Consider the following 72,089-nt stretch of genomic DNA (forward strand, 5'->3'; position numbering starts at 1 on the left):
AGGGACCGTCAGAACGAACGGATGAAGAATCGCGGATTGCTTAGAGGGTTGTGGACTTGCGAGGCACTGGTTCTTTGAAGTCCCGAAGACGAGAAAATTAGAGTCTACGCAAAAAAACATTTGGGGATGACTAATTCATCAGTCTTGATGGAACGAGAAGGAAGTCGACACGATAAATGAATGTTGCCAGTTGGTGATAGGGGCCCCCGCAGAAGATGGGACCCTTTGATGACTTATGGATGGCAGCAGTGAGCCAGTAATGGACTTAACTACATCGCCATGTTTCTGCCGTCCGTGACATCAATCCTTTTCTTTGTTAGACCGAGTGACAAGAAACAGAAAGTGAGTTGTAGCCGGATCACATCAGGCTGCCTTTCTGTGATTCTCCCAAGTTCGGAGGTCGCGCCAATTAAAATAACCCCCCTACTCCTTTAAAAAAAAACATCCACCGATGCGCGTCGATGCCAGTACACTGTTATGTTTATATACTCCGTGTCAGCAAATGTGTGTCCGGTGTGTGCCGCCCTCTAATGATGCCGGCCCGTCACGACGGCCCAGCCAGACGCTGACAGGCGGCCGCTAAGGTGGAAGAACTCCAGCCGTTTCTATAGCTACTGTGGAGTTCAAAAGCGGCCATCTTTTTCTGAGCATAACAAGAGAAGAAAGGGGCCATCATGGAGCAGGAGACCAAAGACGACCTCCAGGGTTACACGTCAAACCTACCCTCCTCGACCTGCGCAGACTCACCCCCCTTCCCGCGCCGGCCCGGATCCGCGGCTCCACTGTCAGAAGCTTGAGAAGAGGTCAGTCGGAGCCAGGTAAAGATTCTTCTATCAGGATTATATTAGCCCACTTTCTTAAAGTCAACCCTTTGAAGTGACACCAAAGTCTGTTGCAAGTATTTCTCATCTCTTGTCTTTTTTCTAAAACACTGCAGTGTCGACATTTCAAGCCTCTTTTAGCGTTTAATGTTGGGCCTTTGATTTTTTCCAAGTCACTAATTTTAACATCTTCAAGGGAGATGCGACGTCTCAGCGCTTGGGTTCTTTTGTCTGCTGTCTTCTGCCCTTTCTCTCTTCATGATGTGAAAGATCTTAAAAAGGGGAACTTGTTAAAAGGCGGATTTCCATCAAAAGAAATGCAGAGTGAGCTTTTTGGTGACACACTCGGTACTTGGACATTTGAACACAATGTCTGTCATCAGGACTAGTTTTTCCACACATGTTGAAACAACTCCGTTTGAAGGTGCAAACAAATATATATATATATATATATATATATATATATATATATATATATATATATATATATATATATATATATATAGCTGTCCAATAATATATATATATATATATATATATATATATATATATATATATATATATATATATATATATATATTATTGGACAGCTCGTCAACACAAACCGGACTTGTGTTGCATTAAACATAATTTATTTTAACACCGATGACTAATACAACAGATTCTTGTCCAAAACTGCTCTGTTGTGTAGGTTCAACCAAGTCATGTAGGATGTGCATCTTCTTATCTATTCCCATGATTCACATTGACAATAAAAAGAAAGGCAACAAATCCCCTTTCATCTATTGGATTAAACCGTCTATTTATAAATCTTAAAGCGTAAAAAGAAGTCCTTTATCTAAACCACATTATGGAGGTGAAGAACATTGCCTCGCTCACCCACCAACACACCTCCCCCGTCTACTTCTCTCTGAGTTTTTTGTAAAGCATGGATTGTATCTATGTATGGAATCATCAAACAAGTCTGAGCTTCACATCCCATCAGGTAAAGAAAGCATGCCTAGCCGCTTCTAACAGCCTCGCAAGGATCCCTGTTTGGAGAGCTCTCAAGGAGGCTGCCTTTCATTGAAGTTGGGATGGATAGCTCTTGGGCATAAACTTTCCACTAGGAGGAAGGGGGGGGGGCAAGCTTACTTCTCTATCACATTTGTGAATCCTGTCGTTGAGGTATATTTTAGAGATGAGTTAAAACGTTTTAAAACACTAAAATTTGTTGTTTTATACATCAAAGCAAAACACACTTTTTAGAAACTGTCTCTGCGTCAGCTCTGCTTTATTAACTCTGCTCTCTGGGTCGTCTGGCCCAAAGAAATGAGATATATTCATTAATTTTCTTCTGCTCATTCCCTTATAGGGTCGCAAGGCCTATCTCAGTTTCGGGGGAGAGGCGGCGGACACCCTGGACAGGACGCCAGTCTGTCTCAGGACACACAAAGACACAAACATTTTGTGTGCGAGGCAAAACGTGGAAAAACAACTCATGACAAAGCGTACACGCCAAAGTTTTGAATACACATTTTGGGCTCATTCCTAGTTTTTGCAATTTTTCAGAATGACTGATAATTTCTCAAAGTAATGATGGTCATTATTTTTGTCGTTACTTAGCGGATCTGTTCTCTCTATTAAATTAATTATAAGGTTTTTCAAAGGGTTTTATCAAACAGACAGCACAACCCAAATAACGGTGCCATCACTAACCCAGAAAAGACACACCTTTTAAGTAACAAAACATTTAAAGTGAGTATATTTTGAAGTAGGGCTGTGTATTGGAAAGAATCTGGTGATACGATACTTACGATACAATATATTGCTATTTATTACGACACTTTAGTAACAACGATAACGCTTTTTCCGACTTTTACAACAAATGAATGAGCAAATACTTTCTCTAATTAAATATGAAAGTGCTGTGAATATTTGACTGTTTTTTTTTTTTAATATGGTGCTATTGAATATCTATAAAATATGATGTATGGTACTATCGATATTTGTTACACCCCTATTGTGAAGGTCATCAAAAGAATGCCAAAAGTGTGAATAGCAGTCATCAGAGAAAAAGATGGCTACTTTGAAGAAACTAGATTATAAGACGAGTTCTCAGTTATTTCACACTTAGTTTAGTTTTTAGATTTTAAGTACATAACATACATACATACGCATGTGTCCATTCATATTTTTAATGCGTTCAGTAAGAACCTATTATTTAAATAATCGTGAAAACAAAGTAAAAGTATTGAATGAGAAGGTCTGAACTTTCAGGTAAATATCGCGAATACTTCAAGAGCGCATAGAGTACTTCCTGTCTGTATCGCTTGTTATTCTTTAGACTTTTGCTACAAGAAGTTAAATTTAGAGGTTTTTAAGGGTCTTTTTGGACGAAGATGAAGACGAAGACAACTGAGCTCCAGTCGCTACATTAAAATGAACAAACATTTTTGTCTGTAGCCCTAAAAAGGAACAGATTACTCTGATAATAATCTCAACTCTTAGGCGACATGAGGGTGAGTAGAAAAGTGAAGTTTGAATGTTGGGTGAACTCGCCCTTGAATGTGTTGGTTCCACTTCTACAAAAGTATCTGTAATGATGCAACAAGAGCAAACAACAAAGTGGTAAAAAACCATAAACAAGACGGACCTGCAAGAAGTCGCTGAGCCATAATGAGCCTTTTCTAAACCCTCATTATTCATCAATAAACTCTTTAAACCGCTTAATGGAAGATATGGGATGTTTACATTTGCATTCTAAATGGAGGTTGTTGACTCGCTTTCATGTCTCGACGTAAACATGGCACATAAAGACAAAGCCTCACGTTGCCTTGGGAGGAGTCACTTGAAGATTAGGAGAATGCATTTCCTTTCTGCTCATCGCAGGAAACAAACAGTCCAACTCTGCATTCAACAAACAAGAACCATATGCTCATCTTTCTTCTCCCGTCATTTCCTCCACCGCTCCTTTCCATGAAAATCACGTAAATACGAAGAGCCAGGAACACATGTGGTTCGTCATAAAGCTGTAACTGCCCCCCCCCCCCCCACCCGTCTCCCTCACCCCTCTCCCCCTTTCCTGCCTTGCCCTGTTGTGTTCCTCCCCCGGCCTCAACCTCCTCACCTCCATCACAGCCCACAAGAAAGAGAGAAAAGTTGAGGCGCAGGGAAACAACAACAACATGAGAACAAAGAAAGTTGGAAGGATCGCGGTGTTGAGAAACACACTTAATTGTCTCTGTGTGTGAGAAGAGAAGGAGATGAGAGACAGACCGTGGACAGAGAAGGAAGGACCGATGAAGGAGAGGTGAAGGAGAGCTCAGCAGCAGCAGCAACAGCATCTTTAAACATCTGGTGTAGCCGATCACAATTGTTGACGCGAGTGCGGAGCAGCCACCGACGACAGTGACAGGTGTCAATGACAACCTGGAGAAAAAACTAGGTTACCTGTCGTCACCCAGGTTCTATGAATAGTGCAACCTCTTCTAGTCACCAAAAAGCCCGGGCGACATCTGCAACAGGTGCTAAAAGATAGGGAGATTGTGGAATGGGAAAAAAAGCACAGTGCAAAATCTCGAAATGTCCATAAACCAAATCAAATCAATCAAATCGTGCACTTCTCTAAGTGTCATTTACTTTTAAATAGTAATATAAATAGACGTTGCATCGACTGTAGACGGGTGTGTATACAGCGCCGCCATCTTGGTACAGTGTCATCAGAGCCAACGGCGCATTAACAACTGCAGAGATGGAGGTTCTTCTCCATCAGAAAATACAATTATTCGCTGAATTCTGGACCGATTTTCAAACGGTTTGGTCCGTTCAAAACGTCATACAAGTAGCCATGATACAAAGTGCTTGGGTAATAATAATAATAATAAAGATTCCTTCTGCTAATTTAGTGACTATGGCTAGACCTTGGATAGTTCCTGGCAGTAGAAGCTACCGTTTGAAATTAATGTTCTGAAAAACAAGCCACCACAAAGTTGTTGACAAATAAAGACCCTGGTCTAGAAAAGCGCTCTATAAATATAAATTAATAACTTACTTAATAAGAACAAATTCAAATGCAATAGAACTTCAAGCTATTCGTCTATGTATATATGTCTATGGGTAGTACTGTCTCAAATCAAACACTGACGCTACACACAGGAAATGACTCGGAAGCTTCTTCTTTTACTACTTTTTAATGCTGATTGCAACCAGCCATTGGAACTCTATCGTCGATACTTGACAGCACTTGTTCCTGTGTTATTATTAAGTTAAGACAAGTCGTCTGTGATGTAACTTCTGTTTAGATGGCGGCCATTAAGGGTGGAAAGTGTCGATCCACACTCAGTTCTCTGGCAATTTAAGTGCAACAATTGACTTCAATTACATTTCCGTAAACTGCTCAATGTGGACGCACTTGTGCACTCAAATATTAAGAGTAAGTGTGCGATTTGGGACACACCGAATAACATTCACCAAACCGGGGAATAGAACAGGAAACAACAGGGAACCAGCACAGGAACATTGTTGATCTGGAACACATGTCTGGAATCAGATGGTTGAAGTAAGGGATCTTGATTGCTCATGAGGTCCAGCTGTGTGCCATTAGTTGACTGGGGAAGAAAAACAGGAAGTGAGAGAACAAAATAAAACCAAAATAAAAGTGAGAACATAACAGTACAATGTTTCAATTGTCGCTGTTCTTTTATGGCTGTTTACAATTTAGCCTCAGTTGCTTTGATAGTTCTTCTGGAGATTCTTTCAGGTATAACGATTCATCATTTGGTCAATTATAGCACAGTACTGTCGATACTAAACTACAGTAATGTGCCAGCAAAATTATAAACCTGACGCAGCCCAAAAGAAGGAAGCTTATACCGTATTTTCCGCACTATTAGGCGCACCGGAATATAAGGCGCACCTTCAATGAATGGCCTATTTGAGAACTGTTTTCATAAATAGGGCGCACCGGATTATAAGGTGCATTGAATAAAAGATACAGTCAAACGTTTGACTGCGCTATGCCTCCAATAGATAAAGCTGTGCTAAAGGGAACGTCAACAAAACAGTCAGATAAAGTACATTTTTACTAAGCGTTCTGACAACTCCGTTCACTCCCATGGTAACGATGTTCAAATGACGTTTAAAGTCTTCAAGCAGTAGCGCATGAGACTGGTGTTGTGAGCAGACAAATGTTGAGCGAGCAGCAGAGAAGTTGAGCGCATGTATGACAGCTAGAGTGCGCGTGTATGACATGTTGAACGCACGTGTATGACTGGTTGAGCGTGCATCAGAGTGATTTTGAGTGTACAACAACCAAGATACACTCGCTCAAACCTGTGGCAGTAATATCACTCCAAAGACGTCCGCCATGATGTGCCGTGCGTCGTAAATCCCGGCTCAGTCGGCTCAGAGTCATGAAAGTTTTTGTAAACAAGTCACCCACCAGGTAATGTTTATATATAAGGCGCTCTGGAGTATAAGGCGCACAGTTGTTTTTTGAGAAAATTAAAGGCTTTTAAGTGCGCCTTATAGTGCGGGAAATATGGTAGTTGGAGCGGGGAATGAAAGAATTCATATTTTTGGAGGATGAAGAGTCAAACGACGGATAAGGCTATACGGTTGGATGACATACTGTTTAGCAATGGGTCGAATCAGAGATTTTGTGTCTCTCGGACAAATTTGCACATATCTGGCAGTGAAGGGTCGTTGAAGCTTCATGAAGCGTTTCCCTCATTCTAATGCCAACAGCACCATCTACTGAGCTTGGAGAATAATGACACTGCTTCATCAGCTGCCAAAAAGTATCTTTTATACACAAAAAAGCAGACTCATTTGAAAAAATTCTAACAAATTTATGAAGCTCTGGATATAGTTGGCGTGAGATCACAGTGAATTAATGTTTAAACACAAGAGAGATTCAAAGACTTAAAAGACAATATCATGGTTATACTTCTTATTTGGTTAATAAACAACTTAGTCTGCTAAAATGCATCTTTACGCTATATATTATTTCACATGAGTCAAACTCAAGGATCTGTTCTGCTGAGTCATTTTTATGCTCATTTTAATGCTCAAAATCAAGATTGATTTTTTTATTCTTGTTTTTTAAGAAAAGGAACAAAAAAAAGGATGTCAGTAATACAGAGCCTTCCAATATCAGACTTTTTTTGTGCGGCTTGTGACCTCAAAAACAAAATTTTGGCCCCTTGTGTAGCTTTGACTGTCTCTTTATCTAAATGGATTAAAAAAAAAGACCTGGATCTATTTGGACAGAACCAAAGAACTTGTCTCGACCCACATACTGTACATAAATGTTTCTTCTTTATTTTCGACAATTCTCATTACTCTACTTCTCAAAAAACAAGCGAGTATTATTAGCACATGATTGTGTCACAGACGATGGTCATTCTCCCTGTGGTCCCTGGGAGGCCTCCAAACCTTGAGTGGCTCCACCACATTTCCCACTTTCCCTCCAGGGACCGGACTGCGGACCTGACGGTATGCGTGAGGCGCTGGCTGCAGCACTCGGGATGTCTTTGGATAAAAGAGCTGCAGTTCTAAAAATGTTCAATATTGTCTATGGCGGCCACACCCAAGAACGCAGGCATCTGCATGAATCTGTCCACTTAAGTCAAACTTCATGCCGGGGGCAGGAACATACGCCGAGTTAAAAATGTGGCTGAGATGCAACTGAAAACAAAATATGTTGACTCTGGAGCCAGATTTAAAAAAAGAAATGTAGACTGTCATATCAAGTCTTCCAGTATGTGAAGTGCAAAAAAATCCCCCATCTGCACACTTAACCCTTGTTTCACCTCTGGGTCAAGGTGACCAGGAGGCCCAAAAACAAATGTGTTTGTGGTGTCCTTTGTGTGAAGGTGAACAACCTCCACCACTGCTGTTCACCTTGACCCGGAGACAACACAAGGGATACCGCAAACACATTTGTTTTCAGGCCCTTCGGGTCACTTTGACCCTGAGATAAGGGTTATAATTGTTCTGGGGAAGAGTCGTAAGAACATTGTTAAAGATTGTATTTAGGGAAAATTAAGGATGCAGTCATGATTACAAACAAACGATGAGTGGAAAATATGAATATAATCGTGTAGTAAATTAAGTTAATTCAGTTTACATTTGTTTGTTTTCTGCAGGTGAGCAAATACGGCAAAATACTAGTGATGTTTCATGAAGCTTAATGAAGCTTCTGAGCACTGAAAAACAGTTTGTTTGTTTTGGTGTAGTGATATTTACTAGGTTAACTGTCACATTTTTAATTTTCTAATTGTCATAGTAAAGTTTATTGTGTATTTTCACATTTTTTTCAAAGTTCAACCGAAATTCCATTGAAATACCCAAGTCAGTTCTATTAGTTTTGCGTAGTTGCGTGTTTTAAAACCATGCATGCTCATTGTGACACATACATGGTGCGTGAGCTTTTTCCATTTTTTGTTTTTTTTGGAAGAAGTATCGGGTTGTTTTTTACGTCAGAAAAACGGGAAACGTTTTTCAAGTGATCATTTCGATAAAGAAATTTTGGTGTAAATGTTACTTAGATTATGAAAGCTATTGAAAAAAATATATGAAAAGCCATTGTTGGTTTTAGGGAAGAGACAAGAGAAAAAGAGAAAGAGAAAAAGTAAACAGGAGTAAAATTCAAAGACCATATTAGTAATAACCAGTAAATTAACAGAGATTTTCCAGTTAAATTAACTTATGTCCGAAAGTAAAGTTTATTTGTAGAATTTACTTCAATTTATAAGTGGAAATTGTTTGAATGTTTTCTCAAGTAAATAAAAGCCTAATATCAGTGTAGATGCCACTCTTTTACGGTTCTAAATGTCCCGTCATTGTTCAGCTAAGAGCGCCACCTGCTGAGGAAAACCCTAATTTCGGTCCCTCCCAAAAAAAGCGACCACATTGTCACATTTTTCCAACCCATGGAGGTAAATATTGGACAAACCTCGGAGCAGGATCGATGACACATCAGGAGGTCTCGCTGCTTGAGGGTTGCAGGGAAAAAAAAGGAAACAGAATAACTTTTCCGAAACTTAACGATACTGAGCGAAATGTTCACGTAGCAGCTAATAAAAGTGGATCACATTCCTGGGAGGCGGTAAGGTGGTAGCCACAAACACCTCTGAGTTTCGACATTTGTTTGGTTTTATCTCGAATTGAAAGTGAAGAGCACCTAGGGCCAAACTTCACACCTTTATCCACATTTGCAGGACCCCGGGTGGTTGATTCAGTGCGATCATGCTAACGGCTGAACAAACAGCTATTAAAAAATAAAGGAAAAAAAACTTTGGATAAGAGAATTGAAGCAGCTCCAAATTCAAATGAACTTTTTTTGCCCGGGTCGGGAAACAACAGGGTTGGTTGTGTAGAATCCACAAAACTTCTTTTATCCACTTCTAAAGTACAAACATACAAATGCGATGAGTCCTTATTTCAAAGACAACCTGTAAGCTGAAAAAAAAAAACAGTGTAAAACCACGTCTCTGCAGATGTTTTCTTTTCTTCAAGAGCAGACAGACGCACTCTAAATGTGCTACAGACTCTGCCGAGGGCCACATCTCCAGAACACATTCCTTGGTCTTTATGGAATGTGTTTCGCTGTTTTGTAGCGTCCGAGCTCTTCTTATCGAGCCGCTCTGAGGCTTTAAACAACAGCGGTTTGGACGCACACCAACCCGGAGCCCACATGGTCGGAGTTCTATCGATTCTCCTCCTGAGATGAGAGAATAAAAGCGACCTGTGGGGCTTACTTTTCGAAAGGGACCGGGCTAAATGGAGCTGTGGTTGACCCGGCTGTAAATATGGCCCTCGCCAGCCAAATTGTTCTCCTTTCTGACAGTGGTTTGGATTGAAAAGTCCCGTCGAAAAAACCAAGCGCACACAGACTTCCCCATGGGCTGTCTGAAGCCTGGCAGGGGGTACTTAGACCAAATTGACGAAGCTCTTCCAACACCGTCACGGCCGGTTTAAGAACAGACAAAATAGATGTTTCTAAAATAAATGACCCTTCATTGTCCAGACAAAGTGCTAAATAAAAACAAAGAGGTCAGAGAAGAATTTCAAATTCCTGGGATTCTTGAGGCAGAACGTTTTGAATGAAATGAAGACTTTTATTTCTAAAAGTTAGAACGAGCTCTCAAAATCATAGTTTGTGTGGGCACATCTTGTCCTTGAAGGAGGGCTCAAGGTCAGAAGGACACCAAGAAAGTGATGGGTAGGAAAATAAAAACATCTTTATTTAAACTAAATACCTCAAAGGACTGACGGCGGTGTCGTGGTCAAAGTGGAAAGTCCGGGCTTAGTTTGCACATACGATAAAAAAAAACATACACAACCACAACAAACGTGATGAGGGGGGAAACTGAACTGATGAAATACAAACTAAACGTTTTTACGAGTGGATTTGATTTGGCCCCGTCTCAGTTTCATCAAGAAAAATGTAAAGTAAGTACTTAACTGTCACACGAGATCAAGGGTCTCCACAAAGAAGATTGCTAAGTTTCTTTTCATGAAGAAGTTCAATTGACTTTCACGCTATTTTTCACGATCTGGACTCTGTTGAACCCTTGTGTTATCTTGGGGTCAAGTTGAACGACCTGCCTTGCTTCCACACCAGGGTCACTTTGACCTTGAGATAACACTAGGGTAAATAAGTTTAAGTTCATTTATTAAAAAAAAGGGACAATAAGTATTACGTATAGATGTAAATATGCAAGATTATAGCCAACAGCAAACATCCGTCCGTCCATCCATCCATCCATCCATCCATCCATCCATCCATCCATCCATCCATCCATCCATCCATCCATCCATCCATCCATCCATCCATCCATCCATCCATCCATCCATCCATCCATCCATCCATCCATCCATCCATCCATCCATCCATCCATCCATCCATCCATCCATCCATCCATCCATCCATCCATCCATCCATCCATCCATCCATCCATCCATCTATAGTGTGTCCACCTTGTATGGCTCCACAAAGTCGCTGGAAAGTTGGAACGTACACTGATCTCTCAGTGGAGGTTTAAGGTGATAGGACAACTCCGCCAGGTAAAGGTAAAGGGGGCGCAAGGGGGGCGAAAGGCCCTCGTAAAAGTTTAAACAAATTTGGTTACATTTAAAGTATATAATCAATAACGTAATCTTTTCTTCTTTTTTGTTTTTCAAAAATCCAGAATTCCAGGTTTTTTTGTTAATTGACAGGGGACATAAAAGGGGGCAGGAGAACCCCATGGAAACCAAATACCTCCAAATTCAAATATTTAATGCTATTAACATTTCCACTGCTTGACCTGAACTTATTCGCTGCTCTTCTCACCTTTTTTCATTTAGTTTTCGGGTCATTCGGGTTATTTTCTTTCTATACCAAGGACATTTTTAATCGCCTCATATAAGATTTGATTAAACATTAGAAGGAAGGACGTCGGACTTGCAGGTACTCGGGTCATAGCAAAAAAAACGCTTTAACTCCCTGAATCCAGGTTTAAGTGGTCGTGCATTTGCTCCGATTGCTGCCAGGATTGTCATGAAAAAAAAAAAAAGACTTATTTTTCTGTCCCTTTTTTTCCCATTCGTACAATCTCTTGCCTTCAGAAACCATTAACGCCTATTCAACATCAACATCAAGGCGCAGCTTTGAAGTCTATTCTGGCAACAGACCTCTTTCTTTCTATGCCGCCCGCCGCTCTATCTTTTCTTTTTTCGTATCCCTTCCGCTTCCCTCTGCTCTGTACGGCTACTGTAAAATCAAATAATTCAACGGTTTGTCAACAGAGTCATTTTACCTGGCAATTAAACATGCAAAGCGAGCGGCAGCCGGCGTATGAGACGCCGATTAGAGAGGGCCCCACTGCAAATCTACAAAGGATTCGACAGCACAATAGGCAGCGAAAGTCGCCTCACACACACCAGTGTAGCCCGGGGAGCCACTGGTGCTGCTTTAGAGCGGCTTCACACATCCATGTTTACCATAGTCCCAACCTTGTCACGCCAATTACCACAATTTCCAGAAGAAATGAACGCCGTTTGCACGGGACATGTGGGATAAGAAGGAACGCGGCATCAAACGGAAAGAAGTCGCTTTCTTAGAAATCAACGTTTCCTTTGATGTTTCTTTATCAACATCTGAACGCGTCACCGTGGAGTTCGCTTCAACGCCGGGGTCTGCAACGCCACGTGCAAGATTCTGTGCAGAAGGAGAAGGAGGCTGATGTGCAGGAATGGTAGCAACATTCCGTTGGACCAATGTACTGAGCTGTCTCGAATCGCATACTTGCGTACTTAAACTTAGTATTTTTAGTGCATAAGTGCTTCTCAATTCTTAGTATGTGAAATGTTGTGCACCACGCACACTAAATTGTCACTTAAATGCCCATAAAACTGAGTAGGGATCGATGGGCACTTTCTACTCGAAACAGCCACAATCTTAGTGTACACAATTTATAATGTATATAGAGAGATATATATATCTCTCTATATATAGAGAGAGAGATATATACTTAAAGGTGAATTTTCATCCAGCAGTAGGAGGATGAAACGTCTTCGGTGCTGATACCAACATAAATATCTCGCCAATATTTAGTTTCTCATATTTCTTGATCCAAACAGAATGTGCTGCCAGCAGGTGTCGATAGTGTTCCTACAGCTGGTTGAAATCATCGTTAAATAGTAGTAGAAGAAGAAGCTGTCGCTTCATTTTATGTTAGTGCGTAGCAGCAGTGTTTGATTCGAGACATACTATCTGTCGAGAACTTGTTACTAGTTAGTACGTATACTACCCTGTGGCATACTAACCTCCAGTGCAGAGAAGTATGCGATTTGAGACACAGTTCTGGTGAAATGGTTTGGTAAAAATTTATTAATTTCAACTGTTTAAAGTCCTCACAAATTTCACCTGAATTGCTCCATCCTGGCTCTCTGGTCCTCTGGAGCTACCCAAGACTTTCTGGACACGAAGACCAGAGTAACCTAAGCTTTGGTTTACGGTGAACCCTAACACTGGATAGTATTTGGAGGTGTTGAAAACTGAGAAATGATTAGGAACATCTATGTCTGAGAGGTCCGGAAAATGCAACTATGACAGATTTACAGCTATTTCAAAGCCTGATATCATGGTCGGAAACTTAAACTTAAACAAAAGACGTTGCTTGTTTGTTGTTTCTAGTTGAAAATACTCGTTGGCAAAGATGCAAACCTACGTGCGATCACTTCATTTTGCTTTACTGTTGGCATGACACCGCATACACGGTAGTTTTGTTTCCCCTTGTCTTCCCAAAATTTCCCGTAGCTGTCAAATTCAACAAAATTTATTTTGTTGCCGTTTTACATTTGTTACACATGAGAATCTACTTAAAAAAATTGATGTTAATTTCATAAAATACAAATCCAAGATAGTGAAAAGTAACTGTGAAGCACCGGCCCGCACGCTAGTGATGGGTCGGTGAAGCTTCATGAAGCATAGTTTTTGATCGTTTTTGTAGAGGGTGCTTTTTGTTCAAGAATAAACGGAGGCTTCATTAAATGAACCGCTCAAAGCAAAAGACAATTGGAAATAATGACGCTTCATGAAGCTTCATCAGCTCATCACTAGCAACAGTCACATGATGTGTTCACATCTATGGTCACTATGTCTCTACGCAGAATAAAATGTGAAAAACATATTTCTATTTCAAATCAAATGATAGTCTACGAGCTGATGAAGCTTCATGAAGCATTGTTTCTCAGAGCGCACTTGATTTTAAAATGTTGGGAGGTTTTATTAAAATACTGTAGTTGCACATAAGCCACAGATTTTCCAGGAAAGAGCGCCATCTAGTGGGCTCTGAAAGTGAGGGCAATGCTTCGTGAAGATTCATCAGCCCAAGAAGCCCAAAAATAAAGGAATAAACTAATAGAATATCATAGAATATCAGAATCAGAAAACTTTCATGGAATTTATTTGTGGTTGCAACAAAAAAATACATATAAATAATGATAATATATATAAATAACCAAAATACATTTAATTTAATAAAAGAAAATTCACATTGAATAGATTTGTATTTATTTATATGTTATTTAATGTTGCCACCACAAAAATGTTGTGTTAATAAAAATAACAATGAAAAGTTTTCTGATTGTGATATTCCATATGTTCGTTTTCTAGTTTTTTTTTCTATATTCCTAAAATGTTCATTTAGCATCAAAATTGTGAAATAAAGTTAAAGCAATACTTTTTTTTCTTGATATAAGTTATTTTGGCTTGAACCCATGACAGAAGTGAGTCAATATTGTCGTGCAGTTAAAATGTCAATCAGAAGATTTTCCTTATTCTATTCAATGTATTGATGCTGTTGAAGGAAGTGTCAATCATTTTGCGGATAATCACCACACTTTTATGGTCTCAATCTGAATTCAGCTGAAGAAATGTGTGAGTGTGCAGACAGCGTCGAGCCTCCCAGCTACTGAATTATTTTTCTGGTATTAAACCTTTTTTTTTTTTGCCCACCACTGAAATACATCCAGATAATTGAGGCAAACACGGCTCGGCTGCACACAGGGCGCTTCATTACTGTTTGTGTTGACTGTCAAGCGAGACCCACTCGTCCTTATTGCGCTTTAATAGGAGCAATTAGCCCGTGCCCTCATTTCCATGGCTAATGCTTCCCGTTTAAGGAATGAATGAAGATTCCACACACTGAACCACGGAGAGACTGTCGAGCTTCAAACGATAACGGGCTGCCCAAGATTTCTCTAAACTGTTCGTTTATCCCTCACATCATCTCTCTTTCCAGAGTTTTATCTGATTTGTAGGTTATTATTATTTTACCTTAACCTTTCATTCTTAATTGGCCTTGATATTTTAATTTAAAAAAACCTTAAACAAAGTTTAAAACAATACTGTTTTTAAATTTCTGTGTATTTTTTCCCTTCACTTTTTAAACATGTTGGTGTTGATGTTAAACCCTAATTTAAAAGCATCAGTAGACACTTTTTTCCGTCATATTCACCAAAAACACGGATAATTTCTCAATTTCCAGATTATCCTACTTCGATTCGGTGAAGAAGATAATAATACAAAACACAAATACTTGTAATATTGTAAGGTTTGATTAATGTACTTGAATATATCCAAGACAAGGACATATTTTCTGCCCATTCCTTCATTTTAAATCTATCCTGAAACGGTGTTTCAAACACTTTCCTTAATTGAGAATCAAAGACATCCCTCAAACCCTTGCAGGAGCCAAGGTCTAGAACCCACACAACAAAACACTGGTAATGTATTTTACTTTCCACTGCGGTGTACATGTTTGCAGTTTAATTTCTGGGCCACTACTTTTGTCTTTTGGAATCATTCGTCGTCAACGCATTTCCTCTTCTCCAGTGACAAACGCACAACAAGTGACAAACAAACCACGTCGTTGAAACACACATGGATGACGTGCGTGGAGGCAACAAGAAGACATTGCAAATCAGTTAATTTGAAAAATATAAAACTTTAATAAAGGCTACATCTCTCAATAATTACAATAATTATAGGTCCATGTAAATCTTTAAATGAAACTCTTTATATAATGTATAATTTACAGTTTAGATAAAATAAAATAAGACAGGCTGTTGTGTAAAAAAACAAATGAACAAAACAAACACATGATTACAGGATATTATTAAAAGCATAAAAATATCTTTTTGAACACAAAAAAACCCTTCTGAAAACCAAGGGATATATATTAAAACCCTGAAACAGGGTAGCACATGGTATGGCATCCATATAGGCACAGGTGCTGTACTCATAAAACACCAAAGAGTGTGTGTGTGTGTGTGTGTGTGTGTGTGTGTGTGTGTGTGTGTCAGTACATCAGAATGCATAATTACAATGTGTACAGGTGCTCCGGGGATCGACCACTGTGGCAACATCCAACAACATGAGCCGTGGCGCGTGAGTTCTCGTCTAACACATTAGCTAACTTCCTGGAGAAGTCCCGAAATGTTTTCTTGCTCCAGGAAGTTATTTGGGTGCGCGGGCTGTAAACACTGCCATTATTAGATGGTGCAGCTTGTGCTGCGTGGATCCGTTTGAACCCCCCCCCACCACCACCACCTCCCTCCCGAACCCCACCCCCTGTGCAATGCCTGGTTCGCAAACAAAGGCACAACAAAAAAAAGATTGAGCTCTGTCGCCAGACGGAGAGAAGGGACGAGAAGAGAAACGTTAGTGTGACCAACTAAACATTAGACTATCAGCAGCATATAAGACTGGAAGCGACCATTAGGGAGAGTGGGCCACGTGCTGAATGGTCGTTATTTTGGTTCAGACAGGGCTACAAGGCTGTGGGAGGTACTGCGCTAGCGTCTCAAGTCTACTCCACTGGACTTCTCCCAACATTCAAAGCAGCTTGCCCATTGGCTGGAATCAGGAAGGACAGGTTTTGAGGGCAAAAAAATAAAAAAAGTACTTTCAATAAATACTAAGTTAAAAACTTTCACCTTATGACAAAAAGCGTCTATAGATAAAATACATGTAGATATACATCACGTCATGTATATGCACACGTACAGCTGCGCCTCCTGCTGCTCGCACGTCACAACGACACAGTCGACTACATCTTCAGTGGTCATGTTCAAAAGTGGGCGGGTCTCACGCTCCCCCCGACTGGCTTCCAATCATCGCCGTCCTCAAAGTCTCTCTCGTCGTCTCCCTTGTGTTTCTAAGGCTGATTGGTTGACAGAGTCCGGGAGGGACGGCACCTCCTCTGGTTTCTGCTTACTTCATTGGCTCGTCTTCCTTCAATCGCTCCTCTTGTGCTGGATATATTAACTCTGTTTAGCTTAATATTAACAAATACTTAAAATAAAAAATAAAAAAAACACCAAATCAAAAGGTGTCCAGAGTTCTTTTCCCAAGAGTCTCTTGCTCAAGTATTGGGGCACGTTATAGCTTTTGTTGGGCGTGAAAGGGCATCGGTTGGCGACGAAATGACGGTTAGTCCATCCTCTCCACTTTGCCGAGGACTTTGCCCTCGTACATGGGCAGCACGCCGGTGTCCTCCCACACCTCCTCGAACACGGCGCCGCACTCAAACTCGTCACTCGCCTTCTTGAAGTAGTACCTGCGAGAGGGGGGTGATACAAGGTAAAAATTAGTGACCACAAACTTAAGCTGTTTTTTTGTTTCTCTATAACCCTTTTCAGAATCAGCAAAAGGTGTAAAAAGTTGGATGTAGCCCGAGTCTTTGGGGGTTTACCCTGGAAGGTGGGCGACTACTCAAACAGTCTCCCAGAGGTCACAGGTCAGCTCACTAACCCACTCTTTTCCCTCAAGCAGAGACAACTCCTAGGGTTCGCTCGCTCGCAGTGACAGTGCAGAGCTCCTAATGATTCCTGGTCTCCCTCAAACCCAGGAAAAGACCAGCAGGAGGGGATTTAATGATAAGCTTTGTAATGGAAAAACGCCTCATTTTGTCCGTGTGTGCGTCTGTGTCCAGAATACCAAGAAGCTCGACGAGGTTTATGAGCAATCGTTCTGCTTGGACTCGTTCAAACATCACATGTGCGGCGGAGAGCATGATGTTAACTTTTATTTAGCTTGACAAGTGCGGCTCCGCGCATACTTAGTGCTGGTTGTACCACAGAGGTAAAGCAGTTTCTACTCACTTAAGGTAATATTTTTACAGCCATTGAACATAGTGAATAAATAAATAAGTACAAGTGCTTTCCCACAAATCTTACAGAGACTAAGTGGGTCAAGTCAGCTGCATGGTTGTTTTGGATGCAATTTTATTTTACTTTAACGCAACATTATGACAACTCTAAAGAAAACAGGAAAACGCCACAAAACCTTATTATTCCTCTATATTTACCTAAAAAACTAGCATGTGTCCTGTGCTTTACAACTGAACGCACAATCTACTTCTGTCATTCATCGCGACACACACTCTTGTCTCATTTGAGTCAATGGAAATGATTGAAGCACAGGTTTCATTTTGTTAACTTTGTGTAACCTCCTGTGTCAGAATTTTCTTTAAGAAGAGAGAAGGGGTGGACCATGAGAAACACCGGATTACTTTAGTTGTGTATCAAGCTGCTACTTCTAAAAGGAATATTGTAAAGAAAAACATTTGTGTCAATATTCCCTAATCAACTCGGCCATTAAAGCCTCATTGGTACAAAACAATGAAAATTCCATCCCAAGAAAGTCAATAGATTCTCATGGCTAATCATTTCCGTTTCCCGTCTGAGAATAATAGTCTGTTCCTCCTCATTAGTACAAACAAAATGAAAGATTCTTTTCTTCTTCATCTGGCTTTCTAGCTCCGCCACAGTTCAAAGTCATCGCTGTGTTTCAGAGAATGGCAGAGACACTCGTCTTTCCACTGCAGCATGTTTTATGTGGCAGGATTTTTTTCTCACTCGCAACATCTGGCACCAATATTGTCTGGCAGTGCTACAACGTACTGTTCTCGGCAGTTTTGCAGCCATGATCAAATTAACCAACTGCACACATTCTGCTGCCATTGAAGCCAGACGTGGACCCCCCCTCCCCTTCCCCAACCTCTCCCACTCCCTCTTCCAGGGTGCTATGACTTGTTTGCAGACCTTCTTTCTTGCCTAACAAGCAGATGTGGCTGTGATCTGATTTCATGGGCATGCAGGCTTTGTGTCCTCACAGTGGTATACACAACAATAGAACTTTTTTGGTGGAGCAAACATGGATGCAACACATAAACTCCTCAGGACACTTTTTTTTTCTTACCACGGAGGTGTCTTTACACCAACACATGCTAGGGGATAGTTGTGCCGACAGACCTTTGTGCTAGCAACATCTGACGCAATAACATGGAGGCAGAATATGCAACGCTCTTTGTGCACAGAATAAAATGGCTCAGGCTTCAAAGCCACATTTATTAAAGCAGCCTTACCATGGAAATCAGTTCCAGATGTGACAAAAAAAATTCCTCCCCTTCCCTGTCCCCGAAAGCTTTGAATTCACAGGATAAGCTCGACCTCTCCTCCAGCACACACGATCACAAACCAGAGTGTCATCAATATTCACCTGTAGTTGCCCTTCTTGCTGAGCTGTTCCTTAAAGTGTCCCAGAGTGAGGCAGTGGGTCTTCATGATGCTGCGGTATGGAATCTCCTCGCCACAGAAGAAGTAGGTGACCACAAGTTCTTTAGAACTGCGAAACACAACGCAGAAGATGAGGCCAAATGCATACAGGCAGCCATAAGACAGCTTGTTCAACATTAAATTAAAAAGAAAACCATCAGTGAGTCTGGCTGTGGTTTAACATCAAACACCCTCAACATTCAACAAACAACTGTATGAAAGAAGCTGATAAGCCTAAGCCAGGGGCTACTCGACTTTGTTGGTGTCCGCTGGTGAGCATGTGTGACCGCATTAAGAGACGTGTGGGTAGTTATGAGTCTGTATTAAAGCACTTTTAATCTTAAATGATTAAAAAGCAAGAGAAGAGGAGTTCAAAGACGCAGTTGCGCTGACTCACAGAATTCTTCTTTGAAGGGAAGAAAATCTTTGAGAAAGAGTCTGAAACTCAAGTCTCCCAGCACCACACACTGAAATGATTGTTGACATCTAACTCATGCATGTCTCACAGATGCCACTCGATAGAACTCAAACTCAAAGGCTTGTAAAGTCAAATGATACAAGGACACACAGACCAGATGACCTTTCTTTAACGTTTTAAAAACATAGTTGTTAGCTTCTGGCGGCTCAAGATCAACATTTTTACAGTCGTTTATGCAGTGAATGCATTGAAATATTGACCATTTCTGAGAGCAACAATGAATAATAATAATATTGATGTTAAAGTACAGGAAAGGATTCTTACTCTTCTCCTTGAAGTCCAGAGCTATTGAAGGAGCTTCCTCCAGAGTGAAAGGCAGCAACTTGAGGACTCCTGTGCTTCTGAAGACCTGCCGCTATCGAATGCCTGTCAAATCAACATGAGATGGATGTCAGTTATAAATCGTTGTCATCATTATCTATACAATCTTTAGGAAAAAAAAGATTTACAATGAACAACAACATGAAATCAACACATCATACCTTTGTTTGGGAGGTTTGGAGACCTCCTCTAGTCTCCGACAAGCCTCCTCCAGCTGTGCTAAGGTGTTGGGTGGAGAGAGGGGTGGCATGGCAGGGTCCTGGATGAAAGGATGGCCTGGGTGGTGACCACGGAGATGAGAACCACTGCCAATTCCTCCACCTCCCCAAGGGGAATGAGCCCGACCAGAAAGTGTCTTGCATTCAAGATGGTTGGATTTCTTAAGACCCTGAGTACTGTTGGAAAAGGGAACAAACAATTACGATGGAGTTTGTTGGAGATCTGAATTACATTGAGAAGTCGGTGGGATTTTTTACCTGTGTGGTTTGTGCTTGCCCTGCCGTTCGCTCTCTAGGATCCATTGCCAAACATTCTGAGAGCGATCTGTGGTATCAAGAGGAAGGCAAGGTGGAGACGTACCATTATCTGTAGCCTTCACCGACCGCCTGGTCAAGGGGCTGCAACGACTGGAAAAGGAAGAAGGATTAGCTACGAGCCTTGCTAAAACATTTTTTTATAAACTATAATATAAACAAACGTACGCAGGGGTCAGATCAGAGTAGCTGGAGCCCCCAGGAGGACACAGGCACTGTACATGCTGAGCAGCCTCAGATTCAATCTGGTCCTTCGTCTTGGGCACAGCATGGTGGATGTAGTGGTGGTGGATGTGCTTTGTGGACTGCTGGTTCGGCACTTGGACCTTGGAGGCACCAGGATGTACGCCAAAGACGGGTCCCTGGTCAGAGGACACCAAGGCACCTGGCCGGTCTGGGGAGCGGGAACGTGGCGAGTGCCGCGACACGCCTGGTGACTGGCAACCAGGGGTCTTAAGGACTCTGGAGAGGTGCTCGTCCAGGATAGCCTGCGGGTCTTCCTCACACTGACCGCCAGATGGAAGAAGAGGATGATAGACGGAATTGTTGGTGAGTTCTACACTTTCTTCCCTTTCCTCCTCCTGGACGATTAAAAACAAAACAACAACAAAACAAATTAACAATCTATTATGCAGAACACCGAGCATCACAACACCAATGAAGAATCCTCAAGTTTGCCTCAAAACATTCAGTAAAACAGTTATTTTGAGGAAAAGAGACGCAACTTCTTTGTTTACTGTAATATACAATTCCAATTTACTTTCAAAATACAGGCAACTATACCTCTTTGATCTGCTGTAACCGCTCCTCCAATGAGCTCATAGTGTCTTGCTCACGCTTCAGCTTCTCAAGTCTGGCAATGAGTTGTGCAGCAAAGGCTGAGGGATCGACAGGGGTCATCTCCTTAGGCAGACGGTGTGTTCTCTGCAAAACAGCACAAGGAAACAAACACAGTTCAGCTACTACTTATGTCACACAGATATTCCTCATTAATCTACTGCAAGTGTTCCAAAAAGCCAAACTGATCTGAAAGGGAACATGCGGATGCCCTTGGCCTGAAGCTAATCTGAACCTTCTCCATTGCCCATCTTAGCCCAGATCTCCTCTTGGGCAGTGCCCTTGGCAGTGCCTGGCTGATGGGCAAGACCTCGAGAGCGGGATAGTGACGGTGGGTAGCAGTTGGTCTAGCTCAGAGGGGAGGCCCCCTGCCTGCACCCTCTGTAGCTCGACCAAGCCATCAGCTCGCAGCCTCTGAAGTCAGCACACTTCAAAGCACTCTTGTCAAACATCAAACGCACACTAGGGGTGGGAGGGACACGGAGCTTTAAATCTCAGAATAAAAGCCAGATATCAACGGAGAAGAGAGTGAGTAGAGAAGAAGGGAGGAGAACGAGGGTGAGGGGGACAGAATTAACAGCATAAAAAGAGAGTGGAGGATTGAGATGCGTGTTTGTAAAGTGGTGATGGTGGCAGCAAGAGAGCAAGAGAGAGGGAGGGGAAAGGGAGGGAGAGAAGAGAGGAGTCAAATGGAGGGAAGATCTAAAGGGAAGTAGTAATTTATTTCATAGCTGCATGCAGGGCAGCTCAGAGGTACTCTAGTCACATTATCCTACTTTTTCTTTAACTATATGCACTGGTTTCTCCCCCACCCTCTCACTTTTTTGTTATTTGGCACACTGGCTTTCTTGATTTGTTCTCTTTTTTTTGTTGTTGTCTCATCTCTTTGTAGAAACGATGAAGGAAAGAAGAAGAAAGGAAAGCAGAGCTGCTGGCAAAGGAGCGCCAGCCCTGCACGGGGCCCCCGCTGCCTGGGGCTGGTGCATCATGGGAGACAGAGCCATCTCCAAATCAGGAGGGAGACTTTAAAGGAGAGCAAGTGGGAAAGGGAAAGAGATATTGGAAGAAGAGAGACAAGGCAGGGAGGAAAAAAAAAAAAGGTGGAACAGACAACAGTCTCAATGAAAGCACAAACAAACACACATATACACAAACATGTTTGGGCCTATAAAGACAAAAGAATTGCATTGCCTTCAACAGATCTCCCGTCTAACTTGTCTCAAAGTGCCCTGATCCATTTCTTCAACCAGGACTCACAACAACCACAGCAGGGCAGCACTGCTGTGGTAGGTACCGTGTGTAGGAAACACACAGTGACCCAGATAAAACTTTTACTTAGATAGGGATACAGGAGTTGACACTGCCTTTACATCTGCATTAAACAAAGCAACCAGGGAGGAGATGCCTAGACCATTTTTTGCAGTATAAGATGTCAACCAATACGCAATTGCATTCAAATTTATTTCATAATTACAGTAGTCCATCACAACTGTGGAGATAATAGCATTAAAATAGATGAAAACAAACAGAAGAAAAACTCACAGGAAAGTGTGGTAGAGAAACCTGGCCGTTAATCTTGACACTTCGATGCATCTCTCGTTGAAGATGCTTCTTGGTCCCAGTCTTGTAAGGAGGGATGCCATCTCTAAGGAAAAAAGAAAACATAAAGCATTAGTACTTCAATTCAATTTACAACAGCAAAGGTAAATTAAGCCAGTCCTTAAGCACCTTTGGACTACCTTTGTATTAAACGCCATAAAACACAACATTCAAATCACTAACAGGGCATTTAGCCAATCACAGGGCGCTCTACAAACATTTTAGGGCTTCAGAACTTCAGAAGCCAAGGCAACAAAACACACATAACAAAACACTTGAGGACAATGGCGTAGTTATGCTAAACACGCCTACGGCGGCATCAAAGGAGTCCCACTGATTATATTAGTCCCTGTCAACTTTGAAAACACTTCTTTAAAGCACAGAGGACTGAGGCAACAATCACATGATAGTGATTTGATACAAAAACATTAACCTCCGGATCCAAGCAGCGGAAGTACTTGATTTATTCCAAACTATTTGAGTAAAAAACTAGGTACACTAAAAAATAAATGAAATAAAGTCTACTCTCTGGTGAACAATTAAGCATTTATATTATTCATCTTCTCACTTACACGTTGTCATGTAATGTTTCTTTTTCAGTCAGCAGCCACCAGCCACTTTAGCTGGGCCAATTATCCTTGTCGTTTTGGCTGCTCAGAAGTATCTGACCTAGCCCAAATGCTACTTTTTCTGCTGCCTCTTTGAAATATCACACTCATGCACATATGCAGTCGCTGCCATCTTCGTTTGGCAAATGCTCCGCTGCGAGTCTCTGATCTCAGCAACATCAAACGCCTGGTTTGTAAGATAAGGTAATGTTTGAAGTCGGTGCAGCAGCATTCCCCAGCGTCCAAGTAAATCCATAAATAAGATATAAGCAAAAAGTTTAAAAAAAAGAAAAGAAAATCCCTTCTTGAGTCACACCCCCTTTTCCCAAATCCTTTTTTCCTAGTTCAATATTCCACAAATTGATAAAAATGTTGATCAAATGCGCATTTAACCAAAATTAAAATCATTCACGATTCAAATGTTGACTCCAAATAAAGAGATATGCGACTCATAAATAAGAAGAGATATGCATTCACTAGAACCGAAACATGAACTTTGCCCCAGAGAAAACCCAACACTTTCCTACATCGGTGAAATTCAAATATCATGGGGGCAAATACAGTTCAGATTAGATTTCGATGTTAATCAATGTCATATATTTTTTTTCCCCCCAAAATAATCTTATGAGCACACTAAAACTTAAGTGCAACATTTCCACTGCTTCCACACGGGGTGGGGGTGCATAGATTGGCTTCGGTATGAAGCAATGGGAAAAATGTCAAAGATATTTAAAAAGAACCAAGTTTAAAGATTAAACTGAAGGTAAGGAACACCCAATAGAGGCAACTTGCACCTTTCTCCAATGCCCATCTATTCCCCAACTGCTTTGTACAGTTTTTGGAGAAAACAGACATGAACTCTTTCATGGTTTTCATGGGTCCTTACTTTATGGGGATCTCCTATTCAGTTGTGCAAGTCATTTTCAAAGCAGCCAGCCACCCTCTTATCCCCCTAAGCTCCCCTCACCTAACAATAGGCTGAAAGCGATTCAGTTAAGCCCTTTATACTCAATGCACTTTATTTTCCCACTGCCTTGCACTTCTAGCCTTACCTCTACTGCTTTTTGGCTCTGGAATATGGAATAGTGCAAGAGTGTATGTGATTTCGGGGGGTGTCCTAGCGCAGCTTTGGGGAGTTCCTCATGCTTGTCCCGAGGTCTAGCATTGAGTAACCCCAGTGAAAGCCTTGCAGACACATGATCTCAGCACGCTGCGGAGGCCAGTGGCAGGAAACCAACCCACCATGTGAGTAAGCCTCCTTTCATTTGGTGCCAACATTTTTCAATGAGTTTGTCTTGAGGCCCAAATGGCCGTTTCCCTCCCCCTGTCCTCCAGTTCTTCAAGGGAAAACAGCGATTAGACAACATGAAAAAAACAAGCGTGTTGTGGCAAGAGGGTGGGTGAGATGGATACATTTCAACTCTGAGAGAAATAAGGCAACACCCCCGCCCACATCAAGACAATTTCATTTATTTTTCTCACTCGCTCCTTTCTGGCCTGTAACATACAAGGATAGACTTCAAACAAGCCTCGGACATAATGACTTTAGCAGAGCTGACTCCTAGTATGCAGGAGGAGCAAATTGCACAATAATGAATCACCTGTAGGATTTAAACGCACTATCATGTGACATGGGAACAACACGCTCACAACACATTGAAAATAGAAACACGTAGATCACGACTATTTCCCCCTCATTTGGCGAATTCCTAGAAAGATGTTGCTTGAGCCGTGTTCAAAGAACATTTAGATAGAACGAAAGTTTAAATTCAGAGGGCTTTGGAAAGGTTTAACCGAATTTAAATAAGCTCTTTGAAGTTCCAGCAGCCCAGATTAAATGAAAACCCTATGCCATGTTAATTGGAGATTCATATCAACACTTACACACTACTGTCCGTCATGGACATGGAGTCATCCGTCGTGGCATCACTGGAGATCTCGCTGTCGTTGGCACTGGTGGCAGGAGCAAAGATGTAGCCAGAGTTGACAAAGTAAGGGCTGGCTGGATCTCCTCGTCTGCAGCCAAGAGCAAATTGAACAAAGTTTATTAAAAGATACATTTTAAGAAAATTTCACATTTTGACTGATCTACTTTATTCTATGTATATATGGACTCGTCCCCCAAATTAAAGATTTCTAGAGGTTTATGAGGTTATGGAAAAATGTCAAGTTCTTTTATTATTATCATCATTATTAACCAGACCTCCAAACATCAAACACCGCTATTTATTGGAAATTCTCTTTTCATTCTTTGGCACTCCTATCACTCCATCCTAACGTCCATGGCCCCTCCTTTACTAAATCTCTCCTGCTTTTCTTTTCTAAAGTCTTTCTCTGTGTGTTTCTACACTCCTGCTGTGTTGCATTCCTGTTCCAGGAGTGATGGGGGTGGACGGGGAAGGGAGAAGACAGAAGAGGAAGGGGGGAACTTGAGCTTTTGAGAGGGAGAGGGAAAAGGGGGTAGGAGGGCCCCTTTCTTTATGAGAATGCCTTCTGCTGGGAGTGCCGAGAGGAGAACCCCAGCATGACTAAAGCTGTAGGCCCCAAGCACAAACCTGACCTTTGGAAGGTCCGCGCAAAGAGTCAGGTATTTAGCACAGCTGTGCTCTCTGTACCACCACTCTGTTCCCAGTCTTCTTTATTTCTTTTTATGGTCCCCGTTTCCTCTTTCAAAATTCCCTTAATGTTGTTTATTCCCATAGTTTAATCATGCTTACGATTTGTCAGGTTGACAATGAAACAGTGAGGTACCCAAACAGTACCAAGAGAGTTCCAAATCTTTGAAATACAATCCAACATTTTTCATTTCAAACATAGTGGGGGGGGGGTGATTTAAGAAAGTTGTGACACAGGAATAAGGGGTTATTGCATGTTGTAATTGGCTTTTAAATGAAGATGGAAGTAGAAACGCTTTACCCACAAAACAACAAATCTAAGCCCCTTGGATTCACAAATATGAACAATGCTGTTTTATAGATCGTAAAATAAAAAAAAGCTATCTTGGCATTGTGAACCCTTCCGAAGATAATTCTGCACAGATGTGAGCTCAAACAATCAGAACATTTTTTGAAAGCACTCTTTGAAGAGGCCCATGCTTACAATCCAGATTTTGAAAATGTTCCTTGTTTAAATTTACTGCAGCTGTTGGATGAATGTGTGGGATTCTGTGTAGAGATAAAAGTCCAAATTCTTTCCACAAGAGAATGATACTTGGCTGCGTGACTGACGGACGGCACACTTGCTGTATTTGGAAGATTTTTAAATATTTAGCAACAGTTTGGAATAAAAACAGAGAAGGCTAGACAACATTGAGCAATCCGTCTTTGGTTAGTCACAATTTGAGACACAGAGGAAAGATTTCAAAGCACAGGAAACTTGAGCAAGCCAGCAGAGAGCTGCCTGCAAGACACCATTTACTTAAAAGGAAGGCTCAGATCCATTGATGTTTGTAGCCACCCACCCCTCCAACCCCTGACTGACTGCAGGCAGGAGGGCACAAACATGCAGGCATGTTCCTCTGAGACCCTTTGATCAAGTGTCTTTATCGCTCCCTAAGGCAGCTGTAAAGAACCTGCCAAATATTCTGTCTAATTTAAAGACAAAAGTTTAAATAACAAACATACACTTTCAAACGAGTGTTCTTACCTGCAACTGTTCTCCAGCACTTCAGCCGCTGTCCGGATGGCAGCAGTAGCCCTAAGAGTTTTTATTGACAGTCCAACTACAGACCCAATGGCTTTCGCCTTCAGGTCACCACAGTTCCATTCCTTTCCCTCCATAAGAGGAGGAAGGTATCCACACATAAGCTTGAGGCTACCGAGTCCGCTGTGGTTTATGTAGGCAGCATTTTCGCAGCCGGTGCGCACGTATTCGAGGTATATGTCAGAGGTCAGAAACAGCTGGTACGCATTTTCTTCCATGTTGGACTGAATTTCCGTCTGCGCCTGGTCGAACATGGCCGAATCTATTTGTTGCTTCTTAATACTATCCCTTATGAAGGTCTTGGTGGCAGGCTTGAGCTGCTTGGCGACGATGCTGTTGTTCTCAATGTACCGCTTGAAAATAACTTTGGCAACTCGCAGGGTTTTGGTATTATTTAAGTCCATTTGCCTAAAGCCGTTGCAGGCGAACCAAAAGTCCAAAGTGTCCACGCAGTTCTCCCGCTCCAAAAAGGTCCTAAAAAGGTGGGCGCCGTCTTGGTCGCCCAGAAGAAAAAGCAAAGACTTTGTCCATCGGACTAAAGGAGAGTCCGGGGACGCGCTGCCCTCCGGCTCTCCAAGTCCATCCTCGTTCCTTCTTAGAGCAGGAGGCGCAGTGGCGACCAGGCTCTCCTTAACCTTAGACAAGGCTCTCATTTTGCCAGATCTGCTGTGGTTGTAGCATGACGCCTCACCCTCCTCCCCCGGTACCGGTGGACGAGGAGCATCTTCTCGGAAGCTACTGGTGATGTGCTCCGCTAGCGCCCTGCTCATGGCTCCAGCTCTGGCTGCTGAGTGAGAGTGCCGTCGTGCCTCCACTGAGCTCCAGCCTAATCCTGCTCACTCTCTAAAAGCAGCGGGGGAGCTTCTCAGCTCCTCTTCACTCTGAAACACAAAGTATTGATCTAATCAAAGCCATATCCTGCTGAACTTCAAAGACGGACATCAAGTAAACAGTCTCTTTCAAATAAAACTCGCCGGGTTCACAGAGAAGAGAAAAATGAAAGGGTTTTTTTTTTCTGATACGTTTCATTTATCTATTTATAATCTAAATGAGAGATCAACTACAGCCTACATTCGCTACCTGTCACATCAAAAAAATACCCTCATGTCAGACTTTTCACTGAAATAGTATCCTCACAACTGTGGCTTACACGTGTTTTCCCTAGCAGTCCACGTCTCCTCCAATTATTTCCCGTGATAGGCTTATGGACACTTTCTAGCGGCTGTGTCCAGTCAACAGTGCGGCGACATGAAATGGAAGCGTTTTTTTTTTGTGAAAACCAAACTATGTCCTGTTGATCGCCGTCAGCAGGACGAGACAATTGATCGTCTGCTTTTTAGACGGTCACAGAGCAAAAAAAACATCTAGACTATTTAGAGACTTGATCTCAAAAGAAGCACCACAATGTATGGCATCTTAGAAAGAAAAGTATGCCTCGACAACAAAAGGATTTATTTTTGATTTCTGTATTGTGGTTTTTAAACTCTGGAGAACAAGATGCATGATGGTCATTTCGCAATAAGGTCTAATGATGTGATTTTTGAAACAAATTATAACTGAACATAAAAGACAATAGATAGAGATTAATCGAATCTTTCAGAGTCATTTTCTGGTTTGTAAATATATTTGACTCACTGGTGCTTTGACTGATGTAAATGTACAGTTTTTTTCCTCATTTTTTAAGTGAAATGTAAAGTAAGAAGTCCCGCGTGAAAAGAACAAATCTGTCGCGTTCAAAAGCGATCTCTAAAGAACTTGCACCATAGAAAAAAGGATGTTTTGGACGAAAGGAAAATCTACAATCGATCACATTATTGCTCACGTTATTTAAAAGAAATCGCTCAAAACTCTAGTAAGTTAAAGCATACCATCGCAGATGCGTCTCAAGAGTTGCGGTCCTTTACTCCAATTCCTCCCCACAAAAAAAGAAAAACGCTCCAGAAACAGTAATCCAGTTTACAGAAAAGTCACGCAGGTAAAACGCGACAACAACTACCTCGCGACTTTGATTCTTCTGTCCCATCCAACAACTGACCTCAAGAGTAGGCAGGCTCAGTGGAGATGAACGGGGGTGTCAAAAAAAAACTGGAGGGATAGGAAGGGGGGGGCTACTGAAGAATACATCCCACTTTTCTCCGCGAGAAGACCCACTGACAAACAGTTTTTTTTTAAGCAACACATTCAGAGTAATGTTTAAGCTGCTTATCTATCTCACCGTATTTGTCGCCCACAAACAAGCAGCACAAACCCGCCGTTTTCGTCACTTCAAAGCCCGAGCGGCAGCACATCAAAGCGGCCGAAAAAAAAGGGGGAGGAGGGGGGTCTCGTGGAACTTACCATCCGTGTAACCGAAGCAGCTTCCCCGACCACAAGTTAAGCAGTCCGACAAGAGTCTGGTGCTGTAAACACCGGCGCGGTCCTCCGACACACATTAATGTAGCGTCTCGTCTCAGAGGGGACACTGGGAAGGAGTCGCGGCGGCGGCGGGTGAGAATCCTCCGGGCTGTTCTCTGAACCAACTGAAGGTTTAACTGCAGGACTTCAAAGTGAACAACCGCCCGGCCTGGTCCCGGAAGATGCATAAAAAACGCCGCGCCACAAACAGTGACACGCGCCCGCGTACGTGGACGCAAACCACGCGAAGTCAACCTCGAATATCACGACGCGGGTCCGGGATCGCGTCTCCGAGAACGACGACGCTTTTAGACGTGGATTAACGTTGGGGTAACTTTTCTAGACATGGGAATGTTTTAGTGTTGTGCCAGGACCTTATCAAAGACAGACAATCTCAAGCCAACTCCCCCGGGGCTTCAGAAGTCACTGATGTGCCGCGCCAATCATATGCGTCTTCCTCTCCGTCTGTTACCACACCGAGTTAGAACACAACCACGAATGAAAGCGATACTAGTGTAGGCATGTGTGTGGAAATGTTGAAAAAAGAATTGATTTCTATGTAACCAGTATTACCAGACGGGTTTTGTAAAGACGATTCCAGTTATAGAATCACAGGAAAGTTATGGATTATTAAAACCTTTAAATTGATTACCGCTTCCTTAATTCTAAGTCAATTGAGTTCATTATTTTAGGTGTGAACTTTTTGTTGAATCCCACTTTTAAAATGTCATAACTTGCTTTATATTTAACCCATTAAAAAATGGTTGGTATCAATGGAAAGTTTGCAAAACGTTAGACAATTTGTCTCTTAAAATATGCATAGAAAAACAAAACAAATGAATAGCCCAGAATTAACAAACATGCCATAAATTGTATTTTTATTGATTCAATTCATTAAATCACTGGAAGTGAAATTTCCGTAAACATGGCTGGTCGGACTCGATTTAAGTCAGATTACAAGTGACAGTCGTTTGGTACAAAAAAATAAATGTTCCAATAAATCAATTTAAAACTATTTGACAGAGTCACAGATACATATATTATTATAGGCTTTCCAATCAATGTATTACTGTTTTGCAAGGATTTTTTGTCGAGTGAAAATGTTGTCAAATATTTGTGGTGTGTATGTTTAAAAATAAAACAATAACAACTCTTTCACAGCAGAAGTGAAGTCAGATTTACAATTGTAAGGAGTGAAAATAGTATTTCATTGTTCAACAGCATTCACATCAGCATTCCTCCTAATGACACACAAACGTCCGACAAAGAAGATTTCTTTTTTTAGAGTTGCATAGCTGTTTTGTGTCTGATTCATATTCAGACAGTTCAAACTATAAATGAAGGTGCATCAATCACTTTTAATGAACGCTGTCAATCAAAATGACAATTGATGATTATACTGTAGATCTATGGAAACACCTGTCAGTTGACCTTTTTTATCATGATGACTGTGAAGCACCGCAATTTAATTCAAGAACACAGACTATTTTTATTAGACATAATACAACTTTTAAAAGGCTCCAAAAATACCTCTCGTCAGTGTTGTTTGTTTCTTAAATATCAAGGATGGATGATGATCTTTCATCTGAGCAAACTTGTCAAATGGTTATAAATCCCAGCTGATAAGATCACAAACGTTTAATTTATCGTTTCCGCTCTCATGGCACAATTTAACTTATATGAAAATGTTGCCTTCAAACGGAACAAGTTTGAAGACGGTCATGCAGATATTTTGATCGGCTATTGGTCCAGAAATATCGGTGCCCCTGGGCTGTGAAAGAAAGATCAGTTCTGGACATGAGCAGTATGATGTTATCAGCTCATGGTTTAAACAGGCGCTCAAGGGTCCATTTCATTTCATGTGGTTCAGAGCAAGAATAGTAATAATAGATTATTATTTAAAATCTAGAAATGCCTGCATGTAACCATTATCTGGATTAAGATTGAAAAACGTGCGAGATGTTGATGTGGTGTCTTCGAAGTAAACAAATAAAATCATCAACAAACATCATAAACAGTGTATGTATATTATCATGTGTAAAAGTTGTAAATAAGCTTAGATGATCTAAGATGGTGATCAGACAGGACATAGTTGCTAGCTGTTAGCATGCTATCGCTACTTATTGTCTATGTTTACATGCACAGTGCACTCAGAGAGGACCTTAGTCAAAATGTAACTTTGTAAGCGCTTAAACAATCAAAACATCAAAACAATACCCAATAAAATATATGCTTAAAAGTTCAAGACAACACGAGACAAACACAGGAGTCTCAGAAAATCAAGGAAAAGCCTGCATGAATAAAAGTGTCTAAAGATGTTTCTTGAAGGAGTCAGTAGATCATCAAACACAGAGAGAGAGGAAGATCGTTCCAAAGCTTAGGAGTAACAGTCTGGAAGGATTTCTCTCCTCTGGTCCTTAAGCGTTTTCAGGAACCATCAGTAGATTCTGATCCACAGACCTCAGAGCCCGAGCTGGGGTGTAAGGCTGGATCAGATCACTGATGGAAGGTCTGACCATGAATAGTTCTAAAAGTAAGAACCAGAATTTTAAAGTTGATCCTGAAAACAACTGGCAGCCAGTGAAGAGTTTTAAGGATCGGAGAAATGTGAGTTCTTCTACTAGAGCAGCTTAGAATTCTTGCTGCAGAGTTTTGAATCAGCTGCAGGCGAGACAGCTCCTTCTTGTTAGGACATGAAAACAAACTGTTGCAATAGTCTAAACGAGAAGACACAAACACATTGACCTTTGTACTGTATGTTAATTTTCAAAGAACATTTCTTTTTGACAGGTACATTCATTTAGATGCTCTGGTTGAATTGCTGTTTTTTTTTTTCTATTGCTTATTGTGTGTTTTATCTTAGTTCATTCTTTTATTCTGTACTGACACCACAACATATTCCTATGCTGTGTTAGCAATAAGTGCCTTATTCTGATTCCGATATTCTGTTTGAGATATTCATTCATTTTCAGCCCCTTATTCCTATATAGGGATTGCAGGTTGCAATAAACCTCTGTATGTTTTTGGACTGTGGGAGAAAAACAATGCATTTTTATAATATAGTCTGTATATAAGGATCCAAAATGCTTTATTACCAGTGTTGTAAACACAACACAGGAATTTGCCGCTGTGGCATTAGAATATAGAAATAAAATAATACAGGAAAGAAAAATGTAACCAACCACCAATGCATTCATCAGTGGCGCCAACTTGAATTCCATCTATATTACTATGTCGATATAACTGCAGTACAAAGTACTCACACAACAAAGAGGACAATTGAGACCAACAGTTCAGGTCAAAAATATTTGGCTCTTGCGAGATCTGGAGAAGATATTGGGTGTTTTTTTGCTTGTCTTTAGACATAAAAAACATCTTTCCAGTTTCCTGCTCGACAAGATGTGGATTGCGTTCAGAAGAAATAACAGATTCTTGTCTGTCTCCAGTCATGTCATGGTCATACAAGCATCTATGATTTAAGACATTTGGTTTAAAGTTAAAAAGCCAGACCAGACTGACCTAATCCTTCCGAGAGAAACACAGTTTGCACATTAGTCACAGACTATTAGCCACATGGGTGTCATCCTAACACACTTGCCAGTTCCACATTCAGGGAAAATGGCACAGCATGACATTTTGATTGAAATTGGACGGAGAGTAAAAGGAAAGCGATGTTCTCTGCTCTGTTAATTCACATGACTTGACTAATGTCATTGTGACAGGAATCTTAAGACAGAGTTAGACAGTCATCCTGTCCCATGCTACTTCAAACGACGTATTGTCCCTTTGATGTGGAAAATCCACTTTTGGGGAGAATATAATCATGTAAGTCAGAGACTCACGTTCACTAAACTCCCGTGATGGCAACAGACGGGGGAAGGAAGTCACGATTGAGGACCATGTTTAAATCACAGGAGCTCAAAGACTGGAAATATAGTCCATGGAGCAACACGTTACACATGTTCATACTAGAGACTATTTATGCATTTATAAATCAATTTGATTTTCTTCAACTTTCAGTCACTAGGCCAAAGAAAACTGACTGTGATTTTCCCTACAGAAGTTTTTAAGACCATGAAGACAGATTGAATCTTATACGTCTCGGACTGATCTGTCGTTTGGCCCTCTAGGTGCTCAGTAAGAAAAAAAAAACATGAGAAAAAGGCGGTAGTTTACTTCTAAGCTTAAATTCTTCAGAGGAACATCCAGCCCTCCTTTAAGTATCAGGGATTATAACTGGTACTGGTTATCCAACCACATAAAGTCCATATTTCCCGAACTCATGAACACCAAAGATACTTTGAACTCCTTTAAATGAAAAAACAACCAATAAATTGTATTTTTAAGAAAATGCATGGTGAACTAAATTAACATTGAGCAAAGTTCTCGGGAACTTCAAGGGAGGTGGAATTTACGTATAATTATAACATGGGAGCGGTGACGTTGAGAAATTAAAGAGATATGGATTCCTGAGACAATCTTAAGGGACTAGATATTATCAGTGTTTTAATTGAATTAGGCTGCACAAAAGCTGAAGAAAAGGAAACTAATTTGATGGTAGGAAGGGTCATCGCCCTCGGTGATTTCAGTGATACGAGCTTTACTGAAGACAAAAATTCATTTAGAGTGAAAGACAATGGTTACATGTCTGTTCTGTTTGTACGGCTAACGTGATTGAAATGTGACTTCTTGGTTTCCTCAGCCGTCGCTGAGACCACACCAGTTGACCCTTGAAAGGCCACTCTTGTGCCCAGTATTGACAAAAGGAGAGAGGGTGCTGTAAAGTGGCCCGAAGAATCCCTCTCCTTTAATGCCGACCCCTCTCTGACCCCTTTGTCCGGGGGCCGAACCATTTCACAGGAGGATCCGAACGCGTTTAAAGCACAATTCAGTAGAGGAGTGTAACCCAGGACTTGCTACGTCGCCCCAATAAAACAGGGTGACCTGGAGGCTAATTGAGAACTTGTGGATGTAAAGGAATGAAAAACATCTGGTGGCGAAGCTGATTTACTTTACTCTTTGATTGAAGAAGGGATGTGTTTGCCGAGATTTCCTTGGAAGGAAGTCCATTACTAGATATGGTAGCTATGAAGAATCAATTAAAGTTCCACGTGATTGTGATGTTGTCCAAACATAACACATGGAATTATCATTAACGTACTATATACAGTATTGTTTTCACCTGGAAACTACTTCCAGTGAATATTGTTGTAAACAGAAATGAAAGAGCCTTTAGTTGATGCTCAATATTTATGTATCCGAGGAAGGTTTTGTAAATATCTACGTTTTAACCAAACCATTACCGAACTTATGAAAAACTGCATTATATTAAATAATGCTTGCTTTTGTTCATTGTCATTTATGGTAAGAATATACATACACATATCTACATCAGACATTAAGCCACCAAAACATGAAATAAAAAATACTGGTGTTTCTAAATCAATCAATGCTATCTATCAGTTGGTTTCCAAAATACTTTCTTAGAATCCATGTGGATGTGACCGACCATGTCTTTGCCTAGACAACCCCCGAAACTGCCCACTAGCCAGAAGTTCATCACTATTATAATAAAAATGTGAGTTGACAATTTCCATGCATGTTTTAGTGGACGCTCAGAGCTTTAAAGGTTTTTCTTTTCTTTTCACCCGGGAGAATAAATTAATTAAACTTATTTATATTTTTTCAAGAACTTTCACTTTAAGAAAAGTGGGAACTCTCTTGCAATTGCAATGTAATTACAAAATAACACTGTATCTGGTTGATTTGCAAATATTTCCAGAAAGTTATTATATTTTATAACTGTGTAGAGCAGGGGTGGGCAATTACAATTTTTCAAGGGCCACATTAAATTCTGTGAATGTTGTTCGGGGCCGTCAAGCAAAAACAAAGAGGAGAAAATATCAACAAAAAAAAAGGACATGCATCATTAGGCCATGACATTTATTAAGCTAAATAAGCTGCAATTTTATTCTTGTATATATGATTTTTTTTCAAAACATTTCTTCCACTATTAAAAAAATATTTTAAGGGATTAATATCTACTCACAAAATACACAAAGTAAATAAGTTTTATGTGAAAATGTAAATAAATAATAAATACAAACTACACTTTTTAATGCATTAGAACCTTTTATACATGATCAAACTTTGACATTACGAGGGCCGCATAATTACAGTCAAAGGGCCGCTCTTTGCCCAGGTCTGGTGTGAGTGTGTTTTACTTAAAGCTCTTAATGTCTTAAAATGACTTTATAATCTTTATATAAGTTACCATTCATGACTACAGCTTCTGATGGTACAAATGTCTTAGACACAAGACACAAGGAAAGACATGCGGAGTAAATAAATACCAGTGTGGTGTCGTCATCCATCAAGAAACGGGACAAATTAGACATAAAAATGATTCGATATGATGTTAAAAAAAACTTCCCAGATTTGGTAAATGCATTTTTTTTCTCCCCGAAACGTTAAGTACTCTGCAATATCTGAGCGCTCGACTGCCGGTGTTACCCTTTTTTTTCTCAGCTTAAATCCGCTTGTGAAAGTGGAGAGGGTGGATAATTGCACATAACCCAATATTTGGGAGTTCAAAGGCTGTGGTGGGTTTGAGTGATAATTTTGGCTGCGGCATCACCATAAACACTAATAAAATTAAGTGCGTCGGGGAGAGGGGGGCGGGGGGGCGTGGCCAGGCTTCTCTTTGAACAGACCCTGTGATCAGTTCCCCCTCTCAATTAGCGTATTGTCCACTTGTGCTTTCAGCGGCGGGGAGGGGGCAGCAGACTCCCCCCTAGCCTTCCTTTGAAGTGATTATCCCTTTATCTCAAGCCATAGCGAGGAATATCTGGGGGGACAATGGCAAATTAAAGCTCATACGGAGAGAAGCGTGAATGTCTGTTTGCTAGCTCGCCGAGAAAATATCGGACAAGCCGACACTTTTATTCGCCTGAGCTGTAGACGCTCATCCAGGAAAAAAAAAAAAAGTAATTTAGGACTCGTGCCTGTGTTGACACTTGTAGCAAAGTTGAAAGAAGTAGGCTTCCATGAAAGGGGGGGGGTGTGGAAGGATGAAGAAGAGAGGAGTGCAGTTGTCAGCAGAATCAGATGGCGGTCAGGCAGACAGGCTTGAAGAAGATACAATTAAAGTGTGGAGTTAAGACGAGCTTTGAAGTTGGACATGGTGCATAACACCCTTAAAATTTGAGAAGCCTCCATTCATCTGCTTGTTACGGCTCATTAAGACCTTTCCTTTTAAAAAGACCCAATTTGAGAAGATGAACTTTAATTTCAACTCTGAGAAGAAAAAAAAAGAAGAAATAGCATATAAATAAACAGAGAGTGGGAACAAACAGGTGGGTTGAGGCGGGGGGGAAAAAAAGAGGTTTAGAAGAGAAATAACAGAACGTGGACTGAAGGAGGCGAGGGGTGGGTAGGCATGAGCGCCGAGGATGAATAATTACTTTCTCTTTCCATTTTGCTCCCTTTTTTTTTCTTCGCAATCCTGTTTTTCGGTGGCTTAAAAGTTTAATAACGCATAGAAACAATGTCTGTGATGCTCGGCCTAATCCGTTTTGCTCTTGGAAACCTTTGTTGTAACCGATAAAAGTATTTGGCAGCAGTGATTTGGCAAGTTCAGACGGACAGGTGCACCGCTGAACCGTCTCGAATGATGCTGTGAGAAAAAAAAAGAAACCCTCCCTGTGTTCGAATGCGCGAGACAAAAGAGGCGGCTGGATGGATGCCATCTCAACTTTGGAGATATGATTGTTTTTTTGTACGACTTAAGAACTGACAAAGCTTCGTTAAGGATCACTTTCATCGGTAGATGGCGCTCTTTTGTGAGATTTCATTGAAAAAGTTGCTGAAAGAAACCAAATGAATGTTTATTTTGACGTAGTTTAAGGAGTTTAGTTGTCTTAATATTCATAAAAAAAACACTTTAAAACATCCAAATACCTCCATACTGCTCGTTTGTGTCGTCCAAATTGTATTGAAGCCTCAACATTTGTTATTGATCTGGAAAGAATTAAACAATTCTATATTTCAAAGTAGTTTTTAGCGGATGCTGCTACGCTAACATCCTTCACAGACAGGAAGTATTCTGGGTAAATATCGCGAGCGCTTCCAGGGGGACTGAATACACTCACAATCTTTACCCAGAGTACTTCCTGTCTGTGTAGCCTTTTGCGGTAGCAACGTCCGCTAAAAACAAACTTAAAATATGGACTTGTTTTTTAGTTTTTCCGGAACAATTCTACTCGTTTAGGCTTCAATACAATGTTACACTGAACTAGACGTTACAGACGAGCAGTATGGAGGTATTTGGGTTTTTAAGGGTCTTTTTGGACGAAGATGAAGACGAAGACAACTTAGCAAAAGTCGCTACATTAGCATGGACATTTTTGTTTATAACTCAAAAAAGTAACAGATTACTCTGAAAATAATCCAAACTCTTAGTCAACATGAGGGTGAGTAGAAAATGAGTGAAGTTTGAATTTTCGGTTAACTATCCCTTTAAAGCCAAAGCTTAAACCTTGAAGAGTGCCATCTAGTGGCAAAGAAGACAATCCTTCACAAGGATCCAGTACTTGTGAATCGTGACTTGACACAGGAAGACACAAATACTGGCTAAGCCGACCTACATTTAAATGACAAAGCCCTTCAGTGTTGATTTTGTCAACGGAAATTACAACAAAATAATTTTGTTTTCAAAACAAATAAGAATTTTAATTCAAAAATCAAAATTCCACATCAACAAACCAGGAAAAAGTCAAAAGTAAATGCTACTTAAGTCGCCCTCTGACGTGAGTCATGCCCCTCACGTCTGCTGTTACTCATATAAGCCTCAAAAGGCATCATCCACTAAACCCTGGAACTCAAATTATAAAGCAGGGCTGAGGAAAACACTTTGGTTGCATTACTTGACTTGACTAGTGCCTTCGACTTTGGTGTTCCACGCTGTTTACCTCTAAAACAAACTTTTTCCCCTACACTAATATGTGCTCACGAGTGCTCTGTTACACTCTATTTGAGTGACATTTTCATGATAACCTTCATTGAAAACCAAATATAAATTAGTAATTTTACTTATATGGAATTTAAAAAAATGTGTACAACCCAAATACCATTTGTAACTATTAATGATTGAAAGCTGTTTTATTTTAGATTTTCTTTCTTCTAATTTACATTATTCTTTTGAAACAAAAATGCATTACTGTAAAATTACAAAAAAACTAAAACCCGTAAACTAGAGAAATTGTGCAATCATGTTTAATCATAAAGCTATCTTAAGATACTACAGTTTAAAGAGATAGTTCACCCAAAATTCAAACTTCACTCATTTTCTACTCGCCCTTATGTCGTCTAAGAGTTGGGATTATATTCAGAGTAATCTGCTCCTTTTTCAGAGTTATAGACAAGAATGTTTGTTCATTTTAATGTAGCGACTGGAGCTCTGGTTAATCTTCGTCCAAAAACTAACTTAAAAACATCCAAGTACCTCCAGACTGCTCGTCCGTGACGTCCATCTTGTATTGAAACCCCGAAAATAGGAATTGTACCCCAAAAAAGTCAAGTCTATATTATAAGCTTGTTTGTAGCTGAAGCTAATAAATAACATGCTACACAAACAGGAAGTATTCTGGGTAAATATCCTAAGCGGAGTACTTCCTGTTTGTGTAGCATGTTTAACTGCAGTATGGAGGTATTCGGATGTTTTAAGTTTCTCATTTTGGAGGATGATGAGCCTGAGCATCGATGACTACATTAAAATGAACAAACATTTTTGTGAAAATAATCCCAACTCTTAATCGACATGATGGTGAGTAGAAATTTGAACTTTCCCTTTCAGTAAGACTATATAGAGTTAAAGAAAAACCACAATGGGTGAATCAAAATGTGACAGTGTTGAAGAAAACCCTCCTTTTGACATTCAGAAACCTCGAGCAGAACCAGACTCAGTTGACGGATCCCTGCTGTGACTGACGGGAAGTGGGTGAGGAGGGCTTGAATCTAACTGATCTCCCTCGGGAGAATCCATTGATGGTCATATATAGACAAACAAGCGCTTAGTTACTCGTCTTAACACACTTTCAGGCTACATTTCGGACAATTATAATGTTTGTTTTTTTAGTGTAACATTTTTCTCCTGTGTCCCACGGTCTATGTTGATATTTCAATTTGTGTTCAATCACTCAAACATGTTGTTGTAATGAAACCGGATTGTGTTTTTTTAATAAAATTGTACATTTCACCAAAGGCATTATTTTACAATAAATATATATTTGATTTTTATAACGTATATTTCACTGTATTACTTCTGCCTTGAAAATAGCATTTTGCGTGGCTAAAAATGTATAACTGTAGTATAAAAAGAAAAAGAAAAAAAGTAGAAGAAATATAAGTTAATATAGAAGTGAGGTTAATAAATAAGTCGATACAACAAGCCGGTTCCGAAACCCAAAACAAGAGAAGATCTGCGAAGAGGAACGTCAACAACACCGACAACTGATCGACAAGACATTCACTGTCATGGGGCGGAAAAAGGGAATAAGGGGTGAAAGACGAGAAGGAGGAATGGAGGCTTAAAGATAGACCGAGATAAGAGGCGAGAGGGAGAGGAAGTCGGAGAGACACGTATCTGAAGATCACATTTTGTAAAACCAGAAGTAAATGAATCATAGGAATTCTCATTCGTTCAGTTTCTCTACCGCTTGATCCCTTATCGGGTAGAGAGGCCGGGGACACCCTGGACAGGAAGCCAGTGTGTCCCAGGCCAATTTTCTTGTAGGCTCTGCATGCAGACTTCACCTTTTTCAACAGAAACATAATAATAAAAACACCTGATATTCCAAACCAAGCACACAAAGCACCAGGAAATGAGATATTATTTCTACCAACTAATCATTATCACATACAAAGACAGAAAAAAATAAAATCTTGTCGGCAGCAGGGATTGAACCTGCATCCTTAGGTTCATCAAGTGAGCTCATCCATCTGGTGTAATGTTGTGAACGTTAACCATTATGTATTGAAACCATCGCTTTTTCCTGCACCCAAAATCCTATGTATGATAAGACAACAGCCAAGTCGGTGGGAGGGCGGTGCCCCAGCGCCCTCTATGGGCCAGCCGCCACTGACACACACTCATATCTACTCAATTTCCACAAGTTCTCAATCCACCTCTGTATGTTTTTGGACTGTGGGAGGAAGCTGGAGTAAACCCATGCAACACGGGGAGAACATATAAACACCACAGGTCACAAGTTGACTCCCTCCCGACCTGGAAGTGAACCGGCAACCTTCTTGCTGTAGCGATGGCGCTGCGACCCCTTGTAGCAATTATTTTAAGGGAAAAATTTCAATTTAAAATCTTAACACGAGCTAATATTCCTTTCCTCATGCCGGACCCACCACAGCCTTCACAGAGGGTTTGAGGGAACACGCTCGTTGTCAGAATAACAGTCGCACTGCTCACCCCCCCCACGCAACCTGCCTGAAGACCTCAAAACTTCGTCCCCCCTCCTATTCCCGGGATGTAAATCCAGTGCCGTAAAATGTAAGCGTGGGCAAACAGCTCCTCCCCAGCTTGTCATGGAGTTTGTTTTCAAGTGGAAACGAGGCCGATGGCGCACTTGGCCGTTCGCCCCGCGGCTAACTTGAAAGCGGGAGGAAAAAGACAGCTGCTAATTTTTCCGCTTTGACCTTTGGCTCCCGCTGGTATTTCATACAAACACTGATTTACGGAGCAGGCTAGCAGCTACTGGGCTGGATTACGGGAAGTTAAAGAGGAGAAAAAAAATGGCAATATATTTATTCCTGTCCAGTTTGAACGTGTCAGTATTCCCTCGCAAGTCAATTTTCTGTAGTTGTCTTTCTTGAAGATTTTTAAAAATTGACCGTTTTATTCGACACCCAACTTTTATTATATTTATATAATTATTTCATGAAGATTTCAGTTCAAAATGCCGAACTCCCCCTCATGTCGACTAAAAAAAAATGCATTGATACTTTTTACAAGCTTAAAATATAAATATTCGAAAATAGTATCTCTAAAAAATTAATGGGTTGCTAATAAAAATAATCACAACCCTTAGTCGACATAGGGGTGAGTAGAAAATGAGTGAAAATTAATGAATCACTACCACGGATAGGGGAACACCAACAGAACGCTTATTTATTTAATTTTAAACTTTAAATACTTGACACTAACCCGATGACGATGGTGATTAAAGGTCATCTGTTTTTCTAACTGTTAAAGATGAACTATGTTGGTTTGAGAAAAGTGTTTCTGGCTCCCCCCGTTGTCATAAGAATGTAACTGCAACGGTGTCTATTTGTTTCGATCAGTTTTCCTCCTTCGTGGACCTGGAAACTTGTCACACGGGGAAATGATTGTGTTCCAATTTGAAAGTTGAGCTGTCGCTGGAGTAAGAAAACCTGCCGACATCATTCCAGTCCGATATTGTCGGTGTGGCCTCGTCTGCAGCGCTCAGGCCTCTGGCTACAAACAGGTCATTAGCAGCGTGATTACAGCAGCGAGAAGACATTTATTAGGGGAATGCAAGTGTGTGTGTGTGTGTGTGGCTGACTGATCAACATGTGAGTGTGTGTGTGAGAGAAAGCCTTGCTGTGATCACAGCGTGTGTGTGTGTGTGTATCAATCACTGGAGTGTGGGTGATGATGAGGAGCTGTTTGTCTTTCTCATAAAAGGGAAAGGGATCAAAAGGCCCAACTAGCAGCTGGACCTTCAATCACACTGAGACAACGTGACTTTAGAGCCCTGGGCAGCTGTGTGTGTGTGTGTGTGTGTGTGTGTGTGTGTGTGGGTGTGTGTGTGTGTGTGTGTGTGTGTGTGTGTGTGTGTGTGTGTGTGTGTGTGTGTGTGTGTGTGTGTGTGTGTGTGTCTGTGTGCGTGCGTGTCTGTGTGTCTGTATGTGTGTGTGTGTGTGTGTGTGTGTGTCTGTGTGCATGTGTGTCTGTGTGTCTGTATGTGTGTGTGTGTGTGTGTCTGTGTGCGTGCGTGTCTGTGTGTCTGTATGTGTGTGTGTGTGTGTGTGTGTGTGTCTAGGTGTGTGTGTCTTGCTGTCTGTGTGTGTGCTAGTGTGCATGATTGTGTCTGTGTGTATGTGTGCGTGTCTGTGCGTTTGTCTGTGTGTGTTAGTGCATGTGTTTGTCTGTGTGTGTGTTTGTGTGTTTGTGTGTGTCTTTCGGTGTTAGTGCACATGTCTGTGTGTGTGTGTGTCTGTGTGTGTGTCTGTGGGTGTTATTGTGCGTGTCTGTGTGCATGTGTGTGTGTGTCTGCGTGCGGGTGTGTGTGTGTGCGTGTATGTGCTTGTGTTTGTGTGTCTATAGCATTTTCTTTTTAATGTTAATGAATAATGACAAAAACATGTTTTGTATACAGCAGATCTGCAAACAAAAGGTTGTCCTTGGATCAACTACCATTGTGATGATAAAACCTGCATCAACACAATCAAAGAACATACAAACGTTGTGTGTGTAAATAAAGTCAAGTATTGCGAAACATTCAGAGGCAGATAAAGCTGAGGAGTATTTAGCATCAAAACATATAAGAAGACGATCCTGTCCACCCGACAGAGAAGAGAGAAACTTTTCTGAAAGCAAATAATTTAGGAAAAAACTCAAATACAACATGAAAGTCGAATCTGACGCGAGTTATTTCAGAGAACTGTAGAAAGTACATTCCACTCGTCACCAAATGTCACTGTACTGGCTCGTCTACCTCATATATGTCCAACACAAGAAATATGGATTCCACTGTGTGTGTATGTGTGTGTGTGTGTGTGTGTGTGTGTGTGTGTGTGTGTGTGTGCGTGTGTGTGTGTGTGTGTGGGGGGGGTGTGTGTGTGTGTGTGCGTGTGTGTGTGTGTGTGTGTGTGTGTGTGTGTGTGTGTGTGTGTGTGTGTGTGTGTGTGTGTGTGTGTGTGTGTGTGTGTTTGGATCTGTCAACCTGCCACCTTGTCGGTGAGATGAAGGTGAAGAGAGGCTTGACTTTACAACATGATTAACTTCCTTCTTGTGCTTTTGTTCAGCTATAGAAGCGTCACGCGTCGTGAATTTGTCCTTTTAATTAATTGAAAAAAACGTAATTTTTGCCCAAATAACTTTGGTTATTTTCATTGTTTTTCCTCGATTAATAAAAGGAATAAGATGAATTGTGTAAACAGCATTTTTAAGAATGCGTTGAATGGGTGTATCTGACATCAGCGTGTCATGACATCAGGACGCCCTGGTTGCTTTCTGGGAAAACACAGATCAAAGCAAAGTATTTCTAATGAGGTGAATTACACTGTGTTGATAACCGGTGTGACGACTGCACCGCTGCCAAAAAGAAACTCTCATGAACCCCTTCAAAGGCGGAAATGGGCGTGATGCAACATCTAAACATGTCGGACCGTGTGTTCAAAGCACTCGACGGGTTGTTAGCCTGCATGTCCGGTTTTAGCGCTGCGCGGAATCCGTCCTCTGTGGATTTACAACATTTCCAAGCCGAGTCTGATTGAAGCCTTTCAAAGCTTCCTGTGATGTCAGGAAAAATGCACGGTCATCAAAGTAAAACTTGGAATACGAAGAAGTAGCGGGGAAGGTTTTTGACCCCGCGGCAATGATCCGCAAGTTCATAGCTCGGGATTGGTTTCTGTGACATTCTTGGGGAAGTTTAAAGAAGGTTACGTTTCTTTAGGGCCCTTTCGGAATCTGAATGATGTTTCAGTCCAAAGGCATGAGAGCCTGTGGGCGTGTGGGTGAATCTTCGGAAAGCATCCAATGTTCAAAGCTTTGAAATGCACTTGCCACACAATGTCAAAGCATTCCTTTTCACAATTTACAATGCATAAACATGATGGTTTACAGACGCCCGCGGCGATTATTTGCTCAGAGGACTCAGCTATTTCAGGGTTCTGGAGGCCACGGAAGGATCTTTGTGAGAGCTGAACAACGGGCGCCGAGACCTCCAGGAACAGACGTAATACCCGACAGATTGGCCAGACACCATCGAAGTATGGATCTCAATGCCATGCTTGATTTTAAGGAATCCTAGAGTTGGATTTTCAATGATTGAGGTTCGTCAATTACTTTCTTGAGAAACGATCTAAGGACGTCACATAAACCTGTGTTTTATATACTAGACTTGGACATAAGCTAATTACATTTGTGTTTAACACAATTTTATTTTCATTTGTTTTTATAAAAATGCTGAAAATATTTAAATACAATATTAAGACTCTTAGTTTCAACAATAAAAAACAAATCAAACGCACTAATGGGATGAATGACAAGATGAAAATCAGAAAAAATAAAACAAAACAAAAATAATGTCACACATTTTTAATAGGAATTTAAATAAAGAACTATTAAGATATACATCTGTTAGAATGTAATACTTTTTTATAATTAGATGATGCTGAGAAAAAAGTGTGTATATATATATATATATATATATATATATATATATATATATGCTAATTACTCCTTAGCACTGTTAAGAAAAGTTCAATTTCTACATGAACTCGTTCATTTCGAATTTTAAAAAAATTCCCCGCTCTAAGAATGAAGTTATTCATAACATATTGTGTTTCTTTTTATTTTTTGCTATATATACATGATATATGATATACAAATATATATATATAATACAAATTGTAAAAAAAAACAGTATAAAGGAAAAATAAATTGTATTTTGTATATATATGTATGTATATCAAATATCATGCATTTACTGTTTTTGACAGTTAATCCATTTTTTTCCTTTATATATTTATTTTTTTCAATTTTTATTTGTATTCATTTTCTTTGTAACGTGAAAAAGAAAAGAATCAATTAATGTTATCTATTGTGGTCTGTGATCTAAATTATAATAAAAACTGTTGACACATAAAATCTAATAGTATTTAATGAAAAAATAAATACATTTGAAGTTGAAGCTTACACCACAATGACTTCAAGGAAGATGGTTTTGCCTTGAACGTTTTGTATCTGATATAACTGTAGATAATACATATAAACCCTATGTACTGTACTTGGGAATCTTTTTTGTTCATCATTGAGCTCAATAATAATTGATTTAATTTTAAGAGTTATAATATAAAAATCAACTATCATTACACTTTTACCAAAACAAACTTTTGAAATCGTTAACCAGTTTCTAGTGGAAGCTTCTAAGTTCCCAACTAAGAGTCCAACCCGGCGATCATGGTGGAAATGAACAACATTTCTAACACAACCAACAATCAGCATCTCTGATGAAACAAGACAAAGCAAGCAAGAAAAATTCAAATGTTATTATAAAAAAAACCCGCTAAGCAGAGCAGTGTCTCCACAAGGGCTCCACTGATACATCATGAAAGACTGTGACTTCTCGGTTTGCATTTGATACGCTGTCTTTATTGCGGCGACGCGAGAAAGCCAGTTATGGGAAAACTGCAAAAGGCAGCGACAGGACGAGCTCCTGGGCCTTCAGAAGTCTTGTCAGAAGTCTCTTCCTTCCATGCTTTGTCCCGACCACATTCATCTCGCGAGTTGAAAAGTGAAGACGGCAGAAAGTTTGGACTTGAAAAGAACTTTTCAACTTCTGAGAGACACCTCGCAACAGGATTGGGTATTTGAAGGAGGAAATGAATAGCAGGAATGGAGGGACACACATTAAAGACTTCCACAGTGGAGTGGAAATGAAGGCAGTTTTGTCCACGAAAATAAGGAAGAATTCAACAGATAATGTATTGAAAAAGCAAGTTTCTACATCCTCCAACGGTTCCAAACTATTTCATAAAAAGTATTTGACATTATTGTAAACTGTAATCTGCTGTAGATTTGTATATCAACACCACTGTGGATGTCAGAGGTCTGCACACAGACACAAAGATCAGTTGAAATTAAGCTAATTTGATACGATATATATTCAGCTCAAGCTACGATTTGATGCAATATATTCGGTTCTTGAGACGATATAATAAGCTCATGGTACAATTTGATACGATAGATAGAACTTTATTGATCCCTCAGGAAGTCTCCTTCCTGAAATTGTTTCTAAAAAAGATTCTATACGATATATTCTGCTCTAAATATGATTCTATATGATATATTCAGCTCTAAATATGATTCTACATGATATATTCAGCTCTAAATATGATTCTATACGATATATTCAGCTCTAAGTATGATTCTATAAGATATATTCAGCTCTAGATATGATTCTATACGATATATTCAGCTCTATATATCATTCTATACGATATATTCAACTCTAAATATGATTCTATACGATATATTCAGCTCTAAATATGATTCTACACGATATATTCAGCTCTGAATATGATTCTTTACAATATATTTGGCTCTAGATATAATTCTATACGATATATTCAGTTCTAAGTATGATTCTATACAATATATTCATCTCTAAATATGATTCTATATGATATATTCAGTTCTAGATATGATTCTATACGATATATTCAGCTCTAAATATGATTCTATTGGATATATTCAGTTTTAAATATGATTCTATACTGTACGATATATTGAATTCTAAATATGATTCTATACAATATATTCAGTTCTAAATATGATTCTATACGATATATTCAGCTCTAAATATGAATATATACGATATATTCAGCTCTAAATATGATTATATACGATATATTCAGCTCTAAATATGATTCTATATTGATTATCCAGCTCTAGATATTATTATATACGATATATTCAGCTCTAAATATGATTACATACAATATGTTTAGCTTTAAATATGATTCTATATGATATATTCAGCTCTAAATATGATTACATACAATATATTTAGCTTTAAATATGATTCTATATGATATATTCAGCTCTGAATATGATCCTATACGATATATACAGCTCTGAATATGATTATATTTGATATATTCAGCTCTTAATATGATACTATACGATATATTCAGCTCTAAATATGATTCTATTCGATATATTCAGCTCTAAATATGATTCTTTATGATCTATTCAGCTCTAAATATGATTCTATATGATATATACAGCTCTAGATATGATTATATACGATATATTCATCTCTAAATATGATTATTTTAGCTATATTTAGCTCTTAATATGATTTTATATGATATATCCAGCTCTAAATATGATTATATATGATATATTCAGCTCTGAATATGATTCTATACGATATATTCAGTTCTAAATATGATTCTATACGATAAATTCATCTCTAAATATGATTCTATACGATATATTGAATTCTAAATATGATTCTATATGATATATTCAGCTCTGAATATGATTCTATACGATATATTCAGCTCGAAATATGATTCTATACGATATATTCCGCTCTAAATATGACTCTATACGATATATTCAGCTCTAAATATGATTCTATATTAATTATCCAGCTCTAGATATTATTATATACGATATATTTACCTCTAAATATGATTACATACAATATATTTAGCTTTAAATATTATTCTATATGATATATTCAGCTCTGAATATGATTGTATACGATATATTCAGGTCTGGATATGATTATATTTGATATATTCAGCTCTAAATATGATACCATACGATATATTCAGTTCTAAATATGATTTTATTCGATATATTCAGCTCTCAATATGATTCTATACGATATATTCAGCTCTAAATATGATTCTATTCGATATATTCAGCTCTAAATATGATTCTTTACGATCTATTCAGCTCTAAATATGATTCTATATGATATATACAGCTCTAGATATGATTATATACGATATATTCATCTCTAAATATGATTATTTTAGCTATATTTAGCTCTTAATATGATTTTATATGATATATCCAGCTCTAAATATGATTATATATGATATATTCAGCCCTGAATATGATTCTATACGATATATTCAGCTCTAAATATGATTCTATACGATATATCCAGTTCTAAATATGATTATATATGACATATTTAGCTCTGAATATGATTCTATAAGATATATTCAGCTCTGAATATGATTCTATACAATATATTCAATTCTAAATATGATTCTATACGATATATTCAGTTCTAAATATGATTCTATACGATATATTCAGTTCTAAATATGATTCTTTACGATATATTCAGCTCTAGATATGATTATGTACGATATATTCAGCTCTTAATATGATTCTATACGATATATTCAGCTCTTAATATGATTCTATATGAATTCTCCAGCTCTAGATATGATTATATATGATATATTCAGCTCTGAATATGATTCTATATGATATATTCAGCTCTAAACATGATTCTATACGATATATTCAGCTCTAAATGTGATTCTATACGATATATTCAGCTCTTAATATGATTCTATATGAATTCTCAAGCTCTAGATATGATTATATATGATATATTCAGCTCTAAATATGAATACATACAATATATTTAGCTTTAAATATGATTATATATGATATATTCAGCTCTGAATATGATTCTATATTATATATTCAGTTCTAAATATGATTCTATACGATATATTCAGCTCTAAATATGATTCTATACGATATATTCATCTCTTAATATGATTTTATGCGATATATTGAGTTCTAGATATGATTCTATCCGATATATTCAGCTCTAAATATGATTTTATGCGATATATTCAGTTCTAGATATGATTCTATACGATATATTCAGCTCTAAATATGATCATATACAATATATTCAGCTCTAAATATGATCCTTTACAATATATTCAGCTCTGAATATGGTTATATTTGATAAATTCAGCTTTAAATATGATTCTATACGATATATTCATCTCTAAATATGATTTTATACGATATTCAGTTCTAAATATGATTTTATTCGATATATTCAGCTCTCAATATGATTCTATACGATATATATTCAGCTCTAAATATGATTTTATTCGATATATTCAGCTCTCAATATGATTCTATACGATGTATTCAGCTCTAAATATGATTCTATAAGATATATTCAGCTCTAAATATGATTATTTACGATCTATTCAGCTCTAAATATGATTCTTTATGATATATACAGCTCTAGATATGATTATATACAATATATTCAGCTCTAAATATGATTCTATTCAAATATATTCAGTTCTGAATATGGTTCTATACGATATATTCAGTTCTAAATATGATTTTATTCGATTTATTCAGCTCTGAATATGATTCTATATGATATATTCAGCTCTAAATATGATTCTATACGATAGATCCAGTTCTTAATATGATTCTATACGATATATTCACCTCTAAATATGATTATATATGATATATTCAGCTCTTAATATGATTCTATATGATATATACAGTTCTAAATATGATTATATACAATATATTCAGCTCTGAATATGATTCTATAAGATATATTCAGCTCTAAATATGATTCTATATGATATTTTCAGCTCTGAATATGATTCTATACAATATATTCAGCTCTAGATATGATTCTATACAATATATTCATCTCTAAATATGATTATATCCGATATATCCAGTTCTAAATATGATTCTATACGATATATTCAGCTCTAAATATGATTCTATACGATATATTCAGTTCTAAATATGACTCTATACGATATATTCAGCTCTAGATATGATTCTATACAATATATTCAGCTCTAAATATGATTCTATACGATATATTCAGTTCTAAATATGACTCTATACGATATATTCAGCTCTAGATATGATTCTTTATGATATATTCAGCTCTAGATATGATTCTATACAATATATTCAGCTCTAAATATGATTCTATACGATATATTCAGCTCTAAATATGATTCTATACGATATATTAAGCTCACAATTTTATTAAATAAGACATTTTAGGTTCATTTTTTGATTGGTTAAGATATATTCAGCTCACGCTATGATTGTATATTATATATTATACAAATATGATTTGATCATGAGTCTCTACCTATCATAAAAATTGCCTATTTTTTCTGCTTAACTAAAAGCAACATGAAACATTTAGATTTGATTTGAAGGCTAATCATTTCCTGAACACAACTGTCATCAGCGATAAAATGAAAGTTTGAATGAGTGGAGATCAGTAAAGCTACTGAAGACCTGCAGAAGAAAAAAAAAACTTGCTAAAGAGAAAAGCTGACTTCCTAGCAGCACCTCAGGAGTTAACAAAAAGAACGTTGATCTCTCGGATCCTTTTCTCCTGGCGTTTAACGCCAGGATGAATAAATGATACACCAGTCTTTAATCGACGCACTCAGCTGTGACAAAGACACTTTGAGGACACCTAAGGATCAGAAGCTTCAGTAGGTTCTCTTCATTTCTGCTGATGGACAGACAGATCAAAAAAGCAAAAGAAAACGCTTCCACCCACTTCAGAATCATCTCGCCTGTTTTTCCTCTTTCAAGCCAAAAGTGGGAAGCGAGAATTTGCGTTTCATCTTCCGTCTGTTCTCCGGTTTCAAAGTTGTTGTACTCGTGATGAAGCCCCGTATTGACAACTGTGAAGGTGCCTTCGCTCTTGAAAGACATTTTATCTATATATAGTGATCGACTGTGCTTCAATCTTACTTTGTCTGGCTCAGAGCGCATCTTTGTGTTGATGTGGCTGACAGCTGCCGGTTGAAAGACGCCGGGAAAAGTGCTGAAGATTCAAACAAAGTTCTGCCGTGACGACAGGAGCTTGATGTATACTAATCAATAGATAGGGGAGGAAATAGGAGAGAGGGGAGGAAGAAAAACTAAAGTGACAGAAACTTGTCAGACGGCACTCACGGTGGTGGCGTAAAGTTTGCCACGCTGGAGCCCAAATCACAAGTGGTATCTGCTACAAACGCGAGTGTTTAAAGGCAGAGGAAGTGGAGCAGTTCTCCGTATGGCTTTGTCGGCGTGACACCTATGGTGAGTGGTGGAATAAAGCTTCTGTCTAGGTCTGTCGAAGCATCTCTCATCCTTCTAAGAAGACGGGCCATAGGACGCGGAATTTACATCACAAAAAAAACTCTCAACTGTCTCAGCCGATGAAGCGGCAGCCGATGATCAAACCGACTCGTTCGGATGAAAAAATCCAACTGATCTGATCGCGAGGAAACGGACAGGACTTGAATAATAAGCTATAAATGTATGTTTGTACTGACACTTTGTCTGCAGATCAGTTTCTTCTTTGTCCTTGTTGCAAACACCAGATGTGGATCTGAGCAGGATCTCTCATGTTCGTCAGCATTTCATGTCAGATGTGGCAAAAACACCTGGTTATGATGGTTCTAGTCGCAAACACACCTCAATTAATCCAGCTCTGAGGAATTTGCATTTATTTTTGGGGGTCAGGGTTGTGGTTAGGGTTGGTGTTGGGGTTAGGGTTAGGGTTAGGGTTAGGGTTAGGGTTAGGGTTAGGGTTAGGGTTAGGGTTAGGGTTAGGGTTAGGGTTAGGGTTTGGGTAAGGGTTAGGGATAGGGATAGGGATAGGGTTAGGGTTAGGTTTAAGTTCAGGGTTAGGGTCAGTGTTGGGGTTAGGGTTAGGGTCAGGGCTAGGGTTAAGTTCAGCGTTAGGGTTAGTGTTAGGGTCAGGGCTAGGGCTTTGAGTTATAGATAAAAATGTAAGTCCATAAGACAGTTTCAAAAAGTATCTATTGTCTATACAAAAAGCTTTCACGATATTGACCTGTTTCCTGTCCATGTAGCATGTTAGCCTTTAGCCTTCATATGCAACAAATCTTAAAATATAGACCTGTTTAATTTTTTTTCGAAGAAATTATAATTTCGAGGCTTCAATGCAAAATGAACATTACAGACGAGCAGTATGGAGGTATTTGGATGTTTTTAAGTTTCTTTTTGGATGAAGAAACGTGGGCGCGGTTAGGGTTAGGGTAAGAGTTAGGGTTAGGGTTAGGGTTAGAGTTAGGGTTAGGGTTGTTGGGGTTAGGGTTAGGATAATGGTTAGGGTAAGGGCCAGGGTTAAGTTCAGGGTTAGGGTCAAGGTTAGTATTGGGGTTGGAGTTGTGGTTGGGGTAAGGGTTGTGTTTAGGTTCAGGGTTGGGGTTGGGCTTGGGGTTGGGTTGGGGTTAGGATCAGGGTCAGGGCTAGGGCTTTGAGTTATAGACAAAAATGTATGTCCATATGACAGCTTCGAACAGTATCTACTGTTTATACTATAAGCTTTCACGATATTGACCCGTTTCTGTGTAGCATGCTAGCCTTTTAGCTCCTTATACAACCAATCTTAAAATATAGACCCGAACAAATTATCACGTTGACGTTTCAATGCAAGATGGACATTACAGACGAGCAGTATGGAGGTATTTGGATGTTTATAAGTTTCTTTTTGGATAACGAAAAGTTGGCGCAGTTCACCGTCAAATTAACAATTTTGTCTCTAACTCTAAAAAGCAGATTACTCTTAAAAAATAATCCCAACCCTTAGTTTGCATGAGGAACGAGTAGAAAGTGAGTTTGATTTTATTTTTTTAAACAAATGACTGTTTTTTAATGGAGCTTCTAAAGCAGGGGTGTCTCATTTAAAACCCTTGAAAATCATTGAAGACACAAGCCAAACAACCGTGTATTTGTTGACTAGTCAACGGTTTAAAAAATGTCAGGTTACATCAAATGTCCCTTTAGAGGCTCCATAGTTTTTACATTCACTTCAATTTATTGATTATTTTATTAAGTCATCATTTGTTCTTTTCAGTTCATATATTTAGACAATACACTAAATACAATGAAATCTATTGAACTAGAACATTTTTATTTGGTTTAATGAAAAATAAATTCTTGTATTATTACAGAAGATCATTGATGAACTAAGAAGAGTGAAATGAACGAACAAACAAAGAGTTGGATGAGGTTTAATGATCCATGTATTGTGTTGTTTGTTGTGTTTGTGTCACACAGGTGTTTTCTCTCAGGAAAAGAGAGGATTTCCTCTCAGGTAACTTTAGAATGTTCCTCTTGACACGGGAAGACGCTCGTTTACTCAAAAAATAAACTTGTAAACCCGTTAAAAACATGAGCGAAACACACTCCTCATGTTGCGGAGACAAACACACACATTGAATGGTGTGTTGCCAAAAAAAGAAGGTCGGGGGAGTTTGTCTAAATGAATTCAAGACTATTTTGTATTTGTGGTTAATATTTTGCAGGATTCACAGCTCTGGCAACACATCACACAAGTGCACCTTTAACAAGGATTGTTTTGTTCCACTTCAAAGCTTCCCCAAGTTCGCTGGAACAATAAATCCCATCATATTTGCAAACACGCTGGTGTGTCGTCACTAATGTGATTAACGCTGGAGAATGATTAGCATCAGATATTTATTCACATCAAACACATTCCTCCGCTGGTTTATCGGCGCACACATCGCTGGAGTCGACCGAGGCGACCGTCGTGGCCAGAGAGAGACGCCTCTCGCCGGCTTTCATCATTTACAGAGGGAGCGTGCCGGGGCGGAGGCCGGCCGGCACAAGGACGCTCACTGTGACGGAGACAATGGACAGTAAAGACCTGACAGGACTAATGATGTCACTCAGACACGCCAGACACCAGTTACAGTGTCAGCGGGTCAGTGTGGAGGCTCAGGCTGAAATGTTTGCGGTGACTTGATGCTGCTGGGTCAAGAAGTTTGACACACACACTCACATGCACACAGACACACACTCACATGCACACAGACACACACTCACATGCACACAGACACACACTCACACGTATATGCACACAGACACACACTCACATGTACATGCACACAAACACATGCACAGACACACACGTAACCACACACCCTCACATGTACATGCACACACGCCCACATGCACAAAGACATACACACTCACATGTGCATGCACACAGACACACACACTCATGTACATGCACACACAAACAGACACACTCACACACACGCAAAAGCAAACCCTCACATGTACATGCACACACGCTCACATGCACACAGACACACACAATCGTACACACTCGAATGTACACGCACACGTGCACTGACACACCCACACACATGCACATACTCACATGTACATGTACACACGCACAGACAGACACGCAACCACACACACTCACATTTACATGGACACACACACAAGCGCACACAATCAGATGTTCATGCACACACGCACACACTCACATGTACATGCACAAACAAGCACACACACTCACATGTACATGGACACACACACAAGCGCATACACTCAGATGTACATGAACATACGTTTACATGCACACAAACACACACACACACATGTACATGCACACATGTACTGACACACACACACAAGTGCAGACACTCACTTGTACATGCACAGAAACACACACACACACAAACGAGCACACACCCTCACATTTACATGCACACACGCTAATATTGCCACAGACACACACACATGTAGACACACACACTCACATGTATATGCATAAACACCGACACGCACGCACACAAACATTTACAAAAACACACAATTACATGCCCTCACACAGAGACACATATGCACTCACACACATGCACCCAAACACACACATGGGTACACACACATATACAAAGAACAGTAGATGAACCTATTATGAATAAATGCAGAAACTGCTCACAATAAATAGTTTTTCTTCTAATTTGTTGCTATTCAAACATCTTGCATTTTACTTTCTACGTTAATGTTGTCCTTGTTATAGTTCTACGTGTGTAATAATATGTTAATCTTTACCTTTTTTTGTTGTAAATAGTCGGAGTCTTCAAATAAAACTGTTAAAAGTATTTCTGTTTTGGTTGTGTCGTTTTTCTTAAATGAGCAAAATCAAATGTTTCTGTCACGGCCCCCTAGTGGTGGTTCACGTTAATTGCAACTCTGGGATCACTTTCCTCTCATCTATCACATCTATCTACAATGAATAAATGCAAACACGGATACGTATATTTTTATATTAGATATTTATTGACATTTGTGGTGGAGTTCTATCATTTAGAGCAGATTTTGATGTATATATTTTCAGTTTAAGATACAATCAAAAGAACAATATGAAACATACTTCAACTAAAGAGGTGTGTTACTCAGAATGTTAGTGATGAATCTAAATTCAAACTGTAATAATGGTGCAGTGTGAAGCTAATTGGTGGATGGTTCACTATCACTGTTGATACCAGGGGTGTAAAGGGATGAAAGACACAATCCAACATCCGCCATCACAGCCTGAAGAATGCTCATCAGAAACCGAAGCTGAACCTGCTCTGGTGTCGCTCCGTCCTCCCCACAGGCAAAGTTATCCTTTCAACTGCGACACACAAACACGTCAGACTCGCTGCAACGTTCTCACAACACGCAGTACAAGAACGCGCCAAAGAGCGTTCTCACTCGCATCTTTATTGATTGTTTATCCTTTTAATCACTGCGTCGTCGTCTGCACTGTTGACACTTGTTACGAGTGCTGCGACCCTCTGATCGTCCCCGCCTCGGATTTCTCCGTCAAGAACCGAGACTTGACCCGGAGCTTCTCGCCTTTTGTTAGTCTATCCAACACACAACTCGTAGACGTGCAGGCGACTGGCTTGTGTTGAAGATTTGACACATAAAAGATCCTAAACTGTAAGCTCTTTGTTTAGGATCGAGTGATTTTCTGTCAATGTAAAAGTGCAGCTAAGGGGCCACATAGGGCCATTTGACTGCATCAATGAGGTCAGAATTAAATTCCTAAACTGTAAAAGTAGAAATGTTTCTGAATATTTTATTTCTATTATTTTAGATTATCAGTTGAACAACTAAATATAACTCAAATAAGTTCTTAAAAAAATATATATATATATTTCAATAGTTTATATTAAAATAAAATAAATATAGAATTCAACACTAATACAATTTGAAATCATTCATTTCTTAAGTCAAAATAAAGCCTTTTATTCCACTTTGTTTTTCCCAACAATCATCATTAGATCTGTTTATTCTGCTTATTATTGTTCCTTTGCTACCTCAGTATTTTCTTTTTGTATTGATATATTATTATATTGAAACCTTTTTTTCTTGGTTTCTTATTGTTTTGGCATAATGACCAATCTCAAAAGCAACATGTTCCCATTAGAAATGTTATTGCCCACCCACAGTGTTTCTTTTTTAAAGTCAATTATTACATATAAAAATTAAATAAATTATTAAATGAAAGAGAGTCATTTTCTTGGACAAGTCATCAGCATAGAGGTAAGCATGTGTATGGAGCTTGGGTTCTACTCTCCATTTTTTTTTTGGCTCGACTTGAGTCTATTTTCCACTCGCTTTTTTTGGTGTCCAATTTTTTTGTGTTGCGACGTTCCCAAAGTTCTTCAAAGAAGGCCCGGAGAGGCGGCATGGGAAACACAAAAGGGAGTTTCATCAGCGTCCTAGTCTGCCTCGCGGCCCTCAGAGGCACTTGACACTGACTCGGCATTAATCAGTGCGAGCGACCTCATGGTTTCCTCCTTTGTCCCTCGGTGAGATCAGTGTGCTCACTTAGCCGAGGCGCGACGACGTCTAATCAACGGCAATTAACCCTCGCCTCCTTCACGGGCCAGAGAGCCGTGAGATAATGAAAACACCACTGGGCTGGTCTAGTGAGCTCGCGTAAAAAAGATGGTGTCACAGCGACACCTCACGCATGGCTGAGCGGCGCTGTGGCCTTCTTATTTACCTCCAGATCCAACCTTCCAGAGCGTCTGTTGACCCTAAATCCAGAGATGCTACCTGGAACATCATCTCAAGGATTCAATAAGCAACAGGGAGGTGGTGCCAGGAAAGAGACGTATGGACTGGCAAAGAAAGGTTACCAAAAAAAATGACCAAATAAAGCAAAAACACGAGATTTAGAAAAGCTTTAAAGGAAGTTGGGAAGTCAGTATTATTCTGTTGAGAGTGTCAGTCACTGTTAAGGTTGGCTGTTATTATGCTAACTATAGCGACAACTTTTACTTTCCTTTCCAACTAAATTCATTCAAATCTTCTACTTCATTTTTTCCTCACAAGTTCCTTCTCACTTCTGTTTAGTTTAAGAGATGAAGCTTCATGAAGCACCCTCACTTTCAGAGCCCAGCAACTATTTTAATGACACCTACCATCGTTTTCAGGCCAAAACGTGCCGTGTAATGAGTTCGAAAGATGATGACACTGCATCGTGAAGCTTTATCAGGCTCTTACATATTTGTTGTATCTGCCCCCTTTCACTGGTGCCAACACGTTAACGCCGGAAAAGGCAATTTCCAGATGGTCTCTGGCCGGTAATGGTTACAGAGAAAATGCTGCAACAAAAAAGAATAAAGCTAATATCAGAGGTCACCATCAATGTATCGATGAGGCTTCGTGAAGCATCGTCTTCATTTTCCGAGGCAACTACACCAGCGGTTTCTCCGACCTTCACGTCAAATCACTTTTACACTAGTTTAGAGGTTTATTTTGAGTAAACTTGGCTGACGTGATAATAGTCACAGGATATTATTACTTCAGAGAAAATACCGCAAGACTTCTGTAAGAAGGTAAATTTAAAGAAAACGTTTTAATTTAAAACACAACAACAAAACACTACTAGGACACAACACAACAAAATGAAAAAAGTCGTAAAATAAATAAATTAAATGTTTCCAGTTAACTTTCATTCAAACAGACTCAACAAGAAGATATTTTTAATGAATGAAGCTGATAAAGTAAATTAAGTCGTAGTATTAGTGGTATATCAGTTGTCATCGCGATGAAGCTTCGCGAAGCGTTGTCCTATTCTTCAGAGCCCACTAGATGGCACTCTCGGCCGTTACTTACTTTGTTTCCGAGCAACTATTGTACTGCGATGTCACGTTATGTTAAATCCGACCACACCCATTACTTAGCTTTATAAAAACGATGCTTCATGAAGCGTCATTAGCTGGTTATTGTTGACCTTTCCCAGCCACCTTACAGATGCACTGTTAGCAGGAGAGAAACTCAATAGAAGACGAGAGAACGACGTCGGTTTTAAAATTAGAAGCTAAAATCAAAATGTGGTAAAGTACTACAACTAAGAATGACCAGTAAACAAGCCACGCCAACTATGTTAGTGAAAAAATGTGTCCGTATTGATACGGATGATTATTGCATAAACAGTGTTATCACTAGACTTTGAGTCTTATCAGCATCAAAAGGTTTGAAATGTCTGCGGCTTAAGAACGATTGAGGCGTCAAAATCCCCAGTGAGAGTCATAGATAGAAGACACATCAGAACTGACCCCTGGATCTTTGAAGGGGAAACACCTCCGTCCAATATTGCAATTCATGCCTGGAAAACAATCTGCGGACAATGACGCATCAATCACAAGTCGCTAGCGAGGGAGGGGGCTTATGAAAACGCTGTCCACCTGTGGGGGGGGGATCTCAGCGACCTCTCATCTCTGTCTGCAGGGACACGACAGAAAAAGAAATTAAATTCTTAGACAAACTTACAAAAATGATGTTTTTTTGTTTTTTTTCTTCTCCCTTCTCCTCAAATCCCAGCGTGAATGTGTCGGCGAGCTCGTGGTTTGCACCGAGATGAAAAGTAGAGGCCATCCCTTTGAAATCCCTCTCAAGTCAAAATTACCATTTCATTTCAACTCCAGCCAGGAAACGGAGAGCGGGGCGGCCGCTAACTGCTCTGGGCACATCGTTATTGTGTGTAAACTTTGGAGGAACATTGTTGCCTGGGAAATGTGGTGAGTGGGTGGTGGAAGTGAGCGCTCAGAGGAGCCACAAAAGGGAGAGATCAGGCTTATTTTGTCTGTGGGAGGGACACATAAAAGTGAAAATAATGCCCATCATTAGCAACAAAAAAAACAAAACATTAGTCTCCGTTTCTCATCGTTTGCGAGCAGCCAAGAACGTGAAGCTGAGAAGACAAGCGGGGGAACTTCTTTCTCTTTCATCTCCACTTGGTTGTATTCATTAGTTGTGTTTGGTGTGTGTAATTATCTAGGTTTGAACTCGCTGCAGTGCATTTCATTACTTGTCAAAGTGTGGCTAAAAAAAACGTTTTTTTATACAGAAAACTTAAAACAACTTTGGTTTAATCCAGAATCAGACCTGGTGTATATGGGGCTATTATTGTTGCTAAAGCTTTGTAAATTTGTGTGTACATACAGTGATCCACACATGCGTAACTCAATTTAAGAATGTGTCATTTGTTAATGTGTAATTCAGAATAATTATGCTCAAAGTCAAGCAACACTAACTTCGCACAACTTCCAAAAAACATTAAAAAAAAGCTATTTCTGTGCACGTGACTATTGCGATAGTCCTGCCACGGTTCACGATCTGTGAACGTGTAACTGGATTTGTATACAATTTGCTGCAGATTTTGACACATTATAACATCTTGTTATTGCTCCTGATGATAAGGTTCCAGGGTTTAGTAAATACTCTGGTGACTAAGGTCAGTCTGTCAAACTAAGCCTGAGAAACCTGGGTGTTGTATTTGGCAAAGACAAGAGAAAAATCTCTAAATTTAGGAAAATGTTGTCACAACACGATCTGTAGCTTAAAATCCATGTGTTTGTATCTTCTCGTTAAGCTTTTTTATCAGTTTACTTTGGTGTCTAAACAGGAAGGAGCTGTCTCGCCTGCAGTTAATACAGATAATTCTGACCCTGCTCTAGTAGAGGAACTCACATTTCTCCGATCCTTAAATCTCTTCACTGGCTGCCAGTTTCTTTCAGGGTCAATTTTAAAATTCTGGTTCTTACTTTCAGATCTATTCATGGTCAGATTTTCCCTGATTTTCTCCTGTGTTTGTTTTTTGTGTCTTGGCCTTTTAAAGTAAATATTTTAACTTTGTGTTGTTTTTGATTGTTAAAGTGCTTTGTGACCCTGGTCTAGAAAGTCACTTTACAAATGACCTTTACTTACTTACTTACTTTCATTACACATTCTTTAAGTTATTTTAACTCTACAAGCACCATTTATTGAACTGAAAAAAATTACACTTCCTGACGCCTGTCACTTCTTACTGTCACTCAAGGTATTACAGTGAAGTTAAAAGAACAGGCACGCCTCACACCTTACGATCAAAACAAGAAACAAGAAAAATCGTGCTACAGACCACTTTTTTTATTCTTCTTGTTTTGAAGCAGCAATAAGTAACATTAAAAAACATTCTCTCTGACTTCACCTAGTGGCTGCTATTGAGTCATTCACCTGTTTTATCTTCCTTTTGTATGAAAACTCCTTGTTCGACACACACCAGGCAGTTTGGTGATCACAAGACGCAGATATGACTTTTCGAAATTAAATATAAATGATGAAAAAACATGACTTAATCCTACAATAGGTCAACCTGGTGTAAAGTAATATGACCTTGAACTGGAAACTAACTAACTTACTAAATACATATTTTTTAAGATTTATCTTCTCTTTAGACTTCAAAAAAGTGTGAATGTCATGTTTTAATCTTTCAGTTTTGCCGTATTGATGGTCGGATGTGGAGAGTTTTTGAAGCCTCCACTGAAACTCACGACCGACTGTCTCTTCTGGGAAGAAACGTCTCTAAAGAACGACACAAAGGATCTCCAGTGTGGCGGAAGAACAAGTTCGATGAGTTGATGATCATTTTTTTTTTTCTCCATCAAACAAGATCTGCGGTTCGACCACTTTGTCTCCACTGGAACATGCCGGCGGGGCCTTACCTCGTCCCCCGGGGGTCCTCCAACGTTCTGCAGCTGCAGAGTGAGACACAAACAAAAGTGTGACACATGTAGCAACTAACAAAGGCGGTCGACCAGGAAGTCGACGCGAGCGGCCAAAACAGATGGAAACAAAAGAGTCGGTCACACGATACGGCATTACAGGACGCACGCGCTCTGAGAGTTTAGCCACTGACCTCTCGTATAGTCAGGGTGGGAGTGTGTGTGTGGGGGGGGTGGGGGGTGAGTTCTGCCGGCCCATCTGCGTGGCCCGTCCTCGGACCCTCGCCAGCGCCCAGCACCCCTTTGTGTCGGCCCGAGTGGCCGGTCGGGGTCGGGCTTTGATCCCACGCCAACTATTCATCTCTAAAGGAAGAGGAAGAGCGAAAAAAGGGAAAAAGATAAACAGAAAAGAGAGGGAGGGGGGGGGGGGTGGAGAGGAGAGAAAAAGTCAAGCTCTGCTGCCAATTATTGGAAAAACATCAAGGTCTTGTGGAGCGAGTGTAAAGAGAGCGCGGAGAAGACTGGAGGAAGAGGAGGAGGAAGGAGGGATGTTTGATGCTCTGTGTTAGCGGAGAGATGGGAGCTGACCTGCAGGAGGTGATTACAGGTGGAGAGAGATATTTGTGTGGCTGCGAACGTTCACTTTCATTTGTAAGGCGGCTTCTTTTCTCGCTTTTTCCACTGCAATGACCTTTTTTTTCACTTCTTTCTTCCCTCTCTCTCTCTCCCTCTCTCTCTCTCTCTCTCTCTCTCTCTCTCTCTCTCTCTCTCTCTCCCCCCCTGCTGCCTCCTCCAGCCCCTGCAGCTCCAGTTCTGACAAATAAAGGTCAAAGACTTTGTACGTCGAACAATATATTCAAGCTCCTCCTGTGAGTTTAATCTGTTTAAATGACGCCGCGTCGTAACCGTTTGTCTTTGGTTTTCTATTTTATAGAAAATATTGCATGTTGAAAAGAGTCACTTCATGTCATTTAAAAACCTTTCAATAATGATTCTCCCTCCTCGGTTCCCTACTCGTGTGTGTATGGGACATCTCAATATTTTTAAAAAATTTTACATAAAACTTTTTAAATACACCTTTTCAAAACATAAATGCATTACTATACATAAATTTAAAATAAATGATGAAAAATAAGGAAACTGAGTAAGAATTGACATAACTTTAGCCTTTTGTTTGATTTCCTTAAATATATATAGTGGGTACGGAAAGTAATCAGACCCTTTTCGATGTGTTTTACTCTTTGTTTCATTGCAGCCATTCGCTAAAATCATATAAATTCATTTCTTTCATTAATGAACACTCAGTACCACATGTTGACAGAAAAAAAAGGAATGTAGAGTTTTTTGCTAATTTATTAAATAAGGAAAACTGAGAGTTTAATACTTATGACCATGTGATGTTTCAGTTTTCCTTTTTTAATACGTTTGCAAAATGATAATCTGAATAATAATAATAATAAAGATATAAATATAAAGATATTTTTTCAGACTTAACGAAAAAATATGCTAATAAAATAATTGATAAATAATGGGATAGGAAACGGGATAAATAAATAAATAATAATATATAAGACTCAATATTTTCTATTAAACATACATTTTCAAAACAAAAACAAAATTATAATTTTTTTTAAATAAATGGTAGAAACATGTATAAATACAAGGATGTTCTGGAGAAGTATATATACAGTATATACAGTTGGTACGGAAAGTAATGAGACCCCTTTCGATATTTTTTACTCTTTGTTTTATTGCAGCCATTCGCTAATATATATATATATATATATATATTATGCTTATTTTCAAACATAGTTCACATTTCTTTCCATGTCCATGGTATTTCATAGTAAATGTTTAGTCATGTGGCGACAAATAATTTGATTAAAATCCAAAAGAAAAATGTAATATATTTTTCTAAAATTGCTTTATTTTCCCTCATAAGTTCCCAACATTTTTTTTTACCTTTTAAAATCAAACGTTTTCTTCTTTTATTTTCTATTAAATGATATTATAGTCTTAACATATGGTTTGCCAAACATAATACAACATAATCCTATCCTTTTTTTATTAATCATTTTGGTCAATAGGCTTATCAGAAATGTATGTTTAAATGATTTTTGTGTTTTAATTATATATATTGTTTTTTATTATTATTTTTACTTTGATATCATGGCAAACATAATACACATTCCTCTCCATTTTATTTAATAATATTTGTTGAGTTCGTTTTTTTTTTTTTATCCTTTTTAAATCTTTCCGTCATATACATAAATATATTAAATATATATCGATGTAACTTCTCACCAACATCTAATGGTAACAAAATATGGATTCATAGTCTTTTCCCCTTTTTTTCCTCTGTTTATTTATTTTCATTTTAACATTAAACGTCCAGTAATTGTCATTCTAACATTAGCGTCTATGACCTGCACAACTATGAGAAACTTTCATTGTCAGGCTCGTCCTCAGGTATCAACGCGACTCATCTCGCTTTCTTCTCCGTCCTCGCTGACGGAGACGAGACGTACTCATCAGCAAGGACGTCTTTTCATGGCTTCGGCTATCTCTCATATTCCTTTCATGACTGTTTGGTCCTTCATCTCGCCGGAGAAAACACAGACTTCAACTTGAAAGCCCCCCCGGAGCCGTTCCAACACCTTCAGCAACTTGTCCTTTGTATTAATCATGGTCAGTTGCTATAGAGACTGATCTCTGCGTTCAAACTTCTCCTCAGTTCTTACGTCTTTGTGTTTCCTGGCGAGGCAGAGCGAGGGCGAACACAGGCGAGGAGGACGAATGAGACAAACTCGTTTAAAAATCCAATTTGAAGGAGACTCTGTCCGTCTGGTCTATTTCACCCCTTGTGTTATCTCAGGGTCAAGGTGACCCGGTGGCCCGAGAACAAATGTCTTAATGGTATCCCCTGGTTAGACATTTGTTTTCGGGCCTCCGGGTCACCTTGACCCAGAGACTACAAAAGGGTTAAGAGCATAATGTATAAATGTTGTTAGTCCCAAAAAAATATCTGACTTTATCGCCCCCTAGAATCACTTGAATACCCACAGAATACACATCTTGATGTGACCAACAAGCTTGATTCATGTGTTTCCTGTTAGTTCAAAATAAAAGCTAAAACTTGAAATTCTATTCGACTCTATGAACGCACTTCATAGCACAAAGTATACTCAGCAACTTTCCTGAAATGTTGAAGTAGTAACAACTGTATGTGTATGTATTTTCCCCAGAATTGTCTACAGAAAAACACACAATTAAGTCAAGAGCTGCTGGTCATCTTTGTTTGTGTTACCTTGGACTCACATCGATTGAAGGAAATATTGACTGATTACAAGATTGCTCGGGCAGGAAACAAGTTATAAAAGTAAAATGTATCCGGTCAATTTCAGAAAAAAAAACACTACTGGTAGAGGTTCAGTTACGTCTTAAACATTCTGTAATGTGAACAATACGTTCTACCCCATAGAAGAGACTTCTAATGACTAACTGAAAAAAAACTGAACTTAAATCTTAAACTTTATTATTTCGGTGTCCAACTTAACTCCGAAATAATGTAGTGATGCACGTTTGTTAAATCCATCAGAAAAAAATCTAAAAAAAAAGAGATGGATCCAGAAGTCGGCGCATGGTGTAGCCGCGTTTTTAAACACGCAATCAAAGAATTAAATTGATTAAAAAAGTACATGTTGTCAGTTCTTGTCGATAACAACATGAATCCTCACTCTACGATTGGTTACTGCCTGCCTGGTGTTTATTCATTCAGACGTTCAACTCTGAGTCTTCGCAGCTGTTCTCCCCTCGTCATGTTCACAGACTCCAGCTATCGTTTAAAATCCATGGTCATTAGAGCCACAGATAAATAAATTAAACGGAGCATTGTATTCTTGAAATGCTTCGACTGAGATTGTTCAAGTGCCTCGAGGCTTCCTTCACTCCTCGCTGCTCTTGGTATGAGTCGCCGCTCTGAGCTGTGCAACGTGGACAAGCTTCATTTTCTTTTTCACAATAACATCTAGAAACAGATGTATTACGTGACTGTATTAACACACTGTGAACTAAATCAACCGGATGATTTCTGACTATATTAAAGTCCCTGAATGTATTTTTTAAAGACTGTTTCTGGCTCCCCCTAGAGTCGGATTACTGTAACAGCAGGTTGTGCAGGCTGTTATGCCGCGCTCACTGACTCATACAGAAAACCATTTTTTGCTGGCTGCGTCCAGCAACAAATGAACACACTGTTTGTATTTAAGTGTGTCATGCTCTGGGCTTTCGAATAAAAAGGCAAGCACGGTCCGAAGACCTTCAGTGGTTTGGGACGAGCCGTAAGAAGCGCCTCCACTCCTTGCTGGTACTGAAAGGTTTCTGACTTTGTTGTCTAACACTGGTCACTGTTTTCATTCCGATTGTCCGGGAGAAAATAACTGACCAAAAGATATGCCCGTTGATCGTGTCTAAAGACTTGGTTTGGCTCTATCGTTGATCACTCCTTGACCTTAAGTTTCTAAGGAATGACATTGTCAGTGTTTTTTTAAATCTTTTTCAGCCGGTTGGACTCCCCTTCCTGCCGTACCCCCCAGTTTGTTGGTCACGTGACGCTCAGACTCTCAGGAAAAATTACCTATGTTCTTCCCGTGTTGCGTTAGTTTACTCCGGCCACTCCGGTTTCCTCCCACAGTCTAAAAACATACAGAGGTTGATTGAGAACTTTGAAATTGTATGAGCGTGTGTGTGAATGGTTGTGTGTCTTGAGACAGACTGTTGTCCTGTCCAGGATGTCCCCCGCCTCCGCCCGAAGAAACTGGGAAACTGAGGGAATAAGCGGCAGAAAATGAACGACTGAAAATTAGGTATTCTTGCTGAAACATAGATTAATATTGGGATTTTACTTGACGAGCTCTCCTAGCTCAGACAAACTCATAACAAAACGTTGAGTAAAAGAACCAGTGGCTGAAGGAGTGTGTTCAGGAGGTTTTGACACACCTTTAAGAGTTTGTCGCAGGACACGGGATAAAAATTTGATTAAAAAAAAAAAAAGAAGCCTCTGACAAACAGAGCGATACTCGTGCCACCTACACATATCTGTGGAGAAAACGATATCATGCCAGTGCAACACAAACACCTCGTATAAGAGGATGAAACAGTCCAAAAACCAGAGACTCTCATCAAAGCGAGAGAGAGGGAGGATGTCAGAGATTTTTTTCTGACGATGAAAGCGAGGGATATTCTCTCATTTTCAGCTCCGCTCGCTTTCAAAATTCCTTCAAGTATCAGCCATGTTCGAATGATGAAGAGCAGGAAAGTTATTTACGTCCCACGCAGTATTATGTGTCGTGTCACTTCTTATTTTCTCCAAATGGAAGACTCGAGTCAACTCTCTCCAAGCCTTTATTTGCTGAAGTAATTACGAAATGACAGCTTCAAAATCCTCTCACGCACACAACGCAGAGGGAAGAAACACACGCATGTACACGTCTGTGTTTTTGCTCAAGTGATAAAACCTGTTACAATAGAGTCGTTCTATTTTCTCTCCAAAATCCGCAGTTAAACCTGCTGTTGTTGCAACAAAAATATTTGTTTTTTAGTAACAGACATGTGGAAATTATTAAGTAAGTAAGTTAATATTATTTGTAAAGCGCCATTCTAGAAAAGGGTCACAAAGTGCTTTAACAATCAAAAACAATACGCAGTTGAAATATATACTTTAAAAGGTCAAGACAACATAGAGGCAAACACAGCAGCCCCAAGAAAATTAAGAAAAACACAGATAAAAGTGTCTTTAGATGTTTCTTGAAGGAGTCAGTAGATCCATCAAACACAGAGGGAGAGGAAGATCGTTCCAAAGCTTAGGAGCAACAGCCTGGAAGGATTTCTCTCCTCTGGTCCTGAACCGTGTTCAGGAACCATCAGTAGATTCTGATCCACAGACCTCAGAGCCAGAGCTGGGGTGTAAGTCTGGATCAGATCACTGATGGAAGGTCTGACCATGAATAGATCTGAAAGTAAGAACCAGAATTTTAAAACCTTCTTTGAAAGAAACTGGCAGCCAGTGAAGGGATTTAAGGATCGGAGAAATGTGAGTTCTTCTACTAGAGCAGGTCAGAATTCACTGCAATCAACTCTTTAATCAGAACTCCCTGATATTTTTTATAATAGAGCTAAAGGGTTCAAGTCCACGAGCAAGGGGATCTGAAAGTGCTAGTTTTACAGAAAATATTGAGTCTTGTTTCCAACAAAAGTCTAGTTTAAAAATGACATTTTAACTTATTTTTTTATTTTCTTTTTTTCTTCAGTTCCCTTATTTTACAACCATTTTGTATTGAAAAGGATTCTTGAAAATGTTTTAAAAAAATACCTTTTTGCATTTATAATTTTGTTGTATTCTTATTGAGATACTATGCAAAACGTTTTGTGTTTAGAACACAAGCAATTCAAGTTTCTGATTCTTATATAATATACATTTGTTTCTTAGTATATTTTATTTTATCGGAAGTATAGAGTCTTGTTTCTGACACAAGGGTTGTGTAATATTTTTGTTGTGTATGTATTTTCTCTTTTCAGTTCCCTTATTTTTCATTTTGTATTAAAAAAGATTCATTAGAATTCTTTCTTAAACACCTTTTTGCATTTATTCATGATTATAACATAATAACATAACATATAAAACACAATACAAATCATTTCCTTGCTTCTAAAAAAAAAGGCTCATCTCATGTGGTTCAACTATATCCTTATTTAACTTTTCACTCCCCAAATTCCTTATTTTTTAACATTTATTTTTTTCAAAGGGTTTGTTTGTAATGTTTTTAAAAGCTATTTTGCTTCTTTTTTTTTACAGATGTGTCAACTTTTCCAAGCATTTTCTTTTTTTTGTATTTGGACAAATATTTAAGAATATAATAATATAAATATATATATAATATTTATCTATACATTAATATGAATGGAAATGGGTTGTTGTCATGTGCATTTTCACATCATATATTATGCCAAACACACCTTTATTCATCAGACTCTGTTGAAGCTAATGTTTAGTTGTGGAAATGTTGGGAAACGCTGCCTTATTTTAATTGTTGGAATGTGGGAAGAAAACGGAGTACCCGAAGAAAAATTAAAACAGAACACAGAGTACATACAAATCCAATTACACACATTCTAAGAAAGTGAAAAAAAGTTAATATTTAAGTGAGTTAAAAAACACACCCACACAAACAAATTAAGCATGTGCTTACTATGTTGACATGTATGTAAACACCAACATACACACATATGCACATACACACACACACACATATGCACACACACACACACACACACACACACACACACACACACACACACACACACCATCTCCTTCCCTCAGATGTGCACATCTTTGATCTTTTTTTTCTTTTTTCTACTTCTAAGGAAAGATGTTTCCTGTTCACATAATCCATGACGGACATAATGTGATTTGGTAGTATCTCTAAATAGCAGCGAGAGGAAGCACGCAGGAAATTAATAAGTTCCCACACCAGAGGAGGAGAACGAGGGGGCAGAAGAAATGCACACAAACACATCAGGTTTACCTGCAGGAGGAAAATTTAGCAGGAAAACAAAAAGATTCCTGGGAGACGTACAGTAGACGAACTCTTTGTCACTAGTTGATTACCTAGAAATGAGGAAATTTGTTGTATATTTTTTTGTGTTTGAGGAAGAGTTTTAATACAACCTCAGAGGATTATTAAACCAACATCGCCATCTACTGAACTGGGACAACTATTACACGGCATCGTGAAGCTTTTTCAAACACATATAAAGATCATTTCTGTCCTACAATAATCAAGATGTCTGAGCAGAGTTTACAAGATGATAAACGGTCCTTGAATTTTAACTTTAAGTGAAATAATTTTTTGTTTCACAAGGGGCCCCAGACTCACTACTAAATATTGGCAAGAATCTGACAATATGATACATATCATTGGACAGGGATAATAATATGATATATTAGGATACTGTAGTAACAAGGATATATTTGTAGTATTGTCAAGTACTGGACTCTGGTGTCGCAGAATTTACAGAACACATTAATCTTGATGAAGTCGTAACTGATTTACAGACATCCTTGAATAGGGAAGCTTACACACACACTGAGGTATGGGGAAAACATTAGGATTGGCGAAGTGTCCAGAAACCAGTCATACCGAGGAGGTCCAGAGGGCGGTCCTCACTGTGTCATGTATGAAACAGCTGCGAAGACGATGTAATGTTGATGTTCGTGTGGATTGATTTGTGATGTTATCTGCTGGGCTTCGTCCCACAGTCAATAAAATCCAACATCCCGTTGACCTGGTCTGGGCTTCGCTGATTTCAGTCGACAACCTCTGGTTCAACTTCAATAAAACAAAAACATGTCCAGCTGCTGTTGTCGACTGTATCCTCTTGTCCTCAGTCATCACCGCATTCTCTCTATGTTTTATGCTTCCATCTAAATATTCAAAGATGTCTGTAAAACAAACTGAAAATTGACCGGTTTATTGTAGTGGAAAACCAGATCAGAATAAGACTTCACGTAGAGAGAGCTTGACACAACTTTACACTCGACATGTCACATCTCATGTTTCTTTACACCGTTTTTCTACTCTCCCAAAATGATTCAAATAACATTTTCATGTTACATCAACAACACTTATCAACCATTAACCAGTAACAAATACAATACCTATTGTTCCTGTACCACAGAATGCAATTATTAAACATCACTTTAAACTTGAATCATTAATAAAAGTTACATTTAAAATAATTAAAACAGTTGTGTACGATCTTTCTCAGGGAGACTTTGAGATTATAAACTACTCTTTTTTTTATTGTACAGTAATTACTTTTATGCTTATTGCAGGTCAATTTAATCATAAACTATACAAAAATAACATCTCCTGTTACCAGGTGGACATGTGTTGGTTAAAGACTGGTGTGGCTTAATGTCAACTAATATTGTTTACCATTTTCGATTTAAATATTCGTCTGGAAATTGCAATTACTTTCATGAAAAAACGTATATAAGCTGTTAAAAGCTTCTTTATGGAAATATTAGTTTCCCAAGAGACAAGAAAATATTGGAAATAATGAAGCGATACTATACGTATCGAGCTACACCAATATACAAGATATACTGGATATGCAGGAACAAGGATATATTTGTAGTATTGTCGAGTACTTTAGTACTTGCTTTTAATTGTTTTCAAACCACAATATGTCCAAACATCAGCTTTAAAAACGGCTGGAGTCGACTGTATCCTCTTGTCCTCAGTCATCACTGGGATCTCGTGGATGACTGCTGCCATCTATACTGACATGTTAATGGTAGATAAATTTAATTTAATTATTTTATTTTTACACACATGTTATTGTACTATAAGTCATTAAACAACTACTGTAATACAAAAAGTTGGATTTGAAAGCAAAAAATCGAAAAACATACATTTTATTATTTTAAATCAGTCGATACAGTGTGGCAGAAAAAAACATTGAGATATTTCGCTCTATCTGTATTTTCTAAGACACCTACTCACTCCCTCCTGCTCCTTATCTTGTCGTGGCTGTTGTTTTCTACTCTTTTGTCTTATCTTCAAAACATCTCCACTGTGTTCTGTACATTGTGTTACCATGGTGATTGCTGTGTCGGGCAAGCAAGGAGGCTTGAACGTGTGTGTCTGTATGCATGTTTAATGTGTGTTCATGTGCCAGTAGCTGTGCTATCAGCCAGGCACAGAGTCCAAAGCTATTTCCTAACAGAACGACAATAAAAGGCAGGAAACATCCACCACCGTCCTTCTCTCCCTCTCCCTCCTCTCATCTTTCTGTTTCCCAGTTATCCCTGTTCACTCCTCCCTACACATGCCGGTTCATCCCTATCTTCCGCACCTTCTCCACCACCTGCCTCCAAGTCTGCAGCAGAGATTTGAATGAACTGGTCGTGAGGAAGGACAACATTTTCCAGTGAAGAAAACCCCCCAAAAAAGCCATTGTGAGTTCATCGTCACGCTTGGATCAGACTTTGTTTGCGTGATCTATATAGCAGGTTGATTCATATTTAATGTCATATCTTTCTTGCACGTGGAAGAACTTTGTAGTTGCTACAATGTATAAAATATCGACACTCTTGCAATGTGTGTATTCCTTTATATCCTTACACCAAATTCACTATTTGTGCGTGCAGGGTTGTGTACTTGTGATCATGTGATGGGACGAAGGATGAATAAATCAACAAAAATATATATCAAATCAGTATAACAAACCAAAAATTAAAAACTGTGAAAAAGTGACATTTTATCCAACTGTTTTACTGCCGTGTAAACACAATCACTGATCGGAAAAAGCATTCATATAAGTTAAAAAAATATTTGTGTACTATCTTTGGGTCTCCTGTTACAACAATGCTTCATAGACTGGTGTCTTCTATATATAAATATATATACCTTTTTTTTTTTTTAATTAGATTTATGCATAATAACCAAATACAATAATCCACATAATTAGAGTGAAAGGGCTGCATGTGACCTTCAGGTTGCAGTTTGTGTCTAGTCTGAGCTACAGCCCTGAGGAGGATGGTAAAGATTGTCGAGAGTAAAACTTGCATATAGCAGTGGAAACAGTTTTAAACTTGTTGTAGCTTGCGTTGGTTTAGATATGTTTGCCCTAGGCCATGATGTCTGAAATACATTATTGGTCATACGTTGGTAACGTCAAGTAAAGCTTGTAATTGACTCGAAAGATTTAGCGGCCTGGGGGGCAAAATGTAGCCTTTCGACTGTATTTATGAGGCCTCTTGTCACAATTGTATTTGGTAACAGTATTTTATTCTAAATATAACTTGTTAGAGGGAAACTATTGTCAGACACCAGCTTTCTTCTTTACCTGTTCAAGATGCAACAAGTCCCTCATCATGACCATGTTTTGAACTTATTACTTTATAAAGTTCTCCCCCATCTGAAATCTGGGCGAACGAGAGGTTACGAGAGAGCAGAGTCTATTATGACGTAATGGCAGTGGCAATCACGCCTTT

At 39.2% G+C, this 72,089-nt stretch overlaps 1 protein-coding gene across 1 annotated transcript; it reads right to left on the reverse strand.

The window, feature by feature from the left end:
- Positions 1-15,924: 15,924 nt before the first annotated feature.
- Positions 15,925-29,518, reverse strand: LOC148088898 (axin-2-like). The gene is made up of 11 exons (XM_087801002.1): positions 29,330-29,518; positions 26,936-27,873; positions 25,175-25,306; positions 22,626-22,728; positions 21,030-21,170; positions 20,415-20,827; positions 20,190-20,339; positions 19,875-20,108; positions 19,657-19,758; positions 18,859-18,984; positions 15,925-16,915 (listed from the first exon to the last, which is right to left on the reverse strand). Exons 2-11 carry the CDS (start codon positions 27,760-27,762, stop codon positions 16,789-16,791), a joined length of 2,355 nt encoding a protein of 784 aa, XP_087657128.1. The 5' UTR covers positions 27,763-27,873; positions 29,330-29,518; the 3' UTR covers positions 15,925-16,788.
- Between the last annotated feature and the right edge of the window lie 42,571 nt (positions 29,519-72,089).

Source organism: Callionymus lyra, chromosome 1 (assembly GCF_982586985.1).
Source record: "Callionymus lyra chromosome 1, fCalLyr1.hap1.1, whole genome shotgun sequence".
Lineage (NCBI taxonomy): Eukaryota > Metazoa > Chordata > Actinopteri > Syngnathiformes > Callionymidae > Callionymus > Callionymus lyra.

What these genes read in the sequence shown, in the direction of transcription:
- LOC148088898 (XM_087801002.1), bottom strand. Translation starts at nt 27,762, where the DNA reads ATGAGCAGGGCGCTAGCGGAGCACATCACCAGTAGCTTCCGAGAAGAT. An exon ending in GTGCTGGAGAACAGTTGCAG is followed by an intron (nt 25,307 to 26,935) that starts GTAAGAACACTC and finishes TCTTGGCTGCAG; the next exon opens with ACGAGGAGATCCAGCCAGCC. An exon ending in TCCATGACGGACAGTAGTGT is followed by an intron (nt 22,729 to 25,174) that starts GTAAGTGTTGAT and finishes TTTTTTCCTTAG; the next exon opens with AGATGGCATCCCTCCTTACA.